This window comes from Narcine bancroftii, chromosome 1 (genome assembly GCF_036971445.1).
Source record: "Narcine bancroftii isolate sNarBan1 chromosome 1, sNarBan1.hap1, whole genome shotgun sequence".
In the NCBI taxonomy this organism is placed as follows: domain Eukaryota; kingdom Metazoa; phylum Chordata; class Chondrichthyes; order Torpediniformes; family Narcinidae; genus Narcine; species Narcine bancroftii.
The window spans coordinates 184,323,434-184,395,352 of record NC_091469.1 but is presented as its reverse complement, the minus strand read 5'-3'; positions in this window follow the sequence as shown (position 1 = coordinate 184,395,352).

The window sequence follows — 71,919 nt, the reverse complement described above, 5'->3', positions numbered from 1 at the left end:
ACCTCTGATGCTCCTCTGATGCTCCTCTGATGCTCCTCTGTTGCACCTCTGATGCACCTCTGATGCGCCTCTGATGCTCCTCTGATGCTCCTCTGATGCTCCTCTGATGCTCCTCTGATGCTCCTCTGATGCTGCTCTGATGCTCCTCTGATGCTCCTCTGATGCACCTCTGATGCTCCTCTGTTGCACCTCTGATGCACCTCTGATGCTCCTCTGATGCTCCTCTGTTGCACCTCTGATGCACCTCTGATGCGCCTCTGATGCTCCTCTGATGCTCCTCTGATGCTCCTCTGATGCTCATCTGATGCTCCTCTGATGCTCCGCTGATGCTCCTCTGATGCTCCTCTGATGCTCCTCTGATGCTCCTCTGATGCTCCTCTGATGCTCCTCTGATGCTCCTCTGATGCTCCTGATGCTCCTCTGATGCTACTCTGATGCTCCTCTGATGCTCCGCTGATGCTCCTCTGATGCTCCTCTGATGCTCCTCTGATGCTCCTCTGATGCTCCTCTGATGCTCCTCTGATGCTCCTCTGATGCTCCTCTGATGCTCCTCTGATGCTCCTCTGATGCTCCTGATGCTCCTCTGATGCTCCTCTGATGCTCCTCTGTTGCTCCTCTGATGCACCTCTGATGCTCCTCTGATGCTCCCCTGATGCTCCTCTGATGCTCCTCTGATGCTCCTCTGATGCTCCTCTGATGCTCCTCTGATGCTCCTCTGATGCACCTCTGATGCTCCTCTGTTGCACCTCTGATGCACCTCTGATGCTCCTCTGATGCTCCTCTGTTGCACCTCTGATGCACCTCTGATGCGCCTCTGATGCTCCTCTGATGCTCCTCTGATGCTCCTCTGATGCTCCTCTGATGCTCCTCTGATGCTCCTCTGATGCGCCTCTGATGCTCCGCTGATGCTCCTCTGATGCTCCTCTGATGCTCCTCTGATGCTCCTCTGATGCTCCTCTGATGCTCCTCTGATGCTCCCCTGATGCTCCTCTGATGCTCCTCTGATGCTCCTCTGATGCTCCTCTGATGCTCCTCTGATGCTCCTCTGATGCACCTCTGATGCTCCTCTGTTGCACCTCTGATGCACCTCTGATGCTCCTCTGATGCTCCTCTGTTGCACCTCTGATGCACCTCTGATGCGCCTCTGATGCTCCTCTGATGCTCCTCTGATGCTCCTCTGATGCTCCTCTGATGCTCCTCTGATGCTCCTCTGATGCGCCTCTGATGCTCCGCTGATGCTCCTCTGATGCTCCTCTGATGCTCCTCTGATGCTCCTCTGATGCTCCTCTGATGCTCCTCTGATGCTCCTCTGATGCTCCTCTGTTGCACCTCTGATGCACTTCTGATGCTCCTCTGATGCTCCTCTGTTGCACCTCTGATGCACCTCTGATGCGCCTCTGATGCTCCTCTGATGCTCCTCTGATGCTCCTCTGATGCACCTCTGATGCTCCTCTGTTGCACCTCTGATGCACCTCTGATGCTCCTCTGATGCTCCTCTGTTGCACCTCTGATGCACCTCTGATGCTCCTCTGTTGCACCTCTGATGCACCTCTGATGCTCCTCTGATGCTCCTCTGTTGCACCTCTGATGCACCTCTGATGCGCCTCTGATGCTCCTCTGATGCTCCTCTGATGCTCCTCTGATGCTCCTCTGATGCTCCTCTGATGCTCCTCTGATGCGCCTCTGATGCTCCTCTGATGCTCCCCTGATGCTCCTCTGATGCTCCTCTGATGCTCCTCTGATGCTCCTCTGATGCTCCTCTGATGCTCCTCTGATGCTCCTCTGATGCTCTTCTGATGCTCCTCTGATGCTCCTCTGATGCTCCTCTGATGCTCCTCTGATGCTCCTCTGATGCTCCTCTGATGCTCCTCTGATGCTCCTCTGATGCTCTTCTGATGCTCCTCTGATGCTCCTCTGATGCGCCTCTGATGCGCCTCTGATGCTCCTCTGATGCTCCTCTGATGCTCCTCTGATGCTCCTCTGATGCTCCTCTGTTGCTCCTCTGATGCTCCTCTGATGCTCCTCTGATGCTCCTCTGATGCACCTCTGATGCTCCTCTGATGCACCTCTGATGCGCCTCTGATGCTCCTCTGATGCTCCTCTGATGCTCCTCTGATGCTCCTCTGATGCTCCTCTGATGCTCCTCTGTTGCTCCTCTGATGCTCCTCTGATGCTCCTCTGATGTTCCTCTGATGCTCCTCTGATACTCCTCTGATGCTCCTCGGATGCTCCACTGATGCTCCTCTGATGCTCCTCTGATGCTCCTCTGATGCTCCTCTGATGCTCCTCTGATGCTCCTCTGATGCGCCTCTGATGCACCTATGATGCGCCTCTGATGCTCCTCTGATGCTCCTCTGATGCTCCTCTGATGCTCCTCTGATGCTCCTCTGATGCGCCTCTGATGCACCTATGATGCTCCTCTGATGCTCCTCTGATGCTCCTCTGATGCTCCTCTGATGCTCCTCTGTTGCTCCTCTGATGCTCCTCTGATGCACCTCTGATGCTCCTCTGATGCTCCTCTGATGCTCCTCTGATGCTCCTCTGATGCACCTCTGTTGCACCTCTGATGCACCTCTGATGCTCCTCTGATGCTCCTCTGATGCTCCGCTGATGCTCCTCTGATGCTCCGCTGATGCTCCTCTGATGCTCCTCTGATGCTCCGCTGATGCTCCGCTGATGCTCCTCTGATGCTTCTCTGATGCTCCTCTGATGCTCCTCTGATGCTCCTGATGCTCCTCTGATGCTCCTCTGATGCTCCTCTGTTGCTCCTCTGATGCTCCTCTGATGCTCCTCTGATGCTCCTCTGATGCTCCTCTGATGCTCCTCTGTTGCTCCTCTGATGCTCCTCTGATGCTCCTCTGATGCTCCTCTGATGCTCCTCTGATGCTCCTCTGATGCTCCTCTGTTGCTCCTCTGATGCACCTCTGATGCTCCTCTGATGCTCCCCTGATGCTCCTCTGATGCTCCTCTGATGCTCCTCTGATGCTCCTCTGATGCTCCTCTGATGCTCCTCTGATGCTCCTCTGATGCTCCTCTGACGCACCTCTGACGCTCCTCTGACGCTCATCTGACGCTCCTCTGACGCACCTCTGACGCTCCTCTGATGCTCCTCTGATGCTCCTCTGATGCACCTCTGATGCTCCTCTGATGCTCCTCTGATGCTCCTCTGATGCTCCTATGATGCTCCTCTGATGCTCCTCTGATGCACCTCTGATGCACCTCTGACGCTCCTCTGACGCACCTCTGATGCTCCTCTGATGCTCCCCTGATGCTCCTCTGATGCACCTCTGATGCTCCTCTGTTGCACCTCTGATGCACCTCTGATGCGCCTCTGATGCTCCTCTGATGCTCCTCTGATGCTCCTCTGATGCTCCTCTGATGCTCCTCTGATGCGCCTCTGATGCTCCGCTGATGCTCCTCTGATGCTCCTCTGATGCTCCTCTGATGCTCCTCTGATGCTCCTCTGATGCTCCTCTGATGCTCCTCTGATGCTCCTCTGATGCTCCTCTGACGCACCTCTGACGCTCCTCTGACGCTCATCTGACGCTACTCTGACGCACCTCTGACGCTCCTCTGACGCTCCTCTGATGCTCCTCTGATGCACCTCTGATGCTCCTCTGATGCTCCTCTGATGCTCCTCTGTTGCACCTCTGATGCACCTCTGATGCGCCTCTGATGCTCCTCTGATGCTCCTCTGATGCTCCTCTGATGCTCCTCTGATGCTCCTCTGATGCTGCTCTGATGCTCCTCTGATGCTCCTCTGATGCACCTCTGATGCTCCTCTGTTGCACCTCTGATGCACCTCTGATGCTCCTCTGATGCTCCTCTGTTGCACCTCTGATGCACCTCTGATGCGCCTCTGATGCTCCTCTGATGCTCCTCTGATGCTCCTCTGATGCTCCTCTGATGCTCCTTTGATGCTCATCTGATGCTCCTCTGATGCTCCGCTGATGCTCCTCTGATGCTCCTCTGATGCTCCTCTGATGCTCCTCTGATGCTCCTCTGATGCTCCTCTGATGCTCCTCTGATGCTCCTGATGCTCCTCTGATGCTCCTCTGATGCTCCTCTGATGCTCCGCTGATGCTCCTCTGATGCTCCTCTGATGCTCCTCTGATGCTCCTCTGATGCTCCTCTGATGCTCCTCTGATGCTCCTCTGATGCTCCTCTGATGCTCCTCTGATGCTCCTCTGATGCTCCTGATGCTCCTCTGATGCTCCTCTGATGCTCCTCTGTTGCTCCTCTGATGCTCCTCTGATGCACCTCTGATGCTCCTCTGATGCTCCCCTGATGCTCCTCTGATGCTCCTCTGATGCTCCTCTGATGCTCCTCTGATGCTCCTCTGATGCTCCTCTGATGCACCTCTGATGCTCCTCTGTTGCACCTCTGATGCACCTCTGATGCTCCTCTGATGCTCCTCTGTTGCACCTCTGATGCACCTCTGATGCGCCTCTGATGCTCCTCTGATGCTCCTCTGATGCTCCTCTGATGCTCCTCTGATGCTCCTCTGATGCTCCTCTGATGCGCCTCTGATGCTCCGCTGATGCTCCTCTGATGCTCCTCTGATGCTCCTCTGATGCTCCTCTGATGCTCCTCTGATGCTCCTCTGATGCTCCCCTGATGCTCCTCTGATGCTCCTCTGATGCTCCTCTGATGCTCCTCTGATGCTCCTCTGATGCTCCTCTGATGCACCTCTGATGCTCCTCTGTTGCACCTCTGATGCACCTCTGATGCTCCTCTGATGCTCCTCTGTTGCACCTCTGATGCACCTCTGATGCGCCTCTGATGCTCCTCTGATGCTCCTCTGATGCTCCTCTGATGCTCCTCTGATGCTCCTCTGATGCTCCTCTGATGCGCCTCTGATGCTCCGCTGATGCTCCTCTGATGCTCCTCTGATGCTCCTCTGATGCTCCTCTGATGCTCCTCTGATGCTCCTCTGATGCTCCTCTGATGCTCCTCTGTTGCACCTCTGATGCACTTCTGATGCTCCTCTGATGCTCCTCTGTTGCACCTCTGATGCACCTCTGATGCGCCTCTGATGCTCCTCTGATGCTCCTCTGATGCTCCTCTGATGCACCTCTGATGCTCCTCTGTTGCACCTCTGATGCACCTCTGATGCTCCTCTGATGCTCCTCTGTTGCACCTCTGATGCACCTCTGATGCGCCTCTGATGCTCCTCTGATGCTCCTCTGATGCTCCTCTGATGCTCCTCTGATGCTCCTCTGATGCTCCTCTGATGCGCCTCTGATGCTCCTCTGATGCTCCCCTGATGCTCCTCTGATGCTCCTCTGATGCTCCTCTGATGCTCTTCTGATGCTCCTCTGATGCTCCTCTGATGCTCCTCTGATGCTCTTCTGATGCTCCTCTGATGCTCCTCTGATGCTCCTCTGATGCTCCTCTGATGCTCCTCTGATGCTCCTCTGATGCTCCTCTGATGCTCCTCTGATGCTCTTCTGATGCTCCTCTGATGCTCCTCTGATGCGCCTCTGATGCGCCTCTGATGCTCCTCTGATGCTCCTCTGATGCTCCTCTGATGCTCCTCTGATGCTCCTCTGTTGCTCCTCTGATGCTCCTCTGATGCTCCTCTGATGCTCCTCTGATGCACCTCTGATGCTCCTCTGATGCACCTCTGATGCGCCTCTGATGCTCCTCTGATGCTCCTCTGATGCTCCTCTGATGCTCCTCTGATGCTCCTCTGATGCTCCTCTGTTGCTCCTCTGATGCTCCTCTGATGCTCCTCTGATGTTCCTCTGATGCTCCTCTGATACTCCTCTGATGCTCCTCGGATGCTCCACTGATGCTCCTCTGATGCTCCTCTGATGCTCCTCTGATGCTCCTCTGATGCTCCTCTGATGCTCCTCTGATGCGCCTCTGATGCACCTATGATGCGCCTCTGATGCTCCTCTGATGCTCCTCTGATGCTCCTCTGATGCTCCTCTGATGCTCCTCTGATGCGCCTCTGATGCGCCTCTGATGCTCCTCTGATGCTCCTCTGATGCTCCTCTGATGCTCCTCTGATGCTCCTCTGTTGCTCCTCTGATGCTCCTCTGATGCACCTCTGATGCTCCTCTGATGCTCTTCTGATGCTCCTCTGATGCTCCTCTGATGCACCTCTGTTGCACCTCTGATGCACCTCTGATGCTCCTCTGATGCTCCTCTGATGCTCCGCTGATGCTCCTCTGATGCTCCGCTGATGCTCCTCTGATGCTCCTCTGATGCTCCGCTGATGCTCCGCTGATGCTCCTCTGATGCTTCTCTGATGCTCCTCTGATGCTCCTCTGATGCTCCTGATGCTCCTCTGATGCTCCTCTGATGCTCCTCTGTTGCTCCTCTGATGCTCCTCTGATGCTCCTCTGATGCTCCTCTGTTGCTCCTCTGATGCTCCTCTGATGCACCTCTGATGCTCCTCTGATGCACCCCTGATGCTCCCCTGATGCTCCTCTGATGCTCCTCTGATGCTCCTCTGATGCTCCTCTGATGCTCCTCTGATGCTCCTCTGACGCTCCTCTGATGCTCCTCTGACGCACCTCTGACGCTCCTCTGACGCTCATCTGACGCTCCTCTGACGCACCTCTGACGCTCTTCTGATGCTCCTCTGATGCTCCTCTGATGCACCTCTGATGCTCCTCTGATGCTCCTCTGATGCTCCTCTGATGCTCCTCTGATGCTCCTCTGATGCACCTCTGATGCACCTCTGACGCTCCTCTGACGCACCTCTGATGCTCCTCTGATGCTCCCCTGATGCTCCTCTGATGCACCTCTGATGCTCCTCTGTTGCACCTCTGATGCACCTCTGATGCGCCTCTGATGCTCCTCTGATGCTCCTCTGATGCTCCTCTGATGCTCCTCTGATGCTCCTCTGATGCTCCTCTGATGCGCCTCTGATGCTCCTCTGATGCTCTTCTGATGCTCCTCTGATGCTCCTCTGATGCTCCTCTGTTGCTCCTCTGATGCTCCTCTGATGCTCCTCTGATGCTCCTCTGATGCTCCTCTGATGCTCTTCTGATGCTCCTCTGATGCTCCTCTGATGCTCCTCTGTTGCTCCTCTGATGCTCCTCTGATGCACCTCTGATGCTCCTCTGATGCTCCTCTGATGCTCCTCTGATGCTCCTCTGATGCTCCTCTGATGCTCCTCTGACGCACCTCTGACGCTCCTCTGACGCTCATCTGACGCTCCTCTGACGCACCTCTGACGATCCTCTGATGCTCCTCTGATGCTCCTCTGATGCACCTCTGATGCTCCTCTGATGCTCCTCTGATGCTCCTCTGATGCTCCTCTGATGCTCCTCTGTTGCTCCTCTGATGCTCCTCTGATGCTCCTCTGATGCTCCTCTGATGCTCCTCTGATACTCCTCTGATGCTCCTCGGATGCTCCACTGATGCTCCTCTGATGCTCCTCTGATGCGCCTCTGATGCGCCTCTGATGCTCCTCTGATGCTCCTCTGATGCTCCTCTGATGCTCCTCTGATGCTCCTCTGATGCTCCGCTGATGCTCCTCTGATGCTCCGCTGATGCTCCTCTGATGCTCCTCTGATGCTCCGCTGATGCTCCGCTGATGCTCCTCTGATGCTTCTCTGATGCTCCTCTGATGCTCCTCTGATGCTCCTGATGCTCCTCTGATGCTCCTCTGATGCTCCTCTGTTGCTCCTCTGATGCTCCTCTGATGCTCCTCTGATGCTCCTCTGATGCTCCTCTGATGCTCCTCTGATGCTCCTCTGTTGCTACTCTGATGCTCCTCTGATGCTCCTCTGATGCTCCTCTGATGCTCCTCTGATGCTCCTCTGATGCTCCTCTGTTGCTCCTCTGATGCACCTCTGATGCTCCTCTGATGCTCCCCTGATGCTCCTCTGATGCTCCTCTGATGCTCCTCTGATGCTCCTCTGATGCTCCCCTGATGCTCCTCTGATGCTCCTCTGATGCTCCTCTGATGCTCCTCTGATGCGCCTCTGATGCTCCGCTGATGCTCCTCTGATGCTCCTCTGATGCTCCTCTGATGCTCCTCTGATGCTCCTCTGATGCTCCTCTGATGCTCCTCTGATGCTCCTGATGCTCCTCTGATGCTACTCTGATGCTCCTCTGATGCTCCGCTGATGCTCCTCTGATGCTCCTCTGATGCTCCTCTGATGCTCCTCTGATGCTCCTCTGATGCTCCTCTGATGCTCCTCTGATGCTCCTCTGATGCTCCTCTGATGCTCCTCTGATGCTCCTGATGCTCCTCTGATGCTCCTCTGATGCTCCTCTGTTGCTCCTCTGATGCTCCTCTGATGCACCTCTGATGCTCCTCTGATGCTCCCCTGATGCTCCTCTGATGCTCCTCTGATACTCCTCTGATGCTCCTCTGATGCTCCTCTGATGCTCCTCTGATGCACCTCTGATGCTCCTCTGTTGCACCTCTGATGCACCTCTGATGCTCCTCTGATGCTCCTCTGTTGCACCTCTGATGCACCTCTGATGCGCCTCTGTTGCTCCTCTGATGCTCCTCTGATGCTCCTCTGATGCTCCTCTGATGCTCCTCTGATGCTCCTCTGATGCGCCTCTGATGCTCCGCTGATGCTCCTCTGATGCTCCTCTGATGCTCCTCTGATGCTCCTCTGATGCTCCTCTGATGCTCCTCTGATGCTCCTCTGATGCTCCTGATGCTCCTCTGATGCTACTCTGATGCTCCTCTGATGCTCCGCTGATGCTCCTCTGATGCTCCTCTGATGCTCCTCTGATGCTCCTATGATGCTCCTCTGATGCTCCTCTGATGCTCCTCTGATGCTCCTCTGATGCTCCTCTGATGCTCCTCTGATGCTCCTGATGCTCCTCTGATGCTCCTCTGATGCTCCTCTGTTTCTCCTCTGATGCTCCTCTGATGCACCTCTGATGCTCCTCTGATGCTCCACTGATGCTCCTCTGATGCTCCTCTGATGCTCCTCTGATGCTCCTCTGATGCTCCTCTGATGCTCCTCTGATGCTCCTCTGATGCTCTTCTGATGCTCCTCTGATGCTCCTCTGATGCTCCTCTGTTGCTCCTCTGATGCTCCTCTGATGCACCTCTGATGCTCCTCTGATGCTCCTCTGATGCTCCTCTGATGCTCCTCTGATGCACCTCTGTTGCACCTCTGATGCACCTGATGCTCCTCTCATGCTCCTCTGATGCTCCGCTGATGCTCCTCTGATGCTCCGCTGATGCTCCTCTGATGCTCCTCTGAGTCTCCTCTGATGCTCCTCTGATGCTCCTCTGATGCTCCTCCGATGCACCTCCGATGCTCCTCTGTTGCAGCTCTGATGCACTTCTGATGCTCCTCTGATGCTCCGCTGATGCTCCTCTGATGCTCCTCTGATGCTCCTCTGATGCTCCTCTGATGCTCCTCTGATGCTCCTCTGATGCTCCTCTGATGCTCCTCTGATGCTCCTCTGATGCACCTCTGATGCACCTCTGACGCTCCTCTGACGCACCTCTGATGCTCCTCTGATGCTCCCCTGATGCTCCTCTGATGCACCTCTGATGCTCCTCTGTTGCACCTCTGATGCACCTCTGATGCTCCTCTGATGCACCTCTGATGCTCCTCTGATGCTCCTCTGATGCTCCTCTGATGCTCCTCTGATGCTCCGCTGATGCTCCTCTGATGCTCCTCTGATGCTCCTCTGATGCTCCTCTGATGCTCCTCTGATGCTCCTCTGATGCTCCTCTGATGCTCCTCTGATGCTCCTCTGATGATCCTCTGATGCTCCTGATGCTCCTCTGATGCTCCTCTGATGCTCCCCTGATGCTCCTCTGATGCTCCTCTGATGCTCCTCTGATGCTCCTCTGATGCTCCTCTGATGCTACTCTGATGCTCCTCTGTTGCTCCTCTGATGCTCCTCTGATGCACCTCTGATGCTCCTCTGATGCTCCCCTGATGCTCCTCTGATGCTCCTCTTATGCTCCTCTGATGCTCCTCTGATGCTCCTGATGCTCCTCTGATGCTCCTCTAATGCTCCTCTGTTGCTCCTCTGATGCTCCTCTGATGCACCTCTGATGCTCCTCTGATGCTCCCCTGATGCTCCTCTGATGCTCCTCTGATACTCCTCTGATGCTCCTCTGATGCTCCTCTGATGCTCCTCTGATGCACCTCTGATGCTCCTCTGTTGCACCTCTGATGCACCTCTGATGCTCCTCTGATGCTCCTCTGTTGCACCTCTGATGCACCTCTGATGCGCCTCTGATGCTCCTCTGATGCTCCTCTGATGCTCCTCTGATGCTCCTCTGATGCTCCTCTGATGCTCCTCTGATGCGCCTCTGATGCTCCGCTGATGCTCCTCTGATGCTCCTCTGATGCTCCTCTGATGCTCCTCTGATGCTCCTCTGATGCTCCTGATGCTCCTCTGATGCTACTCTGATGCTCCTCTGATGCTCCGCTGATGCTCCTCTGATGCTCCTCTGATGCTCCTCTGATGCTCCTATGATGCTCCTCTGATGCTCCTCTGATGCTCCTGATGCTCCTCTGATGCTCCTCTGATGCTCCTCTGTTGCTCCTCTGATGCTCCTCTGATGCACCTCTGATGCTCCTCTGATGCTCCCCTGATGCTCCTCTGATGCTCCTCTGATGCTCCTCTGATGCTCCTCTGATGCTCCTCTGATGCTCCTCTGATGCTCCTCTGATGCTCTTCTGATGCTCCTCTGATGCTCCTCTGATGCTCCTCTGTTGCTCCTCTGATGCTCCTCTGATGCACCTCTGATGCTCCTCTGATGCTCCTCTGATGCTCCGCTGATGCTCCTCTGATGCTCCTCTGATGCTCCTCTGATGCTCCTCTGATGCTCCTCTGATGCTCCTGATGCTCCTCTGATGCTACTCTGATGCTCCTCTGATGCTCCGCTGATGCTCCTCTGATGCTCCTCTGATGCTCCTCTGATGCTCCTATGATGCTCCTCTGATGCTCCTCTGATGCTCCTCTGATGCTCCTCTGATGCTCCTCTGATGCTCCTCTGATGCTCCTGATGCTCCTCTGATGCTCCTCTGATGCTCCTCTGTTGCTCCTCTGATGCTCCTCTGATGCACCTCTGATGCTCCTCTGATGCTCCCCTGATGCTCCTCTGATGCTCCTCTGATGCTCCTCTGATGCTCCTCTGATGCTCCTCTGATGCTCCTCTGATGCTCCTCTGATGCTCTTCTGATGCTCCTCTGATGCTCCTCTGATGCTCCTCTGTTGCTCCTCTGATGCTCCTCTGATGCACCTCTGATGCTCCTCTGATGCTCCTCTGATGCTCCTCTGATGCTCCTCTGATGCACCACTGTTGCACCTCTGATGCACCTGATGCTCCTCTGATGCTCCTCTGATGCTCCGCTGATGCTCCTCTGATGCTCCGCTGATGCTCCTCTGATGCTCCTCTGAGTCTCCTCTGATGCTCCTCTGATGCTCCTCTGATGCTCCTCCGATGCACCTCAGATGCTCCTCTGTTGCACCTCTGATGCACTTCTGATGCTCCTCTGATGCTCCGCTGATGCTCCTCTGATGCTCCTCTGATGCTCCTCTGATGCTCCTCTGATGCTCCTCTGATGCTCCTCTGATGCTCCTCTGATGCTCCTCTGATGCTCCTCTGATGCTCCTCTGATGCACCTCTGATGCACCTCTGACGCTCCTCTGACGCACCTCTGATGCTCCTCTGATGCTCCCCTGATGCTCCTCTGATGCACCTCTGATGCTCCTCTGTTGCACCTCTGATGCACCTCTGATGCTCCTCTGATGCACCTCTGATGCTCCTCTGATGCTCCTCTGATGCTCCTCTGATGCTCCTCTGATGCTCCGCTGATGCTCCTCTGATGCTCCTCTGATGCTCCTCTGATGCTCCTCTGATGCTCCTCTGATGCTCCTCTGATGCTCCTCTGATGCTCCTCTGATGCTCTTCTGATGCTCCTCTGATGCTCCTCTGATGCTCCTCTGTTGCTCCTCTGATGCTCCTCTGATGCACCTCTGATGCTCCTCTGATGCTCCTCTGATGCTCCTCTGATGCTCCTCTGATGCTCCTCTGATGCTCCTCTGATGCTCCTCTGATGCTCCTCTGACGCACCTCTGACGCTCCTCTGACGCTCATCTGACGCTCCTCTGACGCACCTCTGACGATCCTCTGATGATCCTCTGATGCTCCTCTGATGCACCTCTGATGCTCCTCTGATGCTCCTCTGATGCTCCTCTGATGCTCCTCTGATGCTCCTCTGATGCTCCTCTGATGCACCTCTGATGCACCTCTGACGCTCCTCTGATGCTCCTCTGTTGCACCTCTGATGCACCTCTGATGCGCCTCTGATGCTCCTCTGATGCTCCTCTGATGCTCCTCTGATGCTCCTCTGATGCTCCTCTGATGCTCCTCTGATGCGCCTCTGATGCTCCGCTGATGCTCCTCTGATGCTCCTCTGATGCTCCTCTGATGCTCCTCTGATGCTCCTCTGATGCTCCTCTGATGCTCCTCTGATGCTCCTGATGCTCCTCTGATGCTACTCTGATGCTCCTCTGATGCTCCGCTGATGCTCCTCTGATGCTCCTCTGATGCTCCTCTGATGCTCCTCTGATGCTCCTCTGATGCTCCTCTGATGCTCCTCTGATGCTCCTCTGATGCTCCTCTGATGCTCCTCTGATGCTCCTGATGCTCCTCTGATGCTCCTCTGATGCTCCTCTGATGCTCCTCTGATGCTCCTCTGATGCTCCTCTGATGCTCCTCTGTTGCTCCTCTGATGCTCCTCTGATGCACCTCTGATGCTCCTCTGATGCTCCCCTGATGCTCCTCTGATGCTCCGCTGATGCTCCTCTGATGCTCCTCTGAGTCTCCTCTGATGCTCCTCTGATGCTCCTCTGATGCTCCTCCGATGCACCTCAGATGCTCCTCTGTTGCACCTCTGATGCACTTCTGATGCTCCTCTGATGCTCCGCTGATGCTCCTCTGATGCTCCTCTGATGCTCCTTTGATGCTCCTCTGATGCTCCTCTGATGCTCCTCTGATGCTCCTCTGATGCTCCTCTGATGCTCCTCTGATGCTTCTCTGATGCTCCTCTGATGCTCCTCTGATGCTCCTGATGCTCCTCTGATGCTCCTCTGATGCTCCTCTGTTGCTCCTCTGATGCTCCTCTGATGCTCCTCTGATGCTCCTCTGATGCTCCTCTGATGCTCCTCTGATGCTCCTCTGTTGCTACTCTGATGCTCCTCTGATGCTCCTCTGATGCTCCTCTGATGCTCCTCTGATGCTCCTCTGATGCTCCTCTGTTGCTCCTCTGATGCACCTCTGATGCTCCTCTGATGCTCCCCTGATGCTCCTCTGATGCTCCTCTGATGCTCCTCTGATGCTCCTCTGATGCTCCCCTGATGCTCCTCTGATGCTCCTCTGATGCTCCTCTGATGCTCCTCTGATGCGCCTCTGATGCTCCGCTGATGCTCCTCTGATGCTCCTCTGAAGCTCCTCTGATGCTCCTCTGATGCTCCTCTGATGCTCCTCTGATGCTCCTCTGATGCTCCTGATGCTCCTCTGATGCTACTCTGATGCTCCTCTGATGCTCCGCTGATGCTCCTCTGATGCTCCTCTGATGCTCCTCTGATGCTCCTCTGATGCTCCTCTGATGCTCCTCTGATGCTCCTCTGATGCTCCTCTTATGCTCCTCTGATGCTCCTCTGATGCTCCTGATGCTCCTCTGATGCTCCTCTGATGCTCCTCTGATGCACCTCTGACGCTCCTCTGACGCACCTCTGATGCTCCTCTGATGCTCCCCTGATGCTCCTCTGATGCACCTCTGATGCTCCTCTGTTGCACCTCTGATGCACCTCTGATGCTCCTCTGATGCTCCTCTGATGCTCCTCTGATGCTGCTCTGATGCTCCTCTGATGCTCCTCTGATGCTCCTCTGATGCTCCTCTGATGCTCCTCTGATGCACCTCTGACGCTCCTCTGACGCACCTCTGATGCTCCTCTGATGCTCCCCTGATGCTCCTCTGATGCACCTCTGATGCTCCTCTGTTGCACCTCTGATGCACCTCTGATGCTCCTCTGATGCACCTCTGATGCTCCTCTGATGCTCCTCTGATGCTCCTCTGATGCTCCTCTGATGCTCCTCTGATGCTCCTCTGATGCTCCTCTGATGCTCCTCTGATGCTCCTCTGATGCTCCTCTGATGCTCCTCTGATGCTCCTCTGATGCTCCTCTGTTACTCCTCTGATGCTTTTCTGATGCACCTCTGATGCTCCTCTGATGCTCCCCTGATGCTCCTCTGATGCTCCTCTGATGCTCCTCTGATGCTCCTCTGATGCTCCTCTGATGCTCCTCTGATGCTCCTCTGACGCTCCTCTGATGCTCCTCTGACGCACCTCTGACGCTCCTCTGACGCTCATCTGACGCTCCTCTGACGCACCTCTGACGCTCCTCTGATGCTCCTCTGATGCTCCTCTGATGCTCCTCTGATGCTCCTCTGATGCTCCTCTGATGCTCCTCTGATGCTCCTCTGATGCACCTCTGATGCACCTCTGACGCTCCTCTGACGCACATCTGATGCTCCTCTGATGCTCCCCTGATGCTCCTCTGATGCACCTCTGATGCTCCTCTGTTGCACCACTGATGCACCTCTGATGCGCCTCTGTTGCTCCTCTGATCCTCCTCTGATGCTCCTCTGATGCTCCTCTGATGCTCCTCTGATGCTCCTCTGATGCGCCTCTGATGCTCCGCTGATGCTCCTCTGATGCTCCTCTGATGCTCCTCTGATGCTCCTCTGATGCTCCTCTGATGCTCCTTGATGCTCCTCTGATGCTCCTCTGATGCTCCTCTGATGCTCTTCTGATGCTCCTCTGATGCTCCTCTGATGCTCCTCTGTTGCTCCTCTGATGCTCCTCTGATGCACCTCTGATGCTCCTCTGATGCTCCTCTGATGCTCCTCTGATGCTCCTCTGATGCTCCTCTGATGCTCCTCTGATGCTCCTCTGATGCTCCTCTGACGCACCTCTGACGCTCCTCTGACGCTCATCTGACGCTCCTCTGACGCACCTCTGACGATCCTCTGATGCTCCTCTGATGCTCCTCTGATGCACCTCTGATGCTCCTCTGATGCTCCTCTGATGCTCCTCTGATGCTCCTCTGATGCTCCTCTGATGCTCCTCTGATGCTCCTCTGATGCACCTCTGATGCACCTCTGACGCTCCTCTGACGCACCTCTGATGCTCCTCTGATGCTCCCCTGATGCTCCTCTGATGCACCTCTGATGCTCCTCTGTTGCTCCTCTGATGCTCCTCTGATGCGCCTCTGATGCTCCGCTGATGCTCCTCTGATGCTCCTCTGATGCTCCTCTGATGCTCCTCTGATGCTCCTCTGATGCTCCTCTGATGCTCCTCTGATGCTCCTGATGCTCCTCTGATGCTCCTCTGATGCTCCTCTGTTGCTCCTCTGATGCTCCTCTGATGCTCCTCTGATGCTCCTCTGATGCTCCTCTGATGCTCCTCTGATGCTCCTCTGATGCTCCTCTGATGCACCTCTGATGCTCCCCTGATGCTCCTCTGATGCTCCTCTGATGCTCCTCTGATGCTCCTCTGATGCTCCTCTGATGCTCCTGATGCTCCTCTGATGCTCCTCTGATGCTCCTCTGTTGCTCCTCTGATGCTCCTCTGATGCACCTCTGATGCTCCTCTGATGCTCCCCTGATGCTCCTCTGATGCTCCTCTGATGCTCCTCTGATGCTCCTCTGATGCTCCTCTGATGCTCCTCTGATGCTCCTCTGATGCTCCTCTGACGCACCTCTGACGCTCCTCTGACGCTCATCTGACGCTCCTCTGACGCACCTCTGACGATCCTCTGATGTTCCTCTGATTCACCTCTGATGCACCTCTGATGCTCCTCTGATGCTCCTCTGATGCTCCTCTGATGCTCCTCTGATGCTCCTCTGATGCTCCTCTGATGCTCCTCTGATGCACCTCTGATGCTCCTCTGATGCTCCCCTGATGCTCCTCTGATGCACCTCTGATGCTCCTCTGTTGCACCTCTGATGCACCTCTGATGCGCCTCTGATGCTCCTCTGATGCTCCTCTGATGCTCCTCTGATGCTCCTCTGATGCTCCTCTGATGCTCCTCTGATGCTCCTCTGATGCGCCTCTGATGCACCTATGATGCGCCTCTGATGCTCCTCTGATGCTCCTCTGATGCTCCTCTGATGCTCCTCTGATGCTCCTCTGATGCGCCTCTGATGCGCCTCTGATGCTCCTCTGATGCTCCTCTGATGCTCCTCTGATGCTCCTCTGATGCTCCTCTGTTGCTCCTCTGATGATCCTCTGATGCACCTCTGATGCTCCTCTGATGCTCCTCTGATGCTCCTCTGATGCTCCTCTGATGCACCTCTGTTGCACCTCTGATGCACCTCTGATGCTCCTCTGATGCTCCTCTGATGCTCCGCTGATGCTCCTCTGATGCTCCTCTGATGCTCCTCTGTTGCACCTCTGATGCACCTCTGATGCGCCTCTGATGCTCCTCTGATGCTCCTCTGATGCTCCTCTGATGCTCCTCTGATGCTCCTCTGATGCTCTTCTGATGCTCCTCTGATGCTCCTCTGATGAGCCTCTGATGCGCCTCTGATGCTCCTCTGATTCTCCTCTGATGCTCCTCTGATGCTCCTCTGATGCTCCTCTGTTGCTCCTCTGATGCTCCTCTGATGCTCCTCTGATGCTCCTCTGATGCACCTCTGATGCTCCTCTGATGCACCTATGATGCGCCTCTGATGCTCCTCTGATGCTCCTCTGATGCTCCTCTGATGCTCCTCTGATGCTCCTCTGATGCTCCTCTGTTGCTCCTCTGATGCTCCTCTGATGCTCCTCTGATGCTCCTCTGATGCTCCTCTGATACTCCTCTGATGCTCCTCGGATGCTCCACTGATGCTCCTCTGATGCTCCTCTGATGCTCCTCTGATGCTCCTCTGATGCTCCTCTGATGCTCCTCTGATGCGCCTCTGATGCACCTATGATGCGCCTCTGATGCTCCTCTGATGCTCCTCTGATGCTCCTCTGATTCTCCTCTGATGCTCCTCTGATGCGCCTCTGATGCGCCTCTGATGCTCCTCTGATGCTCCTCTGATGCTCCTCTGATGCTCCTCTGATGCTCCTCTGTTGCTCCTCTGATGCTCCTCTGATGCACCTCTGATGCTCCTCTGATGCTCCTCTGATGCTCCTCTGATGCTCCTCTGATGCACCTCTGTTGCACCTCTGATGCACCTCTGATGCTCCTCTGATGCTCCTCTGATGCTCCGCTGATGCTCCTCTGATGCTCCGCTGATGCTCCTCTGATGCTCCTCTGATGCTCCTCTGATGCTCCTCTGATGCTCCTCTGATGCTCCTCTGATGCTCCTCTGATGCACCTCTGATGCACCTCTGACGCTCCTCTGACGCACCTCTGATGCTCCTCTGATGCTCCCCTGATGCTCCTCTGATGCACCTCTGATGCTCCTCTGTTGCACCTCTGATGCACCTCTGATGCTCCTCTGATGCTCCTCTGATGCTCCTCTGATGATCCTCTGATGCTCCTGATGCTCCTCTGATGCTCCTCTGATGCTCCCCTGATGCTCCTCTGATGCTCCTCTGATGCTCCTCTGATGCTCCTCTGATGCTCCTCTGATGCTACTCTGATGCTCCTCTGTTGCTCCTCTGATGCTCCTCTGATGCACCTCTGATGCTCCTCTGATGCTCCCCTGATGCTCCTCTGATGCTCCTCTTATGCTCCTCTGATGCTCCTCTGATGCTCCTGATGCTCCTCTGATGCTCCTCTGATGCTCCTCTGTTGCTCCTCTGATGCTCCTCTGATGCACCTCTGATGTTCCTCTGATGCTCCCCTGATGCTCCTCTGATGCTCCTCTGATACTCCTCTGATGCTCCTCTGATGCTCCTCTGATGCTCCTCTGATGCACCTCTGATGCTCCTCTGTTGCACCTCTGATGCACCTCTGATGCTCCTCTGATGCTCCTCTGTTGCACCTCTGATGCACCTCTGATGCGCCTCTGATGCTCCTCTGATGCTCCTCTGATGCTCCTCTGATGCTCCTCTGATGCTCCTCTGATGCTCCTCTGATGCGCCTCTGATGCTCCGCTGATGCTCCTCTGATGCTCCTCTGATGCTCCTCTGATGCTCCTCTGATGCTCCTCTGATGCACCTCTGATGCACCTCTGACGCTCCTCTGACGCACCTCTGATGCTCCTCTGATGCTCCCCTGATGCTCCTCTGATGCACCTCTGATGCTCCTCTGTTGCACCTCTGATGCACCTCTGATGCTCCTCTGATGCACCTCTGATGCTCCTCTGATGCTCCTCTGATGCTCCTCTGATGCTCCTCTGATGCTCCGCTGATGCTCCTCTGATGCTCCTCTGATGCTCCTCTGATGCTCCTCTGATGCTCCTGATGCTCCTCTGATGCTACTCTGATGCTCCTCTGATGCTCCGCTGATGCTCCTCTGATGCTCCTCTGATGCTCCTCTGATGCTCCTATGATGCTCCTCTGATGCTCCTCTGATGCTCCTGATGCTCCTCTGATGCTCCTCTGATGCTCCTCTGTTGCTCCTCTGATGCTCCTCTGATGCACCTCTGATGCTCCTCTGATGCTCCCCTGATTCTCCTCTGATGCTCCTCTGATGCTCCTCTGATGCTCCTCTGATGCTCCTCTGATGCTCCTCTGATGCTCCTCTGATGCTCTTCTGATGCTCCTCTGATGCTCCTCTGATGCTCCTCTGTTGCTCCTCTGATGCTCCTCTGATGCACCTCTGATGCTCCTCTGATGCTCCTCTGATGCTCCGCTGATGCTCCTCTGATGCTCCTCTGATGCTCCTCTGATGCTCCTCTGATGCTCCTCTGATGCTCCTGATGCTCCTCTGATGCTACTCTGATGCTCCTCTGATGCTCCGCTGATGCTCCTCTGATGCTCCTCTGATGCTCCTCTGATGCTCCTATGATGCTCCTCTGATGCTCCTCTGATGCTCCTCTGATGCTCCTCTGATGCTCCTCTGATGCTCCTCTGATGCTCCTGATGCTCCTCTGATGCTCCTCTGATGCTCCTCTGTTGCTCCTCTGATGCTCCTCTGATGCACCTCTGATGCTCCTCTGATGCTCCCCTGATGCTCCTCTGATGCTCCTCTGATGCTCCTCTGATGCTCCTCTGATGCTCCTCTGATGCTCCTCTGATGCTCCTCTGATGCTCTTCTGATGCTCCTCTGATGCTCCTCTGATGCTCCTCTGTTGCTCCTCTGATGCTCCTCTGATGCACCTCTGATGCTCCTCTGATGCTCCTCTGATGCTCCTCTGATGCTCCTCTGATGCACCACTGTTGCACCTCTGATGCACCTGATGCTCCTCTGATGCTCCTCTGATGCTCCGCTGATGCTCCTCTGATGCTCCGCTGATGCTCCTCTGATGCTCCTCTGAGTCTCCTCTGATGCTCCTCTGATGCTCCTCTGATGCTCCTCCGATGCACCTCAGATGCTCCTCTGTTGCACCTCTGATGCACTTCTGATGCTCCTCTGATGCTCCGCTGATGCTCCTCTGATGCTCCTCTGATGCTCCTCTGATGCTCCTCTGATGCTCCTCTGATGCTCCTCTGATGCTCCTCTGATGCTCCTCTGATGCTCCTCTGATGCACCTCTGATGCACCTCTGACGCTCCTCTGACGCACCTCTGATGCTCCTCTGATGCTCCCCTGATGCTCCTCTGATGCACCTCTGATGCTCCTCTGTTGCACCTCTGATGCACCTCTGATGCTCCTCTGATGCACCTCTGATGCTCCTCTGATGCTCCTCTGATGCTCCTCTGATGCTCCTCTGATGCTCCGCTGATGCTCCTCTGATGCTCCTCTGATGCTCCTCTGATGCTCCTCTGATGCTCCTCTGATGCTCCTCTGATGCTCCTCTGATGCTCCTCTGATGCTCCTCTGATGCTCCTGATGCTCCTCTGATGCTCCTCTGATGCTCCCCTGATGCTCCTCTGATGCTCCTCTGATGCTCCTCTGATGCTCCTCTGATGTTCCTCTGATGCTACTCTGATGCTCCTCTGTTGCTCCTCTGATGCTCCTCTGATGCACCTCTGATGCTCCTCTGATGCTCCCCTGATGCTCCTCTGATGCTCCTCTGATGCTCCTCTGATGCTCCTCTGATGCTCCTCTGATGCTCCTCTGATGCTCCTCTGACGCTCCTCTGACGCTCCTCTGACGCACCTCTGACGCTCCTCTGACGCTCATCTGACGCTCCTCTGACGCACCTCTGACGCTCCTCTGATGCTCCTCTGATGCTCCTCTGATGCACCTCTGATGCTCCTCTGATGCTCCTCTGATGCTCCTCTGATGCTCCTCTGATGCTCCTCTGATGCACCTCTGATGCACCTCTGACGCTCCTCTGACGCACCTCTGATGCTCCTCTGATGCTCCCCTGATGCTCCTCTGATGCACCTCTGATGCTCCTCTGTTGCACCTCTGATGCACCTCTGATGCTCCTCTGATGCTCCTCTGATGCTCCTCTGATGCTCCTCTGATGCTCCTCTGATGCTCCTCTGATGCGCCTCTTATGCTCCGCTGATGCTCCTCTGATGCTCCTCTGATGCTCCTCTGATGCTCCTCTGATGCTCCTCTGATGCTCCTCTGATGCTCCTCTGATGCTCCTCTGATGCTCCTCTGATGCTCTTCTGATGCTCCTCTGATGCTCCTCTGATGCTCCTCTGTTGCTCCTCTGATGCTCCTCTGATGCACCTCTGATGCTCCTCTGATGCTCCTCTGATGCTCCTCTGATGCTCCTCTGATGCTCCTCTGATGCTCCTCTGATGCTCCTCTGATGCTCCTCTGACGCACCTCTGACGCTCCTCTGACGCTCATCTGACGCTCCTCTGACGCACCTCTGACGATCCTCTGATGATCCTCTGATGCTCCTCTGATGCACCTCTGATGCTCCTCTGATGCTCCTCTGATGCTCCTCTGATGCTCCTCTGATGCTCCTCTGATGCTCCTCTGATGCTCCTCTGATGCACCTCTGATGCACCTCTGACGCTCCTCTGATGCTGCTCTGTTGCACCTCTGATGCACCTCTGATGCGCCTCTGATGCTCCTCTGATGCTCCTCTGATGCTCCTCTGATGCTCCTCTGATGCTCCTCTGATGCTCCTCTGATGCGCCTCTGATGCTCCGCTGATGCTCCTCTGATGCTCCTCTGATGCTCCTCTGATGCTCCTCTGATGCTCCTCTGATGCTCCTCTGATGCTCCTCTGATGCTCCTGATGCTCCTCTGATGCTACTCTGATGCTCCTCTGATGCTCCGCTGATGCTCCTCTGATGCTCCTCTGATGCTCCTCTGATGCTCCTCTGATGCTCCTCTGATGCTCCTCTGATGCTCCTCTGATGCTCCTCTGATGCTCCTCTGATGCTCCTGATGCTCCTCTGATGCTCCTCTGATGCTCCTCTGATGCTCCTCTGATGCTCCTCTGATGCTCCTCTGATGCTCCTCTGATGCTCCTCTGATGCTCCTGATGCTCCTCTGATGCTCCTCTGATGCTCCTCTGTTGCTCCTCTGATGCTCCTCTGATGCACCTCTGATGCTCCTCTGATGCTCCCCTGATGCTCCTCTGATGCTCCGCTGATGCTCCTCTGATGCTCCTCTGAGTCTCCTCTGATGCTCCTCTGATGCTCCTCTGATGCTCCTCCGATGCACCTCAGATGCTCCTCTGTTGCACCTCTGATGCACTTCTGATGCTCCTCTGATGCTCCGCTGATGCTCCTCTGATGCTCCTCTGATGCTCCTTTGATGCTCCTCTGATGCTCCTCTGATGCTCCTCTGATGCTCCTCTGATGCTCCTCTGATGCTCCTCTGATGCTCCTCTGATGCACCTCTGATGCACCTCTGACGCTCCTCTGACGCACCTCTGATGCTCCTCTGATGCTCCCCTGATGCTCCTCTGATGCACCTCTGATGCTCCTCTGTTGCACCTCTGATGCACCTCTGATGCTCCTCTGATGCTCCTCTGATGCTCCTTTGATGCTCCTCTGATGCTCCTCTGATGCTCCTCTGATGCTCCTCTGATGCTCCTCTGATGCTCCTCTGATGCTCCTCTGATGCACCTCTGATGCACCTCTGACGCTCCTCTGATGCACCTCTGATGCTCCTCTGATGCTCCCCTGATGCTCCTCTGATGCACCTCTGATGCTCCTCTGTTGCACCTCTGATGCACCTCTGATGCTCCTCTGATGCACCTCTGATGCTCCTCTGATGCTCCTCTGATGCTCCTCTGATGCTCCTCTGATGCTCCTCTGATGCTCCTCTGATGCTCCTCTGATGCTCCTCTGATGCTCCTCTGATGCTCCTCTGATGCTCCTCTGATGCTCCTCTGATGCTCCTCTGATGCTCCTCTGTTGCTCCTCTGATGCTTTTCTGATGCACCTCTGATGCTCCTCTGATGCTCCCCTGATGCTCCTCTGATGCTCCTCTGATGCTCCTCTGATGCTCCTCTGATGCTCCTCTGATGCTCCTCTGATGCTCCTCTGACGCTCCTCTGATGCTCCTCTGACGCACCTCTGACGCTCCTCTGACGCTCATCTGACGCTCCTCTGACGCACCTCTGACGCTCCTCTGATGCTCCTCTGATGCTCCTCTGATGCTCCTCTGATGCTCCTCTGATGCTCCTCTGATGCTCCTCTGATGCTCCTCTGATGCACCTCTGATGCACCTCTGACGCTCCTCTGACGCACCTCTGATGCTCCTCTGATGCTCCCCTGATGCTCCTCTGATGCACCTCTGATGCTCCTCTGTTGCACCTCTGATGCACCTCTGATGCGCCTCTGTTGCTCCTCTGATCCTCCTCTGATGCTCCTCTGATGCTCCTCTGATGCTCCTCTGATGCTCCTCTGATGCGCCTCTGATGCTCCGCTGATGCTCCTCTGATGCTCCTCTGATGCTCCTCTGATGCTCCTCTGATGCTCCTCTGATGCTCCTCTGATGCTCCTCTGATGCTCCTCTGATGCTCCTCTGATGCTCTTCTGATGCTCCTCTGATGCTCCTCTGATGCTCCTCTGTTGCTCCTCTGATGCTCCTCTGATGCACCTCTGATGCTCCTCTGATGCTCCTCTGATGCTCCTCTGATGCTCCTCTGATGCTCCTCTGATGCTCCTCTGATGCTCCTCTGATGCTCCTCTGACGCACCTCTGACGCTCCTCTGACGCTCATCTGACGCTCCTCTGACGCACCTCTGACGATCCTCTGATGCTCCTCTGATGCTCCTCTGATGCACCTCTGATGCTCCTCTGATGCTCCTCTGATGCTCCTCTGATGCTCCTCTGATGCTCCTCTGATGCTCCTCTGATGCTCCTCTGATGCACCTCTGATGCACCTCTGACGCTCCTCTGACGCACCTCTGATGCTCCTCTGATGCTCCCCTGATGCTCCTCTGATGCACCTCTGATGCTCCTCTGTTGCTCCTCTGATGCTCCTCTGATGCGCCTCTGATGCTCCGCTGATGCTCCTCTGATGCTCCTCTGATGCTCCTCTGATGCTCCTCTGATGCTCCTCTGATGCTCCTCTGATGCTCCTCTGATGCTCCTGATGCTCCTCTGATGCTCCTCTGATGCTCCTCTGTTGCTCCTCTGATGCTCCTCTGATGCTCCTCTGATGCTCCTCTGATGCTCCTCTGATGCTCCTCTGATGCTCCTCTGATGCTCCTCTGATGCACCTCTGATGCTCCCCTGATGCTCCTCTGATGCTCCTCTGATGCTCCTCTGATGCTCCTCTGATGCTCCTCTGATGCTCCTGATGCTCCTCTGATGCTCCTCTGATGCTCCTCTGTTGCTCCTCTGATGCTCCTCTGATGCACCTCTGATGCTCCTCTGATGCTCCCCTGATGCTCCTCTGATGCTCCTCTGATGCTCCTCTGATGCTCCTCTGATGCTCCTCTGATGCTCCTCTGATGCTCCTCTGATGCTCCTCTGACGCACCTCTGACGCTCCTCTGACGCTCATCTGACGCTCCTCTGACGCACCTCTGACGATCCTCTGATGTTCCTCTGATTCACCTCTGATGCACCTCTGATGCTCCTCTGATGCTCCTCTGATGCTCCTCTGATGCTCCTCTGATGCTCCTCTGATGCTCCTCTGATGCTCCTCTGATGCACCTCTGATGCACCTCTGACGCTCCTCTGACGCACCTCTGATGCTCCTCTGATGCTCCCCTGATGCTCCTCTGATGCTCCTCTGATGCTCCTCTGTTGCACCTCTGATGCACCTCTGATGCGCCTCTGATGCTCCTCTGATGCTCCTCTGATGCTCCTCTGATGCTCCTCTGATGCTCCTCTGATGCTCCTCTGATGCGCCTCTGATGCTCCGCTGATGCTCCTCTGATGCTCCTCTGATGCTCCTTTATGCTCCTCTGATGCTCCTCTGATGCTCCTCTGATGCTCCTCTGATGCTCCTCTGATGCTCCTCTGATGCTCCTCTGATGCTCTTCTGATGCTCCTCTGATGCTCCTCTGATGCGCCTCTGATGCGCCTCTGATGCTCCTCTGATTCTCCTCTGATGCTCCTCTGATGCTCCTCTGATGCTCCTCTGTTGCTCCTCTGATGCTCCTCTGATGCTCCTCTGATGCTCCTCTGATGCACCTCTGATGCTCCTCTGATGCACCTATGATGCGCCTCTGATGCTCCTCTGATGCTCCTCTGATGCTCCTCTGATGCTCCTCTGATGCTCCTCTGATGCTCCTCTGTTGCTCCTCTGATGCTCCTCTGATGCTCCTCTGATGCTCCTCTGATGCTCCTCTGATACTCCTCTGATGCTCCTCGGATGCTCCACTGATGCTCCTCTGATGCTCCTCTGATGCTCCTCTGATGCTCCTCTGATGCTCCTCTGATGCTCCTCTGATGCGCCTCTGATGCACCTATGATGCGCCTCTGATGCTCCTCTGATGCTCCTCTGATGCTCCTCTGATGCTCCTCTGATGCTCCTCTGATGCGCCTCTGATGCGCCTCTGATGCTCCTCTGATGCTCCTCTGATGCTCCTCTGATGCTCCTCTGATGCTCCTCTGTTGCTCCTCTGATGCTCCTCTGATGCACCTCTGATGCTCCTCTGATGCTCCTCTGATGCTCCTCTGATGCTCCTCTGATGCACATCTGTTGCACCTCTGATGCACCTCTGATGCTCCTCTGATGCTCCTCTGATGCTCCGCTGATGCTCCTCTGATGCTCCTCTGATGCTCCTCTGTTGCACCTCTGATGCACCTCTGATGCGCCTCTGATGCTCCTCTGATGCTCCTCTGATGCTCCTCTGATGCTCCTCTGATGCTCCTCTGATGCTCCTCTGATGCTCTTCTGATGCTCCTCTGATGCTCCTCTGATGCGCCTCTGATGCGCCTCTGATGCTCCTCTGATTCTCCTCTGATGCTCCTCTGATGCTCCTCTGATGCTCCTCTGTTGCTCCTCTGATGCTCCTCTGATGCTCCTCTGATGCTCCTCTGATGCACCTCTGATGCTCCTCTGATGCACCTATGATGCGCCTCTGATGCTCCTCTGATGCTCCTCTGATGCTCCTCTGATGCTCCTCTGATGCTCCTCTGATGCTCCTCTGTTGCTCCTCTGATGCTCCTCTGATGCTCCTCTGATGCTCCTCTGATTCTCCTCTGATACTCCTCTGATGCTCCTCGGATGCTCCACTGATGCTCCTCTGATGCTCCTCTGATGCTCCTCTGATGCTCCTCTGATGCTCCTCTGATGCTCCTCTGATGCGCCTCTGATGCACCTATGATGCGCCTCTGATGCTCCTCTGATGCTCCTCTGATGCTCCGCTGATGCTCCTCTGATGCTCCTCTGATGCGCCTCTGATGCGCCTCTGATGCTCCTCTGATGCTCCTCTGATGCTCCTCTGATGCTCCTCTGATGCTCCTCTGTTGCTCCTCTGATGCTCCTCTGATGCACCTCTGATGCTCCTCTGATGCTCCTCTGATGCTCCTCTGATGCTCCTCTGATGCACCTCTGTTGCACCTCTGATGCACCTCTGATGCTCCTCTGATGCTCCTCTGATGCTCCGCTGATGCTCCTCTGATGCTCCGCTGATGCTCCTCTGATGCTCCTCTGATGCTCCGCTGATGCTCCGCTGATGCTCCTCTGATGCTTCTCTGATGCTCCTCTGATGCTCCTCTGATGCTCCTGATGCTCCTCTGATGCTCCTCTGATGCTCCTCTGTTGCTCCTCTGATGCTCCTCTGATGCTCCTCTGATGCTCCTCTGATGCTCCTCTGATGCTCCTCTGATGCTCCTCTGTTGCTCCTCTGATGCTCCTCTGATGCTCCTCTGATGCTCCTCTGATGCACCTCTGATGCTCCTCTGATGCACCTCTGATGCGCCTCTGATGCTCCTCTGATGCTCCTCTGATGCTCCTCTGATGCTCCTCCGATGCTCCTCTGTTGCTCCTCTGATGCTCCTCTGATGCTCCTCTGATGCTCCACTGATGCTCCTCTGATACTCCTCTGATGCTCCTCTGATGCTCCTCTGATGCTCCTCTGATGCTCCTCTGATGCGCCTCTGATGCACCTATGATGCGCCTCTGATGCTCCTCTGATGCTCCTCTGATGCTCCTCTGATGCTCCTCTGATGCTCCTCTGATGCACCTCTGTTGCACCTCTGATGCACCTCTGATGCTCCTCTGATGCTCCTCTGATGCTCCGCTGATGCTCCTCTGATGCTCCGCTGATGCTCCTCTGATGCTCCTCTGATGCTCCGCTGATGCTCCGCTGATGCTCCTCTGATGCTCCTCTGATGCTCCTCTGATGCTCCTCTGATGCTCCTGATGCTCCTCTGATGCTCCTCTGATGCTCCTCTGTTGCTCCTCTGATGCTCCTCTGATGCTCCTCTGATGCTCCTCTGATGCTCCTCTGATGCTCCTCTGATGCTCCTCTGATGTTCCTCTGATGCACCTCTGATGCTCCTCTGATGCTCCCCTGATGCTCCCCTGACGCTCCTCCGACGCTCCTCCGACGCTCCTCCGACGCTCCTCCAACGCACCTCTGACGCACCTCCGATGCTCCTCTGATGCTCCTCTGACGCTCCTCTGACGCTCCTCCGATGCTCCTCTGACGCTCCTCCGATGCTCCTCCGACGCTCCTCTGACGCTCCTCTGACGCTCCTCTGACGCTCCTCTGACGCACCTCTGACGCTCCTCTGACGCACCTCTGACGCTCCTCTGACGCACCTCTGACGCTCCTCTGACGCACATCTGACGCACCTCTGACGCTCCTCTGACGCTCCTCTGACGCACCTCTGATGCTCCTCCGACGGTCCTCTGATGCTCCTCTGATGCTCCTCTGATGCTCCTCTGATGCTCCTCTGATGCTCCTCTGATGCTCCTCTGATGCTCCTCTGATGCTCCTCTGAAGCTCCTCTGATGCTCCTCTGATGCTCCTCTGATGCTCCTCTGATGCTCCTCTGATGCTCCCCTGTTGCTCCTCTGATGCTCCTCTGATGCTCCTCTGATGTTCCTCTGATGTTCCTCTGAATCAGAGGAGGGGAATCAGAGGCGGGGAAACATAGGTGGGGAATAAGATATGGGGAATCAGAGGCCGGGAATCAGAGGTGGGGAAAAAGAGGCAGGGAATCAGATGTGCAGAATCAGAGTTGGGGAATCTGAGGCGGGAAATCAGATATGGGGAAACAGAGGCGGGGAATCAGAGGTGGGGAAACAGAGGAGGGGAATCAGATATGGGGAATCAGAGGAGGGGAATCAGAGGTTGGGAATCAGAGGCAGGGAATCAGAGGCGGGAATTCAGAGCTGGGGAATCAGAGCGGGGAATCAGAGGCGGGGAATCAGAGGCGGGGAATTAGATATGGGGAAACAGAGGCGGGGAATCAGAGGTGGGGAAACAGAGGTGGGGAATCAGAGGCGGGGAATCAGAAGTGGGGAATTAGAGGCGGGGAATCAGATGTGTGGAATCAGAGATGGGGAATCAGATGCAGGGAATCAGAATCAGAAGCGGGGAATCAATGGCTGGGAATCAGAGGCCGGGAATAAGATGCCGGGAATAAGAGGCCGGGAATCAGAGGTGGGGAATCAGAGTCCGGGAATCAGAGGTTGGGAATCAGAGGCATGGAATCAGAGGCGGGTCATCAGAGGCGGGGAATCAGAGGCAGGGAATCGGATGTGCGGAATCAGAGATGGGGAATCAGAGGTGGGGAATCAGAGTCCGGGAATCAGAGATGTGGAATCAGAGGCGGGGAATAAGAGGCGGGGAAACAGAGGCGGGGAATCAGATATGGGGAAACAGAGGTCGGGAATCAGAGGTTGGGAATCAGAGGCAGGGAATCAAACATGGGGAATCAGAGGCTGGGAATCAGACGCGGGAAGTCAGAGGCGGGGATTCAGAGCTGGGGAATGAGAGGCAGGGAATCAGATATGTGGAAACAGAGGCGGGGAATAAGAGGCGGGGAAACAGAGGCGGGGAATCAGATATGGGGAATCAGAGGTCGGGAATCAGAGGTTGGGAATCAGAGGCAGGGAATCAAAGGCGGGGAATCAGAATTGGGGAATCAGAGATAGGGAATCAGAGATAGGGAATCAGAGGCGGGGAATCAGACGCGGGAAATCAGAGGTGGTGAATCAGAGCTGGGGAATCAGAGGCGGGAAATCAGTGTTGGGGAATCAGAGGCGGGGAATCAGATATGAGGAAACAGAGGCATGAAATCAGAGGCGGGGCATCAGAGGCGGGGAATCAGAGGCAGGGAATCGGATGTGCGGAATCAGAGATGGGGAATCAGAGGTGGGAATCAGAGATGGGGAATCAGAGGAGTGGAATCAGAGGCGGGGAAACATAGGTGGGGAATAAGATATGGGGAATCAGAGGTGGGGAATCAGAGGCGATGAATCAGAGATGGCGAATCAGAGGCGGGGAATCAGAGGCAGGAAATCAGACATGGGGAATCAGAGGCTGGGAATCAGATGCGGGGAGTCAGAGGCGGGGAATCAGAGCTGGGGAATCAGAGGCGGGGAATCAGAGTTGGGGAATCAGAGGCGGGGAATCAGATATGGGGAAACAGAGGCGGGGAATCAGAGGCAGGGAAACGGAGGCGGGGAATCAGATATTTGGAATCAGAGGCGGGGAATCAGAGGCAGGGATTCAGACGCGGGGAATCAGAGGAGGGGAATCATAGCTGGCGAATCACAGGCGGGGAATCAGAGTAGGGAAATCATAGGTGGGGAATCAGATATGGGGAATCAGAGGCGGGGAATCAGAGGCGGGGAAACAGAGACGGGGAATCAGATATGGGGAATCATAGGTGGGGAATCAGAGGTGGTGAATCAGAGATGGGGAATCAGAGGCGGGGAATCAGAGGCCGGGAATCAGAGGCGGGGAATGAGAGGCCAGGAATGAGAGGCCGGGAATCAGAGGCCGGGAATCAGAGGCCGGGAATCAGAGGTGGGGAAAAAGAGGCAGGGAGTCAGATGTGCAGAATCAGATATGGGTAATCAGAGTCCGGGAATCAGAGATGGGGATTCAGAGGCTGGGAATGAGATATGGGGAATGAGAGGTGGGGAATAAGAGGCGGGGAAACAGAGGCGGGGAATCACATATGGGGAATCAGAGGTGGCGAATCAAAGGCGGTGAATCAGAGATGGGGAAGAAGAGGCGGGGAATCAGAGGCAGGGAATCAAACACGGGGAATTAGAGGCGGGGAATCAGAGCTGGGGAATCAGAGGCGGGGAATCAGAGTTGGGGAATCAGAGGCGGGGAATCAGAGGTTGGGAATCAGAGGCAGGGAATCAGAGGCGGGGAATCAGAGGCGGGGAATCAGAGGCAGGGAATCAGATGTGCGGAATCAGAGATGGGGAATCAGAGGCAGGGAATCAAACACGGGGAATTAGAGGCGGGGAATCAGAGCTGGGGAATCAGAGGCGGGGAATCAGAGTTGTGGAATCAGAGGTGGGGAATCAGAGGTTGGGAATCAGAGGCCGGGAATCAGAGGCGGGGAATCAGAGGCGGGGAATCAGAGGCAGGGAATCAGATGTGCGGAATCAGAGATGGGGAATCAGAGGCAGGGAATCAGAGGCGGGGAATCAGAGGCGGGGAATCAGAGGCCGGGAATCAGAGGCGGGGAATGAGAGGCCAGGAATGAGAGGCCGGGAATCAGAGGCCGGGAATCAGAGGCCGGGAATCAGAGGTGGGGATAAAGAGGCAGGGAATCAGATGTGCAGAATCAGAGTTGGGGAATCAGAGGCGGGGAATCAGATATGGGGAAACAGAGGCGGGGAATCAGAGGTGGGGAAACAGAGGAGGGGAATCAGATATGGGGAATCAGAGGAGGGGAATCAGAGGTTGGGAATCAGAGGCAGGGAATCAGAGGTGGGGATTCAGAGGCAGGGAATAAGATGCGGGGAATCAGAGGCGGGAATTCAGAGCTGGGGAATCAGAGCGGGGAATCAGATTTGGGGAATCAGAGGCGGGGAATTAGATATGGGGAAACAGAGGCGGGGAATCAGAGGTGGGGAAACAGAGGTGGGGAATCAGAGGTGGGGAATCAGAAGAGGGGAATCAGAGGCAGGGAATCAGATGTGTGGAATCAGAGATGGGGAATCAGAGGCAGGGAATCAGAATCAGAAGCGGGGAATCAATGGCTGGGAATCAGAGGCCGGGAATAAGATGCCGGGAATAAGAGGCCGGGAATCAGAGGTGGGGAATCAGAGTCCGGGAATCAGAGGTTGGGAATCAGAGGCATGGAATCAGAGGCGGGACATCAGAGGCGGGGAATCAGAGGCAGGGAATCGGATGTGCGGAATCAGAGATGGGGAATCAGAGGTGGGGAATCAGAGTCCGGGAATCAGAGATGTGGAATCAGAGGCGGGGAATCAGAGGCGGGGAAACATAGGTGGGGAATCAGATATGGGGAATCAGAAGTGGGGAATCAGAGCCGATGAATCAGAGATGGCGAATCAGAGGCGGGGAATCAGAGGCAGGAAATCAAACATGGGGAATCAGAGGCTGGGAATCAGACGCGGGAAGTCAGAGGCGGGGATTCAGAGCTGGGGAATGAGAGGCAGGGAATCAGATATGGGGAAACAGAGGCGGGGAATAAGAGGCGGGGAAACAGTGGCGGGGAATCAGATATGGGGAATCAGAGGTCGGGAATCAGAGGTTGGGAATCAGAGGCAGGGAATCAAAGGCGGGGAATCAGAATTGGGGAATCAGAGATAGGGAATCAGAGATGGGGAATCAGACGCGGGGAACCAGAGGTGGTGAATCAGAGCTGGGGAATCAGAGGCGGGAAATCAGTGTTGGGGAATCAGAGGCGGGGAATCAGATATGAGGAAACAGAGGCATGAAATCAGAGGCGGGGCATCAGAGGCGGGGAATCAGAGGCAGGGAATCGGATGTGCGGAATCAGAGATGGGAAATCAGAGGTGGGAATCAGAGTCCGGGAATCAGAGTTGGGGAATCAGAGGAGGGGAATCAGAGGCGGGGAAACATAGGTGGGGAATCAGATATGGGGAATCAGAAGTGGGGAATCAGAGGCGATGAATCAGAGATGGCGAATCAGAGGCGGGGAATCAGAGGCAGGAAATCAGACATGGGGAATCAGAGGCTGGGAATCAGACGCGGGGAGTCAGAGGCGGGGAATCAGAGCTGGGGAATCAGAGGCGGGGAATCAGAGTTGGGGAATCAGAGGCGGGGAATCAGATATGGGGAAACAGAGGCGGGGAATCAGAGGCAGGGAAACGGAGGCGGGGAATCAGATATTGGGAATCAGAGGCGGGGAATCAGAGGCAGGGATTCAGACGCGGGGAAACAGAGGCGGGGAATCAGAGCTGGGGAATCAGAGGCGGGGAATCAGAGTTGGGGAATCAGAGGAGGGGAATCAGATATGGGGAATCAGAGGCGGGGAATCAGAGGCGGGGTAACAGAGATGGGGAATCAGAGGCAGGGAATCACAGGCAGAGAATCAGACGCGGGGAATCAGAGGCGGGGAATCATAGTTGGCGAATCACAGGCGGGGAATAAGAGTTGGGGAATCAGAGGCGGGGAATCTGATATGGGGAATCAGAGGCGGGGAATCAGAGGCAGGGAAACAGAGGCGGTAAATCAGACATGGGGAATCAGAGGCGGGGGATCAGAGCGGGGAATCAGAGTTGGGGAATCAGAGGCGGGGAATTAGATATGGGGAAACAGAGGCGGGGAATCAGAGGCGGGGAAACAGATGCGGGGAATCAGATATGGGGAATCAGAGGTGGTGAATCAAAGGCGCTGAATCAGAGATCAGGAATCAGAGGCGGGGAATCAGAGGCAGGGAATCAAACACGGGGAATCAGAGGCGGGGAATCAGAGTTGGGGAATCAGAGGCGGGGAATCAGATATGGGGAAACAGAGGCGGTGATTCAGAGGCGGTGAAACAGAGGCGGGGAATCAGATATGGGGAATCAGAGGTGGGGTATCAGAGGTTGGGAATCAGAGGCAGGGAATCAGAGGCGGGGAATCAGAGGCGGAAAATCAGAGGCAGGGAATCAGATGTGCAGAATCAGAAATGGGGAATCAGAGGCAGGGAATCAGAGGTGGGGAATCAGAGGCAGGGAATCAGAGGCCGGGAATCAGAGGCGGGGTATCAGATATGGGGAATCAGAGATGGGGAATCAGAGGCAGGGAAATATAGGTGGGGAATCAGATATGGGGAATCAGAGATGGTGAATCAATGGCGCTGAATCAGAGATGGGGAATCAGAGGCGGGGAATCAGAGGCGGGGAATCAGAGTTGGTGAATCAGAGGCGGGGAATCAGATATGGGGAAACAGAGGTGGGGAATCAGAGGTGGGGAAACAGAGGTGGGGAATCAGATATGGGGAATCAGAGGTGGTGAATCGGAGGTTGGGAATCAGAGGCAGGGAATCAGAGGCGGGGAATCAGAGGCAGGAAATCAAACATGGGGAATCAGAGGCTGGGAATCAGACGCGGGAAGTCAGAGGCGGGGATTCAGAGCTGGGGAATGAGAGGCAGGGAATCAGATATGGGGAAACAGAGGCGGGGAATAAGAGGCGGGGAAACAGTGGCGGGGAATCAGATATGGGGAATCAGAGGTCGGGAATCAGAGGTTGGGAATCAGAGGCAGGGAATCAAAGGCGGGGAATCAGAATTGGGGAATCAGAGATAGGGAATCAGAGATGGGGAATCAGACGCGGGGAACCAGAGGTGGTGAATCAGAGCTGGGGAATCAGAGGCGGGAAATCAGTGTTGGGGAATCAGAGGCGGGGAATCAGATATGAGGAAACAGAGGCATGAAATCAGAGGCGGGGCATCAGAGGCGGGGAATCAGAGGCAGGGAATCGGATGTGCGGAATCAGAGATGGGAAATCAGAGGTGGGAATCAGAGTCCGGGAATCAGAGTTGGGGAATCAGAGGAGGGGAATCAGAGGCGGGGAAACATAGGTGGGGAATCAGATATGGGGAATCAGAAGTGGGGAATCAGAGGCGATGAATCAGAGATGGCGAATCAGAGGCGGGGAATCAGAGGCAGGAAATCAGACATGGGGAATCAGAGGCTGGGAATCAGACGCGGGGAGTCAGAGGCGGGGAATCAGAGCTGGGGAATCAGAGGCGGGGAATCAGAGTTGGGGAATCAGAGGCGGGGAATCAGATATGGGGAAACAGAGGCGGGGAATCAGAGGCAGGGAAACGGAGGCGGGGAATCAGATATTGGGAATCAGAGGCGGGGAATCAGAGGCAGGGATTCAGACGCGGGGAAACAGAGGCGGGGAATCAGAGCTGGGGAATCAGAGGCGGGGAATCAGAGTTGGGGAATCAGAGGAGGGGAATCAGATATGGGGAATCAGAGGCGGGGAATCAGAGGCGGGGTAACAGAGATGGGGAATCAGAGGCAGGGAATCACAGGCAGAGAATCAGACGCGGGGAATCAGAGGCGGGGAATCATAGTTGGCGAATCACAGGCGGGGAATAAGAGTTGGGGAATCAGAGGCGGGGAATCTGATATGGGGAATCAGAGGCGGGGAATCAGAGGCAGGGAAACAGAGGCGGTAAATCAGACATGGGGAATCAGAGGCGGGGGATCAGAGCGGGGAATCAGAGTTGGGGAATCAGAGGCGGGGAATTAGATATGGGGAAACAGAGGCGGGGAATCAGAGGCGGGGAAACAGATGCGGGGAATCAGATATGGGGAATCAGAGGTGGTGAATCAAAGGCGCTGAATCAGAGATCAGGAATCAGAGGCGGGGAATCAGAGGCAGGGAATCAAACACGGGGAATCAGAGGCGGGGAATCAGAGTTGGGGAATCAGAGGCGGGGAATCAGATATGGGGAAACAGAGGCGGTGATTCAGAGGCGGTGAAACAGAGGCGGGGAATCAGATATGGGGAATCAGAGGTGGGGTATCAGAGGTTGGGAATCAGAGGCAGGGAATCAGAGGCGGGGAATCAGAGGCGGAAAATCAGAGGCAGGGAATCAGATGTGCAGAATCAGAAATGGGGAATCAGAGGCAGGGAATCAGAGGTGGGGAATCAGAGGCAGGGAATCAGAGGCCGGGAATCAGAGGCGGGGTATCAGATATGGGGAATCAGAGATGGGGAATCAGAGGCAGGGAAATATAGGTGGGGAATCAGATATGGGGAATCAGAGATGGCGAATCAATGGCGCTGAATCAGAGATGGGGAATCAGAGGCGGGGAATCAGAGGCGGGGAATCAGAGTTGGTGAATCAGAGGCGGGGAATCAGATATGGGGAAACAGAGGTGGGGAATCAGAGGTGGGGAAACAGAGGTGGGGAATCAGATATGGGGAATCAGAGGTGGTGAATCGGAGGTTGGGAATCAGAGGCAGGGAATCAGAGGCGGGGAATCAGAGGCGGGGAATCAGAGGCAGGGAATCAGATGTACGGAATCAGAAATGGGGAATCAGAGGCAGGGAATCAGAGGCGGGGAATCAGAGGCGTGGAAAGAGAGGCGGGGAATCAGATATGGGGAATCAGAGGTGTGGAATCAAAGGCGGTGAATCAGAGATGGGGAATCAGAGGCGGGGAATCAGAGGCAGGGAATCAGACGTGGGGAATCAGAGGCGGGGAATCAGAGCTGGGGAATCAGAGGCATGGTATCAGAGTTGGGGAATCAGCGGCGGGGAATCAGATATGGGGAATCAGAGGCGGGGAATCAGAGCTGGGGAATGAGAGGCCGGGAATCAGATATGGTGAAACAGAGGCGGGGAATAAGAGGCGGGGAAACAGAGGCGGGGAATCAGATATGGGGAATCAGAGGTCGGGAATCAGAGGTTGGGAAACAGAGGGGGGGAATCAGATATGGGGAATCAGAGGTGGGGAATCAGAGGTTGGGAATCAGAGGCTGGGAATCAGAGGCGGGGAATCAGTGTTTGGGAATCACAGGAGGGGAATCAGATATGAGGAAACAGATGCAGGGAATCAGAGGCGGGGAAACAAAGGCGGGGAATCAGATATGGGGAATCAGAGGTGGGGAATCAGAGGTTGGGAATCAGAAGCATGGAATCAGAGTTGGGGAATCAGAGGAGGGGAATCAGAGGCGGGGAAACATAGGTGGGGAATCAGATATGGGGAATCAGAGGTGGGGAATCAGAGGCGATGAATCAGAGATGGCGAATCAGAGGCGGGGAATCAGAGGCAGGAAATCAGACATGGGGAATCAGAGGCTGGGAATCAGACGCGGGGAGTCAGAGGCGGGGAATCAGAGCTGGGGAATCAGAGGCGGGGAATCAGAGTTGGGGAATCTGAGGCGGGGAATCAGATATGGGGAAACAGAGGCGGGGAATCAGAGGCAGGGAAACGGAGGCGGGGAATCAGATATTGGGAATCAGAGGCGGGGAATCAGAGGCAGGGAATCAGACGCGGGGAAACAGAGGCGGGGAATCAGAGCTGGGGAATCAGAGGCGGGGAATCAGAGTTGGGGAATCAGAGGAGGTGAATCAGATATGGGGAATCAGAGGCGGGGAATCAGAGGCGGGGTAACAGAGATGGGGAATCAGAGGCAGGGAATCACAGGCAGAGAATCAGACGCGGGGAATCAGAGGCGGGGAATCATAGTTGGCGAATCACAGGCGGGGAATAAGAGTTGGGGAATCAGAGGCGGGGAATCTGATATGGGGAATCAGAGGCGGGGAATCAGAGGCAGGGAAACAGAGGCGGGGAATCAGACATGGGGAATCAGAGGCTGGGGATCAGAGCGGGGAATCAGAGTTGGGGAATCAGAGGCGGGGAATTAGATATGGGGAAACAGAGGCGGGGAATCAGAGGCGGGGAAACAGATGCGGGGAATCAGATATGGGGAATCAGAGGTGGTGAATCAAAGGCGCTGAATCAGAGATGGGGAATCAGAGGCGGGGAATCAGAGGCAGGGAATCAAACACGGGGAATCAGAGGCGGGGAATCAGAGTTGGGGAATCAGAGGCGGGGAATCAGATATGGGGAAACAGAGGCGGTGATTCAGAGGCGGTGAAACAGAGGCGGGGAATCAGATATGGGGAATCAGAGGTGGGGTATCAGAGGTTGGGAATCAGAGGCAGGGAGTCAGAGGCGGGGAATCAGAGGCGGAAAATCAGAGGCAGGGAATCAGATGTGCAGAATCAGAAATGGGGAATCAGAGGCAGGGAATCAGAGGTGGGGAATCAAACACGGGGAATCAGAGGCGGGGAATCAGAGTTGGGGAATCAGAGGCGGGGAATCAGATATGGGGAAACAGAGGCGGTGATTCAGAGGCGGTGAAACAGAGGCGGGGAATCAGATATGGGGAATCAGAGGTGGGGTATCAGAGGTTGGGAAACAGAGGCAGGGAATCAGAGGCGGGGAATCAGAGGCGGAAAATCAGAGGCAGGGAATCAGATGTGCAGAATCAGAAATGGGGAATCAGAGGCAGGGAATCAGAGGTGGGGAATCAGAGGCAGGGAATCAGAGGCCGGGAATCAGAGGCGGGGTATCAGATATGGGGAATCAGAGGTGGGGAATCAGAGGCAGGGAATCAGATGTGCGGAATCAGAGATGGGGAATCAGAGGCAGGGAAATATAGGTGGGGAATCAGATATGGGGAATCAGAGATGGCGAATCAATGGCGCTGAATCAGAGATGGGGAATCAGAGGCGGGGAATCGGAGGCGGGGTATCAGAGTTGGTGAATCAGAGGCGGGGAATCAGATATGGGGAAACAGAGGTGGGGAATCAGAGGTGGGGAAACAGAGGTGGGGAATCAGATATGGGGAATCAGAGGTGGTGAATCGGAGGTTGGGAATCAGAGGCAGGGAATCAGAGGCGGGGAATCAGAGGCGGGGAATCAGAGGCAGGGAATCAGATGTACGGAATCAGAAATGGGGAATCAGAGGCAGGGAATCAGAGGCGGGGAATCAGAGGCGTGGAAACAGAGGCGGGGAATCAGATATGGGGAATCAGAGGTGTGGAATCAAAGGCGGTGAATCAGAGATGGGGAATCAGAGCCGGGGAATCAGAGGCAGGGAATCAGACGTGGGGAATCAGAGGCGGGGAATCAGAGCTGGGGAATCAGAGGCGTGGTATCAGAGGGGGAATCAACGGCGGGGAATCAGATATGGGGAATCAGAGGCGGGGAATCAGAGTTGGGGAATCAGAGGAGGTGAATCAGATATGGGGAATCAGAGGCGGGGAATCAGAGGCGGGGTAACATAGATGGGGAATCAGAGGCAGGGAATCACAGGCAGAGAATCAGACGCGGGGAATCAGAGGCGGGGAATCATAGTTGGCGAATCACAGGCGGGGAATAAGAGTTGGGGAATCAGAGGCGGGGAATCTGATATGGGGAATCAGAGGCGGGGAATCAGAGGCAGGGAAACAGAGGCGGGGAATCAGACATGGGGAATCAGAGGCGGGGGATCAGAGCGGGGAATCAGAGTTGGGGAATCAGAGGTGGGGAATTAGATATGGGGAAACAGAGGCGGAGAATCAGAGGCGGGGAAACAGATGCGGGGAATCAGATATGGGGAATCAGAGGTGGTGAATCAAAGGCGCTGAATCAGAGATGGGGAATCAGAGGCGGGGAATCAGAGGCAGGGAATCAAACACGGGGAATCAGAGGCGGGGAATCAGAGTTGGGGAATCAGAGGCGGGGAATCAGATATGGGGAAACAGAGGCGGTGATTCAGAGGCGGTGAAACAGAGGCGGGGAATCAGATATGGGGAATCAGAGGTGGGGTATCAGAGGTTGGGAATCAGAGGCAGGGAGTCAGAGGCGGGGAATCAGAGGCGGAAAATCAGAGGCAGGGAATCAGATGTGCAGAATCAGAAATGGGGAATCAGAGGCAGGGAATCAGAGGTGGGGAATCAAACACGGGGAATCAGAGGCGGGGAATCAGAGTTGGGGAATCAGAGGCGGGGAATCAGATATGGGGAAACAGAGGCGGTGATTCAGAGGCGGTGAAACAGAGGCGGGGAATCAGATATGGGGAATCAGAGGTGGGGTATCAGAGGTTGGGAATCAGAGGCAGGGAATCAGAGGCGGGGAATCAGAGGCGGAAAATCAGAGGCAGGGAATCAGATGTGCAGAATCAGAAATGGGGAATCAGAGGCAGGGAATCAGAGGTGGGGAATCAGAGGCAGGGAATCAGAGGCCGGGAATCAGAGGCGGGGTATCAGATATGGGGAATCAGAGGTGGGGAATCAGAGGCAGGGAATCAGATGTGCGGAATCAGAGATGGGGAATCAGAGGCAGGGAAATATAGGTGGGGAATCAGATATGGGGAATCAGAGATGGCGAATCAATGGCGCTGAATCAGAGATGGGGAATCAGAGGCGGGGAATCAGAGGCGGGGAATCAGAGTTGGTGAATCAGAGGCGGGGAATCAGATATGGGGAAACAGAGGTGGGGAATCAGAGGTGGGGAAACAGAGGTGGGGAATCAGATATGGGGAATCAGAGGTGGTGAATCGGAGGTTGGGAATCAGAGGCAGGGAATCAGAGGCGGGGAATCAGAGGCGGGGAATCAGAGGCAGGGAATCAGATGTACGGAATCAGAAATGGGGAATCAGAGGCAGGGAATCAGAGGCGGGGAATCAGAGGCGTGGAAACAGAGGCGGGGAATCAGATATGTGGAATCAGAGGTGTGGAATCAAAGGCGGTGAATCAGAGATGGGGAATCAGAGGCGGGGAATCAGAGGCAGGGAATCAGACGTGGGGAATCAGAGGCGGGGAATCAGAGCTGGGGAATCAGAGGCGTGGTATCAGAGTTGGGGAATCAGCGGCGGGGAATCAGATATGGGGAATCAGAGGCGGGGAATCAGAGTTGGGGAATGAGAGGCCGGGAATCAGATATGGTGAAACAGAGGCGGGGAATAAGAGGCGGGGAAACAGAGGCGGGGAATCAGATATGGGGAATCAGAGGTCGGCAATCAGAGGTTGGGAAACAGAGGGGGGGAATCAGATATGGGGAATCAGAGGTGGGGAATCAGAGGTTGGGAATCAGAGGCAGGGAATCAGAGGCGGGGAATCAGTGTTTGGGAATCAGAGGAGGGGAATCAGATATGAGGAAACAGATGCAGGGAATCAGAGGCGGGGAAACAAAGGCGGGGAATCAGATATGGGGAATCAGAGGTGGGGAATCAGAGGTTGGGAATCAGAAGCATGGAATCAGAGGCGGGGCATCAGAGGCGGGGAATCAGAGGCAGGGAATTGGATGTGCGGAATCAGAGATGGGGAATCAGAGGCGGGGAATGAGATATGGGGAATCAGAGGCGTGGAATCAGAGGCGGGGTAACAGAGGCGGGGAATCACATATGGGGAATCAGCGGTGGCGAATCAAAGGTGGTGAATCAGAGATGGGGAAGCAGAGGCGGGGAATCAGAGGCAGGGAATCAAACACGGGGATTCAGAGGCGGGGAATCAGAGCTGGGGAATCAGAGGCGGGGAATCAGATTTGGGGAATCAGAGGCGGGGAATCAGATATGGGGAATCAGAGGCGGGGAATCAGACGCGGGGAATCAGAGGTGGTGAATCAGAGCTGGGGAATCAGAGGCGGGAAATCAGTGTTGGGGTATCAGAGGCGGGGAATCAGATAGAGGCATGAAATCAGAGGCGGGGCATCAGAGGCGGGGAATCAGAGGCAGGGAATCGGATGTGCGGAATCAGAGATGGGGAATCAGAGGTGGGAATCAGAGTCCGGGAATCAGAGTTGGGGAATCAGAGGAGGGGAATCAGAGGCGGGGAAACATAGGTGGGGAATCAGATATGGGGAATCAGAGGTGGGGAATCAGAGGCGATGAATCAGAGATGGCGAATCAGAGGCGGGGAATCAGAGGCAGGAAATCAGACATGGGGAATCAGAGGCTGGGAATCAGACGCGGGGAGTCAGAGGCGGGGAATCAGAGCTGGGGAATCAGAGGCGGGGAATCAGAGTTTGGGAATCAGAGGCGGGGAATCAGATATGGGGAAACAGAGGCGGGGAATCAGAGGCAGGGAAACGGAGGCGGGGAATCAGATATTGGGAATCAGAGGCGGGGAATCAGAGGCAGGGAATCAGACGCGGGGAAACAGAGGCGGGGAATCAGAGCTGGGGAATCAGAGGCGGGGAATCAGAGTTGGGGAATCAGAGGAGGGGAATCAGATATGGGGAATCAGAGGCGGGGAATCAGAGGCGGGGTAACAGAGATGGGGAATCAGAGGCAGGGAATCACAGGCAGAGAATCAGACGTGGGGAATCAGAGGCGGGGAATCATAGTTGGCGAATCACAGGCGGGGAATAAGAGTTGGGGAATCAGAGGCGGGGAATCTGATATGGGGAATCAGAGGCGGGGAATCAGAGGCAGGGAAACAGAGGCGGGGAATCAGACATGGGGAATCAGAGGCGGGGGATCAGAGCGGGGAATCAGAGTTGGGGAATCAGAGGCGGGGAATTAGATATGGGGAAACAGAGGCGGGGAATCAGAGGCGGGGAAACAGATGCGGGGAATCAGATATGGGGAATCAGAGGTGGTGAATCAAAGGCGCTGAATCAGAGATGGGGAATCAGAGGCGGGGAATCAGAGGCAGGGAATCAAACACGGGGAATCAGAGTCGGGGAATCAGAGTTGGGGAATCAGAGGCGGGGAATCAGATATGGGGAAACAGAGGCGGTGATTCAGAGGCGGTGAAACAGAGGCGGGGAATCAGATATGGGGAATCAGAGGTGGGGTATCAGAGGTTGGGAATCAGAGGCAGGGAATCAGAGGCGGGGAATCAGAGGCGGAAAATCAGAGGCAGGGAATCAGATGTGCAGAATCAGAAATGGGGAATCAGAGGCAGGGAATCAGAGGTGGGGAATCAGAGGCAGGGAATCAGAGGCCGGGAATCAGAGGCGGGGTATCAGATATGGGGAATCAGAGGTGGGGAATCAGAGGCAGGGAATCAGATGTGCGGAATCAGAGATGGGGAATCAGAGGCAGGGAAATATAGGTGGGGAATCAGATATGGGGAATCAGAGATGGCGAATCAATGGCGCTGAATCTGAGATGGGGAATCAGAGGCGGGGAATCAGAGGCGGGGAATCAGAGTTGGTGAATCAGAGGCGGGGAATCAGATATGGGGAAACAGAGGTGGGGAATCAGAGGTGGGGAAACAGAGGTGGGGAATAAGATATGGGGAATCAGAGGTGGTGAATCGGAGGTTGGGAATCAGAGGCAGGGAATCAGAGGCGGGGAATCAGAGGCGGGGAATCAGAGGCAGGGAATCAGATGTACGGAATCAGAAATGGGGAATCAGAGGCAGGGAATCAGAGGCGGGGAATCAGAGGCGTGGAAACAGAGGCGGGGAATCAGATATGGGGAATCAGAGGTGTGGAATCAAAGGCGGTGAATCAGAGATGGGGAATCAGAGGCGGGGAATCAGAGGCAGGGAACCAGACGTGGGGAATCAGAGGCGGGGAATCAGAGCTGGGGAATCAGAGGCGTGGTATCAGAGTTGGGGAATCAGCGGCGGGGAATCAGATATGGGGAATCAGAGGCGGGGAATCAGAGCTGGGGAATGAGAGGCCGGGAATCAGATATGGTGAAACAGAGGCGGGGAATAAGAGGCGGGGAAACAGAGGCGGGGAATCAGATATGGGGAATCAGACGTCGGGAATCAGAGGTTGGGAAACAGAGGGGGGGAATCAGATATGGGGAATCAGAGGTGGGGAATCAGAGGTTGGGAATCAGAGGCAGGGAATCAGAGGCGGGGAATCAGTGTTGGGGAATCAGAGGAGGGGAATCAGATATGAGGAAACAGATGCAGGGAATCAGAAGCGGGGAAACAAAGGCGGGGAATCAGATATGGGGAATCAGAGGTGGGGAATCAGAGGTTGGGAATCAGAAGCATGGAATCAGAGGCGGGGCATCAGAGGCGGGGAATCAGAGGCAGGGAATTGGATGTGCGGAATCAGAGATGGGGAATCAGAGGCGGGGAATGAGATATGGGGAATCAGAGGCATGGAATCAGAGGCGGGGTAACAGAGGCGGGGAATCACATATGGGGAATCAGCGGTGGCGAATCAAAGGTGGTGAATCAGAGATGGGGAATCAGAGGCGGGGAATCAGAGGCAGGGAATCAAACACGGGGATTCAGAGGCGGGGAATCAGAGCTGGGGAATCAGAGGCGGGGAATCAGATTTGGGGAATCAGAGGCGGGGAATCAGATATGGGGAATCAGAGGCGGGGAATCAGACGCGGGGAATCAGAGGTGGTGAATCAGAGCTGGGGAATCAGAGGCGGGAAATCAGTGTTGGGGAATCAGAGGCGGGGAATCAGATATGAGGAAACAGAGGCATGAAATCAGAGGCGGGGCATCAGAGGCGGGGAATCAGAGGCAGGGAATCGGATGTTCGGAATCAGAGATGGGGAATCAGAGTTGGGAATCAGAGTCCGGGAATCAGAGTTGGGGAATCAGAGGAGGGGAATCAGAGGCGGGGAAACATAGGTGGGGAATCAGATATGGGGAATCAGAGGTGGGGAATCAGAGGCGATGAATCAGAGATGGCGAATCAGAGGCGGGGAATCAGAGGCAGGAAATCAGACATGGGGAATCAGAGGCTGGGAATCAGACGCGGGGAGTCAGAGGCGGGGAATCAGAGCTGGGGAATCAGAGGCGGGGAATCAGAGTTGAGGAATCAGAGGCGGGGAATCAGATATGGGGAAACAGAGGCGGGGAATCAGAGGCAGGGTAACGGAGGCGGGGAATCAGATATTGGGAATCAGAGGCGGGGAATCAGAGGCAGGGATTCAGACGCGGGGAATCAGAGCAGGGGAATCATAGCTGGCGAATCAGAGGCGGGGAATCAGAGTTGGGAAATCATAGGTGGGGAATCAGATATGGGGAATCAGAGGCGGGGAATCAGAGGCGGGGAAACAGAGACGGGGAATCAGATATGGGGAATCATAGGTGGGGAATCAGAGGTGGTGAATCAGAGATGGGGAATCAGAGGTGGGGAATCAGAGGCAGGGAATCAGACGCGGGGAAACAGAGGCGGGGAATCAGAGCTGGGGAATCAGAGGCGGGGAATCAGAGTTGGGGAATCAGAGGAGGGGAATCAGATATGGGGAATCAGAGGCGGGGAATCAGAGGCGGGGTAACAGAGATGGGGAATCAGAGGCAGGGAATCACAGGCAGAGAATCAGACGCGGGGAATCAGAGGCGGGGAATCATAGTTGGCGAATCACAGGCGGGGAATAAGAGTTGGGGAATCAGAGGCGGGGAATCTGATATGGGGAATCAGAGGCGGGGAATCAGAGGCAGGGAAACAGAGGCGGGGAATCAGACATGGGGAATCAGAGGCGGGGGATCAGAGCGGGGAATCAGAGTTGGGGAATCAGAGGCGGGGAATTAGATATGGGGAAACAGAGGCGGGGAATCATAGGCGGGGAAACAGATGCGGGGAATCAGATATGGGGAATCAGAGGTGGTGAATCAAAGGCGCTGAATCAGAGATGGGGAATCAGAGGCGGGGAATCAGAGGCAGGGAATCAAACACGGGGAATCAGAGGCGGGGAATCAGAGTTGGGGAATCAGAGGCGGGGAATCAGATATGGGGAAACAGAGGCGGTGATTCAGAGGCGGTGAAACAGAGGCGGGGAATCAGATATGGGGAATCAGAGGTGGGGTATCAGAGGTTGGGAATCAGAGGCAGGGAATCAGAGGCAGGGAATCAGAGGCCGGGAATCAGAGGCGGGGTATCAGATATGGGGAATCAGAGGTGGGGAATCAGAGGCAGGGAATCAGATGTGCGGAATCAGAGATGGGGAATCAGAGGCAGGGAAACAGAGGTGGGGAATCAGATATGGGGAATCAGAGATGGCGAATCAATGGCGCTGAATCAGAGATGGGGAATCAGAGGCGGGGAATCAGAGGCGGGGAATCAGAGTTGGTGAATCAGAGGCGTGGAATCAGATATGGGGAAACAGAGGTGGGGAATCAGAGGTGGGGAAACAGAGGTGGGGAATCAGATATGGGGAATCAGAGGTGGTGAATCAGAGGTTGGGAATCAGAGGCAGGGAATCAGAGGCGGGGAATCAGAGGCGGGGAATCAGAGGCAGGGAATCAGATGTACGGAATCAGAAATGGGGAATCAGAGGCAGGGAATCAGAGGCGGGGAATCAGATATGGGGAATCAGAGGTGTGGAATCAAAGGCGGTGAATCAGAGATGGGGAATCAGATGCGGGGAATCAGAGGCAGGGAATCAGACGCGGGGAATCAGAGGCGGGGAATCAGAGCTGGGGAATCAGAGGCGGGGTATCAGAGTTGGGGAATCAGCGGCGGGGAATCAGATATGGGGAATCAGAGGCGGGGAATCAGAGCTGGGGAATGAGAGGCCGGGAATCAGATATGGTGAAACAGAGGCGGGGAATAAGAGGCGGAGAAACAGAGGCGGGGAATCAGATATGGGGAATCAGAGGTCGGGAATCAGAGGTTGGGAAACAGAGGGGGGGAATCAGATATGGGGAATCAGAGGTGGGGAATCAGAGGTTGGGAATCAGAGGCAGGGAAAAGGAGGCGGGGAATCAGTGTTGGGGAATCAGAGGAGGGGAATCAGATATGAGGAAACAGATGCAGGGAATCAGAGGCGGGGAAACAAAGGCGGGGAATCAGATATGGGGAATCAGAGGTGGGGAATCAGAGGTTGGGAATCAGAAGCATGGAATCAGAGGTGGGGCATCAGAGGCGGGGAATCAGAGGCAGGGAATTGGATGTGCGGAATCAGAGATGGGGAATCAGAGGTGGGGAATCAGAGGTTGGGAATCAGAGGCAGGGAATCAGAGGCGGGGAATCAGTGTTGGGGCATCAGAGGAGGGGAATCAGATATGAGGAAACAGATGCAGGGAATCAGAGGCGGGGAAACAGAGGCGGGGAATCAGATATGGGGAATCAGAGGTGGGGAATCAGAGGTTGGCAATCAGAAGCATGGAATCAGAGGCGGGGCATCAGAGGCGGGGAATCAGAGGCAGGGAATTGGATGTGCGGAATCAGAGATGGGGAATCAGAGGCGGGGAATGAGATATGGGGAATCAGAGGCGTGGAATCAGAGGCGGGGTAACAGAGGCGGGGAATCACATATGGGGAATCAGCGGTGGCGAATCAAAGGTGGTGAATCAGAGATTGGGAAGCAGAGGCGGGGAATCAGAGGCAGGGAATCAAACACGGGGATTCAGAGGCGGGGAATCAGAGCTGGGGAATCAGAGGCGGGGAATCAGATTTGGGGAATCAGAGGCGGGGAATCAGAATTGGGGAATCAGAAGTGGGGAATCAGAGGTTGGGAATCAGAGGCAAGGAATCAGAGGCGGGGAATCAGTGTTGGGGAATCAGAGGAGGGGAATCAGATATGAGGAAACAGATGCAGGGAATCAGAGGCGGGGAAACAGAGGCGGGGAATCAGATATGGGGAATCAGAGGTGGGGAATCAGACGTTGGGAATCAGAAGCATGGAATCAGAGGCGGGGCATCAGAGGCGGGGAATCAGAGGCAGGGAATTGGATGTGCGGAATCAGAGGCGGGGAATCAGAGGCAGGAAATCAGACATGGGGAATCAGAGGCTGGGAATCAGACGCGGGGAGTCAGAGGCGGGGAATCAGAGATGGGGAATCAGAGGCGGGGAATCAGAGTTGGGGTATCAGAGGCGGGGAATCAGATATGGGGAAACAGAGGCGGGGAATCAGAGGCAGGGAAATGGTGGCGGGGAATCAGATATGGGGAAACAGAGGCGGGGAATCAGAGGCAGGGAAACGGAGGCGGGGAATCAGATATGGGGAATCAGAGGAGGGGAATCAGAGGTTGTGAATCAGAGGCAGGGAATCAGAGGTGGGGATTCAGAGGCAGTGAATCAGAAGCGGGGAATCAGAGGCGGGGATTCAGAGCTGGGGAATCAGAGCGGGGAATCAGAGTTGGGGAATCAGAGGCGGGGAATTAGATATGGGGAAACAGAGGCGGGGAATCAGATATGGGGAAACAGAGGCGGGGAATCAGAGGCGGGGAAACAGAGGCGGGGAATCAGATATGGGGAATCAGAGGTGGTGAATCAGAGGTTGGGAATCAGAGGCAGGGAATCAGAGGCGGGGAATCAGAGGCGGGGAATCAGAGGCAGGGAATCAGATGTGCGGAATCAGAGATGGGGAATCAGAGGCAGGGAATCAGAGGCGGGGAATCAGAGGCGGGTAATCAGAGGCCGGGAATCAGAGGCGGGGAATGTGAGGCCGGGAATGAGAGGCCGGGAATCAGAGGCCGGGAATCAGAGGTGGGGAAAAAGAGGCAGGGAATCAGATGTGCAGAATCAGAGTTGGGGAATCAGAGGCGTGGAATTAGATATGGGGAAACAGAGGCGGGGAATCAGAGGTGGGGAAACGGAGGTGGGGAATCAGAGGCAGGGAATCAGAGGCGGGGAATCAGAGGCAGGGAATCAGAGGCGGGGAATCAGAGGTTGGGAATCAGAGGCAGGGAATCAGAGGTGGGGATTCAGAGGCAGGGAATCAGATGCGGGGAATCAGAGGCGGGAATTCAGAGCTGGGGAATCAGAGCGGGGAATCAGATTTGGGGAATCAGAGGTGGGGAATTAGATATGGGGAAACAGAGGCGGGGAATCAGAGGTGGGGAAACAGAGGTGGGGAATCAGAGGCGGGGAATCAGAAGTGGGGAATCAGAGGCAGGGAATCAGATGTGTGGAATCAGAGATGGGGAATCAGAGGCAGGGAATCAGAATCAGAAGCGGGGAATCAATGGCTGGGAATCAGAGGCCGGGAATAAGATGCCGGGAATAAGAGGCCGGGAATCAGAGGTGGGGAATCAGAGTCCGGGAATCAGAGATGGGGAATCAGAGGCTGGGAATGAGATATGGGGAATCAGAGGCGGGGAATCAGAGGCAGGGAAACAGAGCAGGGGAATCAGATATGGGGAATCAGATATGGGGAATCATAGGTAGGGAATCAGAGGTGGTGAATCAGAGATGGGGAATCAGAGGTGGGGAATCAGAGGCAGGGAATCAGATGCGGGGAAACAGAGGCGGGGAATCAGAGCTGGGGAATCAGAGGCGGGGAATCAGAGTTGGGGAATCAGAGGAGGGGAATCAGATATGGGGAATCAGAGGCGGCGAATCAGAGGTGGGGTAACAGAGGTGGGGAATCAGAGGCAGGGAATCACAGGCAGAGAATCAGACGCGGGGAATCAGAGGCGGGGAATCATAGTTGGCGAATCACAGGCGGGGAATAAGAGTTGGGGAATCAGAATTTGGGGATCAGAGATGGGGAATCAGAGCTGGGGAATCAGAGGCGGGGAATAGGATGCCGGGAATAAGAGGCCGGGAATCAGATATGGGCAATCAGAGGAGGGGAATCAGAGGTTGGGCATCAGAGGCGGGAATCAGAATTGGGGAATCAGACATGGGGAATCAGAGAAGGGGAATCAACGGCAGTGAATCAGAGATGGTGAATCAGAGGCGGGGAATCACAGGCAGGGAATCAGACGCAGGGAATCAGTGGTGGTGAATCCAAGATGGGGAATCAGAGGCGGGGAATCAGAGGCAGGGAATTAGACACGGGGAATCAGAGGTGGGGAATCAGAGCTGAGGAATCAGAGGCGGGGAATCAGAGTTGGGGAATCAGAGGCAGGGAATCAGATATGGGGCATCAGAGGCAGGGAATCAGTTAGGGTAATCAGAGGCGGGGAATTAGTGGCAGGGAATCAGAGGCGGGGAATCAGAGGCGGGATATCAGAGGCAGGGTATCAGATGTGGGGAATCAGACATGGGGAATCAGAGGCAGGGAATCAGATGCGGGGAATCAGAAGCGGGAATCAAAGGCCGGGAATGAGAGGCCGGGAATCAGAGGTGGGGATTCAGAGTCCGGGAATCAGAGATGGGGAATCAGAGGCTGGGAATCAGATATGGGGAATCAGAGGCTGGGAATCAGAGGCGGGGAAACAGAGGTGGCTAATCAGATATGGGGAATCAGAGGCAGTGAATAAGAGATGGGAAATCAGAGGCGGGGAATCAGAGGCAGGGCATCAGACACGTGGAATCAGAGGCGGGGAATCAGAGCTGGGGAATCAGAGTTGGGGAATCAGAGGTGGGGAATCAGATATAGGGAAACAGAGGCGGGGAATCAGAGGCGGGGAAACAGAGGCGGGGAATCAGATATTGGGAATCAGAGGTGGGGAATCAGAGGCGGGGAATCAGAGGCCGGGAATCAGAGGCCGGGAATCAGTAGTGGGGAATCAGAGGCGGGAATCAGAATTGGGGAATCAGACATGGGGAATCAGAGAAGGGCAATCAGAGGCAGTGAATCAGAGATGTTGAATCAGAGGCGGGGAATCACAGGCAGGGAATCAGACGCAGGGAATCAGTGGTTGTGAATCAGAGATGGGGAATCAGAGGCGGGGAATCAGAGGCAAGGAATCAGACACGGGGAATCAGAGGCGGGGAATCAGAGCTGGGGAATCAGAGGCGGGGAATCAGAGTTGGGGAATCAGAGGTGGGGAATCAGATATGGGGAAACAGAGGCGGGGAATCAGAAGTGGGGAAACAGAGGCAGGGAATCAGATATTGGGAATCAGAGGTTGGGAATCAGAGGCAGGGAATCAGATGTTGGGAATCAGAGCTGGGGAATCAGATATGGGAAATCAGAGATGAGGAATCAGAGGCAGGGAATCAGAGGCGGGGAATCAGAGGTGGGAAATCTGAGTCCGGCAATCAGAGATGGGGAATCAGAGGCGGGGAATCAGATATGGGGAATCAGAGGTGGGGAATCAGAGGCGGGGAAACAGAGATGGCTTATCAGATATGGGGAATCAGAGGTGGGGAATCAGAGGCGGTGAATCAGAGATGTGGAATCAGAGGCGGGGAATCAGAGGCAGGGAATCAGACACGGGGAATCAGAGGCGGGGAATCAGAGGTGGGGAATCAGAGGCAGAGAATCAGATGTGGGGAATCAGAGCTAGGGAATCAGAGGCGGGGAATCTGAGTTTGGGAATCAGAGGCGGAGAATAAGATATGGGGAATCAGAGGCGGGGAATCAGATATGGGCAATCAGAGGAGGGGAATCAGAGGTTGGGCATCAGAGGCGGGAATCAGAATTGGGGAATCAGACATGGGGAATCAGAGAAGGGGAATCAGAGGCAGTGAATCAGAGATGGTGAATCAGAGGCGGGGAATCACAGGCAGGGAATCAGACGCAGGGAATCAGTGGTGGTGAATCCAAGATGGGGAATCAGAGGCGGGGAATCAGAGGCAGGGAATTAGACACGGGGAATCAGAGGTGGGGAATCAGAGCTGAGGAATCAGAGGCGGGGAATCAGAGTTGGGGAATCAGAGGCTGGGAATCAGATATGGGGCATCAGAGGCAGGGAATCAGATAGGGGAATCAGAGGCGGGGAATTAGTGGCAGGGAATCAGAGGCGGGGAATCAGAGGCGGGATATTAGAGGCAGGGAATCAGATGTGGGGAATCAGACATGGGGAATCAGAGGCAGGGAATCAGAGGCGGGGAATCAGAAGCGGGAATCAAAGGCCGGGAATGAGAGGCCGGGAATCAGAGGTGGGGATTCAGAGTCCGGGAATCAGAGATGGGGAATCAGAGGCTGGGAATCAGATATGGGGAATCAGAGGCTGGGAATCAGAGGCGGGGAAACAGAGGTGGCTAATCAGATATGGGGAATCAGAGGTGGGGAATCAGAGGCAGTGAATCAGAGATGGGAAATAAGAGACGGGGAATCAGAGGCAGGGCATCAGAAACGTGGAATCAGAGGCGGGGAATCAGAGCTGGGGAATCAGAGGCGGGGAATCAGAGTTGGGGAATCAGAGGTGGGGAATCAGTAATGGGGAAACAGAGGCGGGGAATCAGAGGCGGGGAAACAGAGGCGGGGAATCAGATATTGGGAATCAGAGGTGGGGAATCAGAGGCAGGGAATCAGAATTTGGGAATCAGAGATGGGGAATCAGAGGTGGGGAATCAGAGGCGGGGAATCAGAATTTGGGAATCAGAGATGGGGAATCAGAGATGGGGAATCAGAGGCGCGGAATCAGACGTGGAGAATCAGAGGTGGTTAATCACAGATGGGGAATCAGAGGCAGGGAATCAGAAGCAGGGAATCAGACGCGGGGAATCAGAGGGGGGGAATCAGAGCTGAGGAATCAGAGGCGGGGAATCAGAGTTGGGGAATCAGAGGCGGGTTATAAGATATGGAGAATCAGAGGCGGGGAATCAGAGGCGGGGAAAGTGAGGAGGGGTATCAGATATGGGGAACCAGAGGTGGGGAATCGGAGGGCGGGAATCAGAGATGGGGAATCATAGGCAGGGAATCAGATATGGGGAATCAGAGGCGGGGAATCAGAGGCAGGGAATCTGATGTGGGGAATCAGAGATGGGGAATCAGAGGCAGGGAATCAGAGGCGGGGAATCAGAAGCGGGGAATCATATTCCGGGAATCAGAGGCTGGGAATCAGAGGTGGGGAATCTGAGTCCGGGAATCAGAGATGGGGAATCAGAGGCGGGGAATCAGATATGGGGATTCAGAGGCGGGGAATCAGAGGCGGGGTAACAGAGATGGCTTATCAGATATGGGGAATGTGAGGTGGTGAATCAGAGGCGGTGAATCAGAGATAGGGAATCAGAGGCGGGGAATCAGAGGCAGGGAATCAGACACGGGGAATCAGAGGCGGGGAATCAAAGCTGGGGATTCAGAGGCGGGGAATCAGAGTTGGGGAATCAGAGGTGGGGAATCAGATATGGGGAAACAGAGGCGGGGAATCAGAGGTGGGGAAACAGAGGCAGGGAATCAGATGTGGGGAATCAGAGCTGGGGAATCAGAGGCGGGGAATCTGAGTTTGGGAATCAGAGTCGGGGAATAAGATATGGGGAATCAGAGGCGGGGAATCAGATATGGGCAATCAGAGGAGGGGAATCAGAGGTGGGGCATCAGAGGCGGGAATCAGAATTGGGGAATCAGACATGGGGAATCAGAGAAGGGGAATCAGAGGCAGTGAATCAGAGATGGTGAATCAGAGGCGGGGAATCACAGGCAGGGAATCAGACGCAGGGAATCAGTGGTGGTGAATCCAAGATGGGGAATCAGAGGCGGGGAATCAGAGGCAGGGAATTAGACACGGGGAATCAGAGGTGGGGAATCAGAGCTGAGGAATCAGAGGCGGGGAATCAGAGTTGGGGAATCAGAGGCTGGGAATCAGATATGGGGCATCAGAGGCAGGGAATCAGATAGGGGAATCAGAGGCGGGCAATTAGTGGCAGGGAATCAGAGGCGGGGAATCAGAGGCGGGATATCAGAGGCAGGGAATCAGATGTGGGGAATCAGACATGGGGAATCAGAGGCAGGGAATCAGAGGCGAGGAATCAGAAGCGGGAATCAAAGGCCGGGAATGAGAGGCCGGGAATCAGAGGTGGGGATTCAGAGTCCGGGAATCAGAGATGGGGAATCAGAGGCTGGGAATCAGATATGGGGAATCAGAGGCTGGGAATCAGAGGCGGGGAAACAGAGGTGGCTAATCAAATATGGGGAATCAGAGGTGGGGAATCAGAGGCAGTGAATCAGAGATGGGAAATCAGAGGCGGGGAATCAGAGGCAGGGCATCAGAAACGTGGAATCAGAGTCGGGGAATCAGAGCTGGGGAATCAGAGGCGGGGAATCAGAGTTGGGGAATCAGAGGTGGGGAATCAGATATGGGGAAACAGAGGCGGGGAATCAGAGGCGGGGAAACAGAGGAGGGGAATCAGATATTGGGAATCAGAGGTGGGGAATCAGAGGCAGGGAATCAGAATTTGGGAATCAGAGATGGGGAATCAGAGCTGGGGAATCTGAGGCGGGGAATCAGAATTTGGGAATCAGAGATGGGGAATCAGAGGCGTGGAATCAGACGTGGAGAATCAGAGGTGGTTAATCACAGATGGGGAATCAGAGGAAGGGAATCAGAAGCAGGGAATCAGACGCGGGGAATCAGAGGCGGGGAATCAGAGCTGAGGAATCAGAGGCGGGGAATCAGAGTTGGGGAATCAGAGTCGGGGTATCAGATATGGAGAATCAGAGGCGGGGAATCAGAGGCGGGGAAAGAGAGGAGGGGTATCAGATATGGGGAACCAGAGGTGGGGAACCGGAGGGCGGGAATCAGAGATGGGGAATCAGAGGCAGGGAATCAGATATGGGGAATCAGAGGCGGGGAATCAGAGGCAGGGAATCAGATGTGGGGAATCAGAGATGGGGAATCAGAGGCAGGGAATCAGAGGCGGGGAATCAGAAGCGGGGAATCATATTCCGGGAATCAAATGCTGGGAATCAGAGGTGGGGAATCTGAGTCCGGGAATCAGAGATGGGGAATGAGAGGCGGGGAATCAGATATGGGGAATCAGAAGCGGGGAATCAGAGGCGGGGTAACAGAGAGGCTTATCAGATATGGGGAATCTGAGGTGGTGAATCAGAGGCGGTGAATCAGAGATGGGGAATCAGAGGCGGGGAATCAGAGGCAGGGAATCAGACACGTGGAATCAGAGGCGGGGAATCAAAGCTGGGGATTCAGAGGCGGGGAATCAGAGTTGGGGAATCAGAGGTGGGGAATCAGATATGGGGAAACAGAGGCGGGGAATCAGAGGTGGGGAAACAGAGGCAGGGAATCAGATATTGGGAATCAGAGGTGGGGAATCAGAGGCAGGGAATCAGATGTGGGGAATCAGAGCTGGGGAATCAGAGGCGGGGAATCTGAGTTTGGGAATCAGAGTCGGGGAATAAGATATGGGGAATCAGAGGCGGGGAATCAGATATGGGGAATCAGAGGAGGGGATTCAGAGGTGGGGCATCAGAGGCGGGAATCAGAATTGGGGAATCAGACATGGGGAATCAGAGAAAGGGAATCAGAGGCAGTGAATCAGAGATGGTGAATCAGAGGCGGGGAATCACAGGCAGGGAATCAGACGCAGGGAATAAGTGGTGGTGAATCCAAGATGGGGAATCAGAGGCGGGGAATCAGAGGCAGGGAATTAGACACGGGGAATCAGAGTTGGGGAATCAGAGGCAGGGAATCAGATATGGGGCATCAGAGGCAGGGAATCAGATATGGGGAATCAGAGGCGGGGAATTAGTGGCATGGAATCAGAGGCAGGGAATCAGAGGCGGGGTATCAGAGGCAGGGAATCAGATGTGGGGAATCAGACATGGGGAATCAGAGGCAGGGAATCAGAGGCGGGGAATTACAAGCGGGGAATCATAGGCCGGGAATCAGAGGCCGGGAATCAGATATGGGGAATCAGCGGCGGGGAAACTGAGGCGGGGAATCAGACGCGGAGGTGGTTAATCACAGATGGGGAATCAGAGGCAGGGAATCAGAAGCAGGGAATCAGATGCGGGGAATCAGAGGTGGGGAATCATAACTGGGGAATCAGAGGCGGGGAATCAGAGTTGGGGAATCAGAGGTGGGGTATCAGATATGGGGAATCAGAGGCGGGGAATCAGAGGCGGGGAAACTGAGGCGGGGAATCAGATATGGGGAATCAGAGGTGGGGAATCAGAGGTTGGGCATCAGAGGCGGGAATCAGAATTGGGGAATCAGACATGGGGAATCAGAGAAGGGGAATCAACGGCAGTGAATCAGAGATGGTGAATCAGAGGCGGGGAATCACAGGCAGGGAATCAGACGCAGGGAATCAGTGGTGGTGAATCCAAGATGGGGAATCAGAGGCGGGGAATCAGAGGCAGGGAATTAGACACGGGGAATCAGAGGTGGGGAATCAGAGCTGAGGAATCAGAGGCGGGGAATCAGAGTTGGGGAATCAGAGGCAGGGAATCAGATATGGGGCATCAGAGGCAGGGAATCAGATAGGGTAATCAGAGGCGGGGAATTAGTGGCAGCGAATCAGAGGCGGGGAATCAGAGGCGGGATATCAGAGGCAGGGAATCAGATGTGGGGAATCAGACATGGGGAATCAGAGGCAGGGAATCAGAGGCGGGGAATCAGAAGCGGGAATCAAAGGCCGGGAATGAGAGGCCGGGAATCAGAGGTGGGGATTCAGAGTCCGGGAATCAGAGATGGGGAATCAGAGGCTGGGAATCAGATATGGGGAATCAGAGGCTGGGAATCAGAGGCGGGGAAACAGAGGTGGCTAATCAGATATGGGGAATCAGAGGCGGGGTATCAGAGGCCGGGAATCAGAGGCCGGGAATCAGTAGTGGGAAATCAGAGGCGGGAATCAGAATTGGGGAATCAGACATGGGGAATCAGAGAAGGGCAATCAGAGGCAGTGAATCAGAGATGTTGAATCAGAGGCGGGGAATCACAGGCAGGGAATCAGACGCAGGGAATCAGTGGTGGTGAATCAGAGATGGGGAATCAGAGGCGGGGAATCAGAGGCAAGGAATCAGACACGGGGAATCAGAGGCGGGGAATCAGAGCTGGGGAATCAGAGGCGGGGAATCAGAGTTCGGGAATCAGAGGTGGGGAATCAGATATGGGGAAACAGAGGCGGGGAATCAGAAGTGGGGAAACAGAGGCAGGGAATCAGATATTGGGAATCAGAGGTTGGGAATCAGAGGCAGGGAATCAGATGTTGGGAATCAGAGCTGGGGAATCAGATATGGGAAATCAGAGATGAGGAATCAGAGGCAGGGAATCAGAGGCGGGGAATCAGAGGTGGGGAATCTGAGTCCGGGAATCAGAGATGGGGAATCAGAGGCGGGGAATCAGATATGGGGAATCAGAGGTGGGGAATCAGAGGCGGGGAAACAGAGATGGCTTATCAGATATGGGGAATCAGAGGTGGGGAATCAGAGGCGGTGAATCAGAGATGTGGAATCAGAGGCGGGGAATCAGAGGCAGGGAATCAGACACGGGGAATCAGAGGCGGGGAATCAGAGGTGGGGAATCAGAGGCAGAGAATCAGAGGCAGTGAATCAGAGATGGTGAATCAGAGGCGGGGAATCACAGGCAGGGAATCAGACGCAGGGAATCAGTGGTGGTGAATCCAAGATGGGGAATCAGAGGCGGGGAATCAGAGGCAGGGAATTAGACACGGGGAATCAGAGGTGGGGAATCAGAGCTGAGGAATCAGAGGCGGGGAATCAGAGTTGGGGAATCAGAGGCTGGGAATCAGATATGGGGCATCAGAGGCAGGGAATCAAATAGGGGAATCAGAGGCGGGGAATTAGTGGCAGGGAATCAGAGGCGGGGAATCAGAGGCGGGATATCAGAGGCAGGGAATCAGATGTGGGGAATCAGACATGGGGAATCAGAGGCAGGGAATCAGAGGCGGGGAATCAGAAGCGGGAATCAAAGGCCGGGAATGAGAGGCCGGGAATCAGAGGTGGGGATTCAGAGTCCGGGAATCAGAGATGGGGAATCAGAGGCTGGGAATCAGATATGGGGAATCAGAGGCTGGGAATCAGAGGCGGGGAAACAGAGGTGGCTAATCAGATATGGGGAATCAGAGGTGGGGAATCAGAGGCAGTGAATCAGAGATGGGAAATCAGAGACGGGGAATCAGAGGCAGGGCATCAGAAACGTGGAATCAGAGGCGGGGAATCAGAGCTGGGGAATCAGAGGCGGGGTATCAGAGTTGGGGAATCAGAGGTGGGGAATCAGATATGGGGAAACAGAGGCGGGGAATCAGAGGCGGGGAAACAGAGGCGGGGAATCAGATATTGGGAATCAGAGGTGGGGAATCAGAGGCAGGGAATCAGAATTTGGGAATCAGAGATGGGGAATCAGAGGTGGGGAATCAGAGGCGGGGAATCAGAATTTGGGAATCAGAGATGGGGAATCAGAGATGGGGAATCAGAGGCGCGGAATCAGACGTGGAGAATCAGAGGTGGTTAATCACAGATGGGGAATCAGAGGCAGGGAATCAGAAGCAGGGAATCAGACGCGGGGAATCAGAGGCGGGGAATCAGAGCTGAGGAATCAGAGGCGGGGAATCAGAGTTGGGGAATCAGAGGCGGGTTATCAGATATGGAGAATCAGAGGCGGGGAATCAGAGGCGGGGAAAGAGAGGAGGGGTATCAGATATGGGGAACCAGAGGTGGGGAATCGGAGGGCGGGAATCAGAGATGGGGAATCATAGGCAGGGAATCAGATATGGGGAATCAGAGGCGGGGAATCAGAGGCAGGGAATCTGATGTGGGGAATCAGAGATGGGGAATCAGAGGCAGGGAATCAGAGGCGGGGAATCAGAAGCGGGGAATCATATTCCGGGAATCAGAGGCTGGGAATCAGAGGTGGGGAATCTGAGTTCGGGAATCAGAGATGGGGAATCAGAGGCGGGGAATCAGATATGGGGAATCAGAGGCGGGGAATCAGAGGCGGGGTAACAGAGATGGCTTATCAGATATGGGGAATGTGAGGTGGTGAATCAGAGGCGGTGAATCAGAGATGGTGAATCAGAGGCGGGGAATCAGAGGCAGAGAATCAGACACGGGGAATCAGAGGCAGGGAATCAAAGCTGGGGATTCAGAGGCGGGGAATCAGAGTTGGGGAATCAGAGGTGGGGAATCAGATATGGGGAAACAGAGGCGGGGAATCAGAGGTGGGGAAACAGAGGCAGGGAATCAGATATTGGGAATCAGAGGGGGGAATCAGAGGCAGGGAATCAGATGTGGGGAATCAGAGCTGGGGAATCAGAGGCGGGCAATCTGAGTTTGGGAATCAGAGTCGGGGAATAAGATATGGGGAATCAGAGGCGGGGAATCAGATATGGGCAATCAGAGGAGGGGAATCAGAGGTGGGGCATCAGAGGCGGGAATCAGAATTGGGGAATCAGACATGGGGAATCAGAGAAGGGGAATCAGAGGCAGTGAATCAGAGATGGTGAATCAGAGGCGGGGAATCACAGGCAGGGAATCAGACGCAGGGAATCAGTGGTGGTGAATCCAAGATGGGGAATCAGAGGCGGGGAATCAGAGGCAGGGAATTAGACACGGGGAATCAGAGGTGGGGAATCAGAGCTGAGGAATCAGAGGCGGGGAATCAGAGTTGGGGAATCAGAGGCTGGGAATCAGATATGGGGCATCAGAGGCAGGGAATCAGATAGGGGAATCAGAGGCGGGCAATTAGTGGCAGGGAATCAGAGGCGGGGAATCAGAGGCGGGATATCAGAGGCAGGGAATCAGATGTGGGGAATCAGACATGGGAATCAGAGGCAGGGAATCAGAGGCGGGGAATCAGAAGCGGGAATCAAAGGCCGGGAATGAGAGGCCTGGAATCAGAGGTGGGGATTCAGAGTCCGGGAATCAGAGATGGGGAATCAGAGGCTGGGAATCAGATATGGGGAATCAGAGGCTGGGAATCAGAGGCGGGGAAACAGAGGTGGCTAATCAGATATGGGGAATCAGAGGTGGGGAATCAGAGGCAGTGAATCAGAGATGGGAAATCAGAGGCGGGGAATCAGAGGCAGGGCATCAGAAACGTGGAATCAGAGTCGGGGAATCAGAGCTGGGGAATCAGAGGCGGGGAATCAGAGTTGGGGAATCAGAGGTGGGGAATCAGATATGGGGAAACAGAGGCGGGGAATCAGAGGCGGGGAAACAGAGGCGGGGAATCAGATATTGGGAATCAGAGGTGGGGAATCAGAGGCAGGGAATCAGAATTTGGGAATCAGAGATGGGGAATCAGAGCTGGGGAATCTGAGGCGGGGAATCAGAATTTGGGAATCAGAGATGGGGAATCAGAGGCGCGGAATCAGACGTGGAGAATCAGAGGTGGTTAATCACAGATGGGGAATCAGAGGCAGGGAATCAGAAGCAGGGAATCAGACGCGGGGAATCAGAGGCGGGGAATCAGAGCTGAGGAATCAGAGGCGGGGAATCAGAGTTGGGGAATCAGAGTCGGGGTATCAGATATGGAGAATCAGAGGCGGGGAATCAGAGGCGGGGAAGGAGAGGAGGGGTATCAGATATGGGGAACCAGAGGTGGGGAATCGGAGGGTGGGAATCAGAGATGGGGAATCAGAGGCAGGGAATCAGATATGGGGAATCAGAGGCGGGGAATCAGAGGCAGGGAATCAGATGTTGGGAATCAGAGATGGGGAATCAGAGATGGGGAATCAGAGGCGGGGAATCAGATATGGGGAATCAGAAGCGGGGAATCAGAGGCGGGGTAACAGAGAGGCTTATCAGATATGGGGAATCTGAGGTGGTGAATCAGAGGCGGTGAATCAGAGATGGGGAATCAGAGGCGGGGAATCAGAGGCAGGGAATCAGACACGGGGAATCAGAGGCGGGGAATCAAAGCTGGGGATTCAGAGGCGGGGAATCAGAGTTGGGGAATCAGAGGTGGGGAATCAGATATGGGGAAACAGAGGCGGGGAATCAGAGGTGGGGAAACAGAGGCAGGGAATCAGATATTGGGAATCAGAGGTGGGGAATCAGAGGCAGGGAATCAGACACGGGGAATCAGAGGCGGGGAATCAAAGCTGGGGATTCAGAGGCGGGGAATCAGAGTTGGGGAATCAGAGGTGGGGAATCAGATATGGGGAAACAGAGGCGGGGAATCAGAGGTGGGGAAACAGAGGCAGGGAATCAGATGTGGGGAATCAGAGCTGGGGAATCAGAGGCGGGGAATCTGAGTTTGGGAATCAGAGTCGGGGAATAAGATATGGGGAATCAGAGGCGGGGAATCAGATATGGGCAATCAGAGGAGGGGAATCAGAGGTGGGGCATCAGAGGCGGGAATCAGAATTGGGGAATCAGACATGGGGAATCAGAGAAGGGGAATCAGAGGCAGTGAATCAGAGATGGTGAATCAGAGGCGGGGAATCACAGGCAGGGAATCAGACGCAGGGAATCAGTGGTGGTGAATCCAAGATGGGGAATCAGAGGCGGGGAATCAGAGGCAGGGAATTAGACACGGGGAATCAGAGGTGGGGAATCAGAGCTGAGGAATCAGAGGCGGGGAATCAGAGTTGGGGAATCAGAGGCTGGGAATCAGATATGGGGCATCAGAGGCAGGGAATCAGATAGGGGAATCAGAGGCGGGCAATTAGTGGCAGGGAATCAGAGGCGGGGAATCAGAGGCGGGATATCAGAGGCAGGGAATCAGATGTGGGGAATCAGACATGGGGAATCAGAGGCAGGGAATCAGAGGCGAGGAATCAGAAGCGGGAATCAAAGGCCGGGAATGAGAGGCCGGGAATCAGAGGTGGGGATTCAGAGTCCGGGAATCAGAGATGGGGAATCAGAGGCTGGGAATCAGATATGGGGAATCAGAGGCTGGGAATCAGAGGCGGGGAAACAGAGGTGGCTAATCAAATATGGGGAATCAGAGGTGGGGAATCAGAGGCAGTGAATCAGAGATGGGAAATCAGAGGCGGGGAATCAGAGGCAGGGCATCAGAAACGTGGAATCAGAGTCGGGGAATCAGAGCTGGGGAATCAGAGGCGGGGAATCAGAGTTGGGGAATCAGAGGTGGGGAATCAGATATGGGGAAACAGAGGCGGGGAATCAGAGGCGGGGAAACAGAGGAGGGGAATCAGATATTGGGAATCAGAGGTGGGGAATCAGAGGCAGGGAATCAGAATTTGGGAATCAGAGATGGGGAATCAGAGCTGGGGAATCTGAGGCGGGGAATCAGAATTTGGGAATCAGAGATGGGGAATCAGAGGCGTGGAATCAGACGTGGAGAATCAGAGGTGGTTAATCACAGATGGGGAATCAGAGGAAGGGAATCAGAAGCAGGGAATCAGACGCGGGGAATCAGAGGCGGGGAATCAGAGCTGAGGAATCAGAGGCGGGGAATCAGAGTTGGGGAATCAGAGTCGGGGTATCAGATATGGAGAATCAGAGGCGGGGAATCAGAGGCGGGGAAAGAGAGGAGGGGTATCAGATATGGGGAACCAGAGGTGGGGAACCGGAGGGCGGGAATCAGAGATGGGGAATCAGAGGCAGGGAATCAGATATGGGGAATCAGAGGCGGGGAATCAGAGGCAGGGAATCAGATGTGGGGAATCAGAGATGGGGAATCAGAGGCAGGGAATCAGAGGCGGGGAATCAGAAGCGGGGAATCATATTCCGGGAATCAAATGCTGGGAATCAGAGGTGGGGAATCTGAGTCCGGGAATCAGAGATGGGGAATGAGAGGCGGGGAATCAGATATGGGGAATCAGAAGCGGGGAATCAGAGGCGGGGTAACAGAGAGGCTTATCAGATATGGGGAATCTGAGGTGGTGAATCAGAGGCGGTGAATCAGAGATGGGGAATCAGAGGCGGGGAATCAGAGGCAGGGAATCAGACACGTGGAATCAGAGGCGGGGAATCAAAGCTGGGGATTCAGAGGCGGGGAATCAGAGTTGGGGAATCAGAGGTGGGGAATCAGATATGGGGAAACAGAGGCGGGGAATCAGAGGTGGGGAAACAGAGGCAGGGAATCAGATATTGGGAATCAGAGGTGGGGAATCAGAGGCAGGGAATCAGATGTGGGGAATCAGAGCTGGGGAATCAGAGGCGGGGAATCTGAGTTTGGGAATCAGAGTCGGGGAATAAGATATGGGGAATCAGAGGCGGGGAATCAGATATGGGGAATCAGAGGAGGGGAATCAGAGGTGGGGCATCAGAGGCGGGAATCAGAATTGGGGAATCAGACATGGGGAATCAGAGAAAGGGAATCAGAGGCAGTGAATCAGAGATGGTGAATCAGAGGCGGGGAATCACAGGCAGGGAATCAGACGCAGGGAATCAGTGGTGGTGAATCCAAGATGGGGAATCAGAGGCGGGGAATCAGAGGCAGGGAATTAGACACGGGGAATCAGAGTTGGGGAATCAGAGGCAGGGAATCAGATATGGGGCATCAGAGGCAGGGAATCAGATATGGGGAATCAGAGGCGGGGAATTAGTGGCATGGAATCAGAGGCAGGGAATCAGAGGCGGGGTATCAGAGGCAGGGAATCAGATGTGGGGAATCAGACATGGGGAATCAGAGGCAGGGAATCAGAGGCGGGGAATTACAAGCGGGGAATCATAGGCCGGGAATCAGAGGCCGGGAATCAGATATGGGGAATCAGCGGCGGGGAAACTGAGGCGGGGAATCAGACGCGGAGGTGGTTAATCACAGATGGGGAATCAGAGGCAGGGAATCAGAAGCAGGGAATCAGATGCGGGGAATCAGAGGTGGGGAATCATAACTGGGGAATCAGAGGCGGGGAATCAGAGTTGGGGAATCAGAGGTGGGGTATCAGATATGGGGAATCAGAGGCGGGGAATCAGAGGCGGGGAAACTGAGGCGGGGAATCAGATATGGGGAATCAGAGGTGGGGAATCAGAGGTTGGGCATCAGAGGCGGGAATCAGAATTGGGGAATCAGACATGGGGAATCAGAGAAGGGGAATCAACGGCAGTGAATCAGAGATGGTGAATCAGAGGCGGGGAATCACAGGCAGGGAATCAGACGCAGGGAATCAGTGGTGGTGAATCCAAGATGGGGAATCAGAGGCGGGGAATCAGAGGCAGGGAATTAGACACGGGGAATCAGAGGTGGGGAATCAGAGCTGAGGAATCAGAGGCGGGGAATCAGAGTTGGGGAATCAGAGGCAGGGAATCAGATATGGGGCATCAGAGGCAGGGAATCAGATAGGGTAATCAGAGGCGGGGAATTAGTGGCAGCGAATCAGAGGCGGGGAATCAGAGGCGGGATATCAGAGGCAGGGAATCAGATGTGGGGAATCAGACATGGGGAATCAGAGGCAGGGAATCAGAGGCGGGGAATCAGAAGCGGGAATCAAAGGCCGGGAATGAGAGGCCGGGAATCAGAGGTGGGGATTCAGAGTCCGGGAATCAGAGATGGGGAATCAGAGGCTGGGAATCAGATATGGGGAATCAGAGGCTGGGAATCAGAGGCGGGGAAACAGAGGTGGCTAATCAGATATGGGGAATCAGAGGCGGGGTATCAGAGGCCGGGAATCAGAGGCCGGGAATCAGTAGTGGGAAATCAGAGGCGGGAATCAGAATTGGGGAATCAGACATGGGGAATCAGAGAAGGGCAATCAGAGGCAGTGAATCAGAGATGTTGAATCAGAGGCGGGGAATCACAGGCAGGGAATCAGACGCAGGGAATCAGTGGTGGTGAATCAGAGATGGGGAATCAGAGGCGGGGAATCAGAGGCAAGGAATCAGACACGGGGAATCAGAGGCGGGGAATCAGAGCTGGGGAATCAGAGGCGGGGAATCAGAGTTCGGGAATCAGAGGTGGGGAATCAGATATGGGGAAACAGAGGCGGGGAATCAGAAGTGGGGAAACAGAGGCAGGGAATCAGATATTGGGAATCAGAGGTTGGGAATCAGAGGCAGGGAATCAGATGTTGGGAATCAGAGCTGGGGAATCAGATATGGGAAATCAGAGATGAGGAATCAGAGGCAGGGAATCAGAGGCGGGGAATCAGAGGTGGGGAATCTGAGTCCGGGAATCAGAGATGGGGAATCAGAGGCGGGGAATCAGATATGGGGAATCAGAGGTGGGGAATCAGAGGCGGGGAAACAGAGATGGCTTATCAGATATGGGGAATCAGAGGTGGGGAATCAGAGGCGGTGAATCAGAGATGTGGAATCAGAGGCAGGGAATCAGAGGCAGGGAATCAGACACGGGGAATCAGTGGTGGTGAATCCAAGATGGGGAATCAGAGGCGGGGAATCAGAGGCAGGGAATTAGACACGGGGAATCAGAGGTGGGGATTCAGAGCTGAGGAATCAGAGGCGGGGAATCAGAGTTGGGGAATCAGAGGCTGGGAATCAGATATGGGGCATCAGAGGCAGGGAATCAAATAGGGGAATCAGAGGCGGGGAATTAGTGGCAGGGAATCAGAGGCGGGGAATCAGAGGCGGGATATCAGAGGCAGGGAATCAGATGTGGGGAATCAGACATGGGGAATCAGAGGCAGGGAATCAGAGGCGGGGAATCAGAAGCGGGAATCAAAGGCCGGGAATGAGAGGCCGGGAATCAGAGGTGGGGATTCAGAGTCCGGGAATCAGAGATGGGGAATCAGAGGCTGGGAATCAGATATGGGGAATCAGAGGCTGGGAATCAGAGGCGGGGAAACAGAGGTGGCTAATCAGATATGGGGAATCAGAGGTGGGGAATCAGAGGCAGTGAATCAGAGATGGGAAATCAGAGACGGGGAATCAGAGGCAGGGCATCAGAAACGTGGAATCAGAGGCGGGGAATCAGAGCTGGGGAATCAGAGGCGGGGTATCAGAGTTGGGGAATCAGAGGTGGGGAATCAGATATGGGGAAACAGAGGCGGGGAATCAGAGGCGGGGAAACAGAGGCGGGGAATCAGATATTGGGAATCAGAGGTGGGGAATCAGAGGCAGGGAATCAGAATTTGGGAATCAGAGATGGGGAATCAGAGGTGGGGAATCAGAGGCGGGGAATCAGAATTTGGGAATCAGAGATGGGGAATCAGAGATGGGGAATCAGAGGCGCGGAATCAGACGTGGAGAATCAGAGGTGGTTAATCACAGATGGGGAATCAGAGGCAGGGAATCAGAAGCAGGGAATCAGACGCGGGGAATCAGAGGCGGGGAATCAGAGCTGAGGAATCAGAGGCGGGGAATCAGAGTTGGGGAATCAGAGGCGGGTTATCAGATATGGAGAATCAGAGGCGGGGAATCAGAGGCGGGGAAAGAGAGGAGGGGTATCAGATATGGGGAACCAGAGGTGGGGAATCGGAGGGCGGGAATCAGAGATGGGGAATCATAGGCAGGGAATCAGATATGGGGAATCAGAGGCGGGGAATCAGAGGCAGGGAATCTGATGTGGGGAATCAGAGATGGGGAATCAGAGGCAGGGAATCAGAGGCGGGGAATCAGAAGCGGGGAATCATATTCCGGGAATCAGAGGCTGGGAATCAGAGGTGGGGAATCTGAGTCCGGGAATCAGAGATGGGGAATCAGAGGCGGGGAATCAGATATGGGGAATCAGAGGCGGGGAATCAGAGGCGGGGTAACAGAGATGGCTTATCAGATATGGGGAATGTGAGGTGGTGAATCAGAGGCGGTGAATCAGAGATGGTGAATCAGAGGCGGGGAATCAGAGGCAGAGAATCAGACACGGGGAATCAGAGGCAGGGAATCAAAGCTGGGGATTCAGAGGCGGGGAATCAGAGTTGGGGAATCAGAGGTGGGGAATCAGATATGGGGAAACAGAGGCGGGGAATCAGAGGTGGGGAAACAGAGGCAGGGAATCAGATATTGGGAATCAGAGGGGGGAATCAGAGGCAGGGAATCAGATGTGGGGAATCAGAGCTGGGGAATCAGAGGCGGGCAATCTGAGTTTGGGAATCAGAGTCGGGGAATAAGATATGGGGAATCAGAGGCGGGGAATCAGATATGGGCAATCAGAGGAGGGGAATCAGAGGTGGGGCATCAGAGGCGGGAATCAGAATTGGGGAATCAGACATGGGGAATCAGAGAAGGGGAATCAGAGGCAGTGAATCAGAGATGGTGAATCAGAGGCGGGGAATCACAGGCAGGGAATCAGACGCAGGGAATCAGTGGTGGTGAATCCAAGATGGGGAATCAGAGGCGGGGAATCAGAGGCAGGGAATTAGACACGGGGAATCAGAGGTGGGGAATCAGAGCTGAGGAATCAGAGGCGGGGAATCAGAGTTGGGGAATCAGAGGCTGGGAATCAGATATGGGGCATCAGAGGCAGGGAATCAGATAGGGGAATCAGAGGCGGGCAATTAGTGGCAGGGAATCAGAGGCGGGGAATCAGAGGCGGGATATCAGAGGCAGGGAATCAGATGTGGGGAATCAGACATGGGAATCAGAGGCAGGGAATCAGAGGCGGGGAATCAGAAGCGGGAATCAAAGGCCGGGAATGAGAGGCCGGGAATCAGAGGTGGGGATTCAGAGTCCGGGAATCAGAGATGGGGAATCAGAGGCTGGGAATCAGATATGGGGAATCAGAGGCTGGGAATCAGAGGCGGGGAAACAGAGTTGGGGAATCAGAGGCGGGTTATCAGATATGGAGAATCAGAGGCGGGGAATCAGAGGCGGGGAAAGAGAGGAGGGGTATCAGATATGGGGAACCAGAGGTGGGGAATCGGAGGGCGGGAATCAGAGATGGGGAATCATAGGCAGGGAATCAGATATGGGGAATCAGAGGCGGGGAATCAGAGGCAGGGAATCTGATGTGGGGAATCAGAGATGGGGAATCAGAGGCAGGGAATCAGAGGCGGGGAATCAGAAGCGGGGAATCATATTCCGGGAATCAGAGGCTGGGAATCAGAGGTGGGGAATCTGAGTCCGGGAATCAGAGATGGGGAATCAGAGGCGGGGAATCAGATATGGGGAATCAGAGGCGGGGAATCAGAGGCGGGGTAACAGAGATGGCTTATCAGATATGGGGAATGTGAGGTGGTGAATCAGAGGCGGTGAATCAGAGATGGTGAATCAGAGGCGGGGAATCAGAGGCAGAGAATCAGACACGGGGAATCAGAGGCAGGGAATCAAAGCTGGGGATTCAGAGGCGGGGAATCAGAGTTGGGGAATCAGAGGTGGGGAATCAGATATGGGGAAACAGAGGCGGGGAATCAGAGGTGGGGAAACAGAGGCAGGGAATCAGATATTGGGAATCAGAGGGGGGAATCAGAGGCAGGGAATCAGATGTGGGGAATCAGAGCTGGGGAATCAGAGGCGGGCAATCTGAGTTTGGGAATCAGAGTCGGGGAATAAGATATGGGGAATCAGAGGCGGGGAATCAGATATGGGCAATCAGAGGAGGGGAATCAGAGGTGGGGCATCAGAGGCGGGAATCAGAATTGGGGAATCAGACATGGGGAATCAGAGAAGGGGAATCAGAGGCAGTGAATCAGAGATGGTGAATCAGAGGCGGGGAATCAGAGGCAGGGCATCAGAAACGTGGAATCAGAGTCGGGGAATCAGAGCTGGGGAATCAGAGGCTGGGAATCAGAGTTGGGGAATCAGAGGTGGGGAATCAGATATGGGGAAACAGAGGCGGGGAATCAGAGGCGGGGAAACAGAGGCGGGGAATCAGATATTGGGAATCAGAGGTGGGGAATCAGAGGCAGGGAATCAGAATTTGGGAATCAGAGATGGGGAATCAGAGCTGGGGAATCTGAGGCGGGGAATCAGAATTTGGGAATCAGAGATGGGGAATCAGAGGCGCGGAATCAGACGTGGAGAATCAGAGGTGGTTAATCACAGATGGGGAATCAGAGGCAGGGAATCAGAAGCAGGGAATCAGACGCGGGGAATCAGAGGCGGGGAATCAGAGCTGAGGAATCAGAGGCGGGGAATCAGAGTTGGGGAATCAGAGGTGGGGAATCAGATATGGGGAAACAGAGGCGGGGAATCAGAGGCGGGGAAACAGAGGCGGGGAATCAGATATTGGGAATCAGAGGTGGGGAATCAGAGGCAGGGAATCAGAATTTGGGAATCAGAGATGGGGAATCAGAGGTGGGGAATCAGAGGCGGGGAATCAGAATTTGGGAATCAGAGATGGGGAATCAGAGATGGGGAATCAGAGGCGCGGAATCAGACGTGGAGAATCAGAGGTGGTTAATCACAGATGGGGAATCAGAGGCAGGGAATCAGAAGCAGGGAATCAGACGCGGGGAATCAGAGGCGGGGAATCAGAGCTGAGGAATCAGAGGCGGGGAATCAGAGTTGGGGAATCAGAGGCGGGTTATCAGATATGGAGAATCAGAGGCGGGGAATCAGAGGCGGGGAAAGAGAGGAGGGGTATCAGATATGGGGAACCAGAGGTGGGGAATCGGAGGGCGGGAATCAGAGATGGGGAATCATAGGCAGGGAATCAGATATGGGGAATCAGAGGCGGGGAATCAGAGGCAGGGAATCTGATGTGGGGAATCAGAGATGGGGAATCAGAGGCAGGGAATCAGAGGCGGGGAATCAGAAGCGGGGAATCATATTCCGGGAATCAGAGGCTGGGAATCAGAGGTGGGGAATCTGAGTCCGGGAATCAGAGATGGGGAATCAGAGGCGGGGAATCAGATATGGGGAATCAGAGGCGGGGAATCAGAGGCGGGGTAACAGAGATGGCTTATCAGATATGGGGAATGTGAGGTGGTGAATCAGAGGCGGTGAATCAGAGATGGTGAATCAGAGGCGGGGAATCAGAGGCAGAGAATCAGACACGGGGAATCAGAGGCAGGGAATCAAAGCTGGGGATTCAGAGGCGGGGAATCAGAGTTGGGGAATCAGAGGTGGGGAATCAGATATGGGGAAACAGAGGCGGGGAATCAGAGGTGGGGAAACAGAGGCAGGGAATCAGATATTGGGAATCAGAGGGGGGAATCAGAGGCAGGGAATCAGATGTGGGGAATCAGAGCTGGGGAATCAGAGGCGGGCAATCTGAGTTTGGGAATCAGAGTCGGGGAATAAGATATGGGGAATCAGAGGCGGGGAATCAGATATGGGCAATCAGAGGAGGGGAATCAGAGGTGGGGCATCAGAGGCGGGAATCAGAATTGGGGAATCAGACATGGGGAATCAGAGAAGGGGAATCAGAGGCAGTGAATCAGAGATGGTGAATCAGAGGCGGGGAATCACAGGCAGGGAATCAGACGCAGGGAATCAGTGGTGGTGAATCCAAGATGGGGAATCAGAGGCGGGGAATCAGAGGCAGGGAATTAGACACGGGGAATCAGAGGTGGGGAATCAGAGCTGAGGAATCAGAGGCGGGGAATCAGAGTTGGGGAATCAGAGGCTGGGAATCAGATATGGGGCATCAGAGGCAGGGAATCAGATAGGGGAATCAGAGGCGGGCAATTAGTGGCAGGGAATCAGAGGCGGGGAATCAGAGGCGGGATATCAGAGGCAGGGAATCAGATGTGGGGAATCAGACATGGGAATCAGAGGCAGGGAATCAGAGGCGGGGAATCAGAAGCGGGAATCAAAGGCCGGGAATGAGAGGCCGGGAATCAGAGGTGGGGATTCAGAGTCCGGGAATCAGAGATGGGGAATCAGAGGCTGGGAATCAGATATGGGGAATCAGAGGCTGGGAATCAGAGGCGGGGAAACAGAGGTGGCTAATCAGATATGGGGAATCAGAGGTGGGGAATCAGAGGCAGTGAATCAGAGATGGGAAATCAGAGGCGGGGAATCAGAGGCAGGGCATCAGAAACGTGGAATCAGAGTCGGGGAATCAGAGCTGGGGAATCAGAGGCTGGGAATCAGAGTTGGGGAATCAGAGGTGGGGAATCAGATATGGGGAAACAGAGGCGGGGAATCAGAGGCGGGGAAACAGAGGCGGGGAATCAGATATTGGGAATCAGAGGTGGGGAATCAGAGGCAGGGAATCAGAATTTGGGAATCAGAGATGGGGAATCAGAGCTGGGGAATCTGAGGCGGGGAATCAGAATTTGGGAATCAGAGATGGGGAATCAGAGGCGCGGAATCAGACGTGGAGAATCAGAGGTGGTTAATCACAGATGGGGAATCAGAGGCAGGGAATCAGAAGCAGGGAATCAGACGCGGGGAATCAGAGGCGGGGAATCAGAGCTGAGGAATCAGAGGCGGGGAATCAGAGTTGGGGAATCAGAGTCGGGGTATCAGATATGGAGAATCAGAGGCGGGGAATCAGAGGCGGGGAAGGAGAGGAGGGGTATCAGATATGGGGAACCAGAGGTGGGGAATCGGAGGGTGGGAATCAGAGATGGGGAATCAGAGGCAGGGAATCAGATATGGGGAATCAGAGGCGGGGAATCAGAGGCAGGGAATCAGATGTTGGGAATCAGAGATGGGGAATCAGAGATGGGGAATCAGAGGCGGGGAATCAGATATGGGGAATCAGAAGCGGGGAATCAGAGGCGGGGTAACAGAGAGGCTTATCAGATATGGGGAATCTGAGGTGGTGAATCAGAGGCGGTGAATCAGAGATGGGGAATCAGAGGCGGGGAATCAGAGGCAGGGAATCAGACACGGGGAATCAGAGGCGGGGAATCAAAGCTGGGGATTCAGAGGCGGGGAATCAGAGTTGGGGAATCAGAGGTGGGGAATCAGATATGGGGAAACAGAGGCGGGGAATCAGAGGTGGGGAAACAGAGGCAGGGAATCAGATATTGGGAATCAGAGGTGGGGAATCAGAGGCAGGGAATCAGATGTGGGGAATCAGAGCTGGGGAATCAGAGGCGGGGAATCTGAGTTTGGGAATCAGAGTCGGGGAATAAGATATGGGGAATCAGAGGCGGGGAATCAGATATGGGGAATCAGAGGAGGGGAATCAGAGGTGGGGCATCAGAGGCGGGAATCAGAATTGGGGAATCAGACATGGGGAATCAGAGAAGGGGAATCAGAGGCAGTGAATCAGCGATGGTGAATCAGAGGCGGGGAATCACAGGCAGGGAATCAGACGCAGGGAATCAGTGGTGGTGAATCCAAGATGGGGAATCAGAGGCGGGGAATCAGAGGCAGGGAATTAGACACGGGGAATCAGAGGTGGGGAATCAGAGCTGAGGAATCAGAGGCGGGGAATCAGAGTTGGGGAATCAGAGGCAGGGAATCAGATATGGGGCATCAGAGGCAGGGAATCAGATATGGGGAATCAGAGGCGGGGAATTAGTGGCATGGAATCAGAGGCAGGGAATCAGAGGCGGGGTATCAGAGGCAGGGAATCAGATGTGGGGAATCAGACATGGGGAATCAGATGCAGGGAATCAGAGGCGGGGAATTACAAGCGGGGAATCATAGGCCGGGAATCAGAGGCCGGGAATCAGATATGGGGAATCAGCGGCGGGGAAACTGAGGCGGGGAATCAGACGCGGAGGTGGTTAATCACAGATGGGGAATCAGAGGCAGGGAATCAGAAGCAGGGAATCAGACGCGGGGAATCAGAGGTGGGGAATCATAACTGGGGAATCAGAGGCGGGGAATCAGAGTTGGGGAATCAGAGGTGGGGTATCAGATATGGGGAATCAGAGGCGGGGAATCAGAGGCGGGGAAACTGAGGCGGGGAATCAGATATGGGGAATCAGAGGTGGGGAATCAGAGGCGGTGTATCAGAGATGGGGAATCAGAGGCCGGGAATTAGAGTCAGGGAATCAGACGCGGGTAATCAGAGGTGGGGAATCAGAGCTGGGGAATCAGAGGCGGGGAATTAGAGTCAGGGAATCAGACGCGGGTAATCAAAGGCCGGGAATCAGTTGTGGGGAATCAGAGGCCGGGAATTAGCGGTGGTGAATCAGAGATGGGGAATCAGAGGCGGGGATTCAGAGGCGGGGAATCAGACGCGGGGAATCAGAGGCGGGGAATCAGAGCTGGGGAATCAGAGGCGGGGAATCTGAGTTTGGGAATCAGAGGCGGGGAATAAGATATGGGGAATCAGAGGCGGGGAATCAGATATGGGGAATCAGAGGAGGGGAATCAGAGGTGGGGCATCAGAGGCGGGAATCAGAATTGGGGAATCAGACATGGGGAATCAGAGAAGGGGAATCAGAGGCAGTGAATCAGAGATGGTGAATCAGAGGCGGGGAATCACAGGCAGGAAATCAGACGCAGGGAATCAGTGGTGGTGAATCAGAGATGGGGAATCAGAGGCGGGGAATCAGAGGCAAGGAATCAGACACGGGGAATCAGAGGCGGGGAATAAGAGCTGGGGAATCAGAGGCGGGGAATCAGAGTTGGGGAATCAGAGGTGGGGAATCAGATATGGGGAAACAGAGGCGGGGAATCAGAAGTGGGGAAACAGAGGCAGGGAATCAGATGTTGGGAATCAGAGCTGGGGAATCAGATATGGGGAATCAGAGATGGGGAATCAGAGGCAGGGAATCAGAGGCGGGGAATCAGAGGTGGGGAATCTGAGTCCGGGAATCAGAGATGGGGAATCAGAGGCAGGGATTCAGATATGGGGAATCAGAGGTGCGGAATCAGAGGCGGGGAAACAGAGATGGCTTATCAGATATGGGGAATCAGAGGTGGGGAATCAGAGGCGGTGAATCAGAGATGTGGAATCAGAGGCGGGGAATCAGAGGCAGGGAATCAGACACGGGGAATCAGAGGCGGGGAATCAGAGCTGGGGAATCAGAGGCGGGGAATCAGAGTTGGGGAATCAGAGGTGGGTAATCAGATATGGGGAAACAGAGGCGGGGAATCAGAGGTGGGGAATCAGAGGCAGAGAATCAGATGTGGGGAATCAGAGGCGGGGAATCTGAGTTTGGGGATCAGAGGCGGAGAATAAGATATGGGGAATCAGAGGCGGGGAATCAGATATGGGCAATCAGAGGAGGGGAATCAGAGGTTGGGCATCAGAGGCGGGAATCAGAATTGGGGAATCAGACATGGGGAATCAGAGAAGGGGAATCAGAGGCAGTGAATCAGAGATTTTGAATCAGAGGCAGGGAATCACAGGCAGGGAATCAGACGCAGGGAATCAGTGGTGGTGAATACAAGATGGGGAATCAGAGGCGGGGAATCAGAGGCAGGGAATTAGACACGGGGAATCAGAGGTGGGGAATCAGAGCTGAGGAATCAGAGGCGGGGAATCAGAGTTGGGGAATCAGAGGCTGGGAATCAGATATGGGGCATCAGAGGCAGGGAATCAGATAGGGG